Source organism: Aplidium turbinatum, chromosome 1, assembly GCF_918807975.1.
Source record: "Aplidium turbinatum chromosome 1, kaAplTurb1.1, whole genome shotgun sequence".
NCBI lineage: Eukaryota > Metazoa > Chordata > Ascidiacea > Aplousobranchia > Polyclinidae > Aplidium > Aplidium turbinatum.
This window is the reverse complement of record NC_137472.1, coordinates 40,669,649-40,741,737: the sequence shown is the minus strand read 5'-3', so window position 1 is coordinate 40,741,737 and position 72,089 is coordinate 40,669,649. Positions and strand designations below refer to the sequence as shown.

Sequence of the window (72,089 nt, the reverse complement as noted above, 5' to 3'; positions counted from 1 at the left end):
TTATTAGTTATTTCCTTACAGAAAAACAAGCATTTTAAAACGTTTGTCTGACAAACGTTGAAATTTGATGTAGCCTATACGAAGAAATGTTTTACGAATTTCATTTTACGAACAACAGCTTACGAACAATTGTTTTACGAACAACTGCTTATGAACAATTTACCTATAACCCTCGGACAGGTATCACTGTTCCAAGCGTGCTGTGATAGTTTAGCATGTATAAATCTTTTAACGAGGTCCATTGGTCCACTGCAGCAATATCGCTCTTTTCAGGGGCATAGAGCTCTTGAAATAAAGTATCTTCAACGTCCGCGATGCCATTCATGGATTTTTCGCTTTCTGTGTCTGAACCATGGGCGGATCTACCGGGTGGGCCTGATTGGTACAGGCCCACCCAGTTTGACAATGGGCCCACCCAAAATCAGATTCATGAAAAAAAACATATTGGTGTTTAACACAAGAACAACCAAGTGGGACTGAATTGTCTGTGACATCACTATTTCACAGCATTTGTAAGAGATATTCCGTAACACTAAGTTTTGGTATGCTGGCCCGCCGTGGCATTATTGGCGAAGGCCAACCAAGATATTTCCTAGGCCCACCCATAAATTACGTTGTAAATCCGCCACTGGTCTGAACCCTCGTTCTCAATACATGGGTGATCACCATTTGGCGAACTTCTTCCGCGTGTATTCCAGGGAGCCATTCCAACCAACGCAAAAGCCGGTAATTCGGATGAGTCGCGCTGGCCAGAATACATTGTGAAACCATAGGTGAGTGAAACTCTTATTGTGAAACGAGATTTTCCATGAAAACAAAAATTGACGCATAGCGCTTAACGCTTAAAATCGGTAAAATAGTTGAAGGCGCTATCACTTCCGTCAACTGAAAAATAAATTGACGGCGCTAGCCTCAGCGTCAACAAAAAGTTGACGCCGTCAAATGACGCAGTCAAATTGACGGCGTCAACGTACAACACTGTCAATATTACAGTAGATTTCGCGTATGTCATCGACACCACGAGGAGATGAAAAACAATGTCGACTCGGTGATAAGTTATAGCTTACTGATTCGTCTGTTTTAGCAGTGGCGGCTCGTGCCATGGGACTGCAGCCCCACCTGAAAGAAAGAGAAGAGAGAAAATATGTTTTTCTCTGTATTTGTCCGACCCGGTTACTTTTTCACTTCAGAATTGCGGATCGAAAATTAAAATATTAAAAGTTTCGTTTGGCAACACCGATATTGGGCACCTGCTCGGAAAAACCTAGAACATCACACCACTCAGGCGAAAGAGAAATTGAAAAAAGAAAACTAATCGGGAAAAAATGATGGTTTGCGAAAATGAGAGAATTGAAAGTAGTTACTTTTAGCGCCAAAAAACTCTCTTTCGCAAACCATCATTTTTTCCCGATTAGTTTTCTTTTTTCAATTTTCTCTTTCGCCTTAGTTGTGTGATGTTCTAGGCGTTACCAAACTGCTCTGCAGCTCGAGATTCTGGATTTCAAGCGCTCTGATTGGCTAAAATTATCCTTGAAGCTCCACCTCTTTGGTATTTACAGCAATTTTTGAAAATCTGATAGGGCAGCATAGAAAACAGCCCCACCTAACCGAATAACTTCACAGACTTTTTAAAGTTAGTTTTTATTTCGCAGAGTAGCGATGAGCCATGAATGTAGAAGTGTTAGCTGTAAAGTTAGGGTATTCAACAGGTTATAGCCTATAGGAAGTGCTAGTCCAGCCTAGGACATCTCAAAATCACTTGAACCTTGTAGGCTATGCAACGGATAAGCTAGTCAGGACTAAGTTCAATACTAGTAAAGTTTGTCGCCAAAGCAATAGCCTACTGTTAGAGAAGTTCTTTTATTTGCATCAACAGCACATGTGGAAAAAACAATACAAGATTACAATGTGAACTAGGTTGTTTTAATGTTTGCTGATGATGATGGGAGTGGCAGAAAAATGTTAGTTTTTTTCAAATTATGGCTTAGGAATACATCAACTTTTTAACAAAATTTGAATGCATTTTTTCAAAATTTGGGGTAAAAACATGCTCAGAACGCTCCAAATTTAATGTAATTTTTCAATTATAATTTTTTTGGGGCCCCCCCCCCCAGACCCCCGTCGAAATCGTTCGCCTTCGGCGAACTCAGCGGCGGGCTTCGCCCCCAAGACTATTTATTCCAGCTCCACTGCTCACAAACACCACCAGTCGCCACTGTGTTTTAGTTCAACGTAGTCTAGGTAAGCAGTAGGTTAATACCGCTAATATTAGTGTCTTCGCATAGCCTGCTCTTCGACAAAGCACAATGCAAAAAAGATCGTGGTCGGCTGCAGCTTGTGTCTGAGCATTGGTTTTGGATGATTTGGATGATGATTTGGCTTTGGAGCCCCAGTTTGTGGTGGAAAAAACGTGGGAAAAAGTCACATTACATGAAGGTTGAAAAACTTTTTTTTAGCTTTTTTTTATAATGATTCTGAGTATGATTGACTAACCTTACACAATATGACTTCCTGGTTATTGTTAGTAAATGGTCGTTTTTTCAATTTGTTGTCGTTTCGAAAAAAAATGAATATTCCCAGTGCTGTATTCGTAAAAAAGCACAGGGTAGGCTATAACTTACTGTCAGATTTGCCAAAATGATAAATAATACACAACTTGCAAAATACTAATCTTTATTCTACCATAAAATGAATTATCAACATCAAAATTGGACTAGAAGTACAAAATTGTTTATTTTTCTATGAATATATTCCAAACAGCCTGCCGAGAGAAATCTACATCTTTATCCTCTTTACAAATTTGGGATCTAGTCTCCTTGGCTGATTGGTGGTTTAGCAGCCAGGATCTTACATAATTTTTAGCGGTAAATAGAGCCACCAGTGGTTCATTGCAATTAATAAACACCAAACAGCTCACAATAGCAATGAGCAAAGATGCTCTTAAACCTGTGACAATATTGTTCACTAAACTGATACCACGTTCACATTCTGCTATCGAACAAGGTAGAGTTGAAATAGCTGTCAAGAGAGGCTTCAAATTATTGGGTACAATTTCAACTTTTTCACTTAAGTCTTAATCCTTGGATTGACTGTATTTCATCAATGCCAAAACGTCTACAAATTCTTCTCACCTCTGCTTCTCCATGACGCAAATTACTTCTGTCATTGTTTCAGGTTGCAAGTTAGTAATATCAACCAATAGCTGACCATTGTCAATGTCGCCATTAGCGCAAAGTCTCATTTGCATTTTGCTAACAATGTTCTGAATAAATTAAATTGCGTTAATGGGCACCATTTTAGAATTCTGTATCAGAGGAACATTTCTGAACATTAAATTATCCTTTGCTGCTAAATCCAACTTTGTTTTTCCCCTCGGATTTTCCTTGAATCTCTCAATAATTCGTACTGTCCTTTTTTATTCAAATTTCGGCTCTAGGTAAAGTTGTACTCCGAGACTGAAGTTCAATGGATAACTCTTGCAGAACATCATACATTAGGACTAAATCTAGGAGAAATTCCAAACTCTCCAGTTTTTTCTTTAGACCAATAAAAGTAGGCCTATTCTTCGAATTGTTATGATCTTTACGTGCGGTTTTGAAATGGTAATGAAGAGTTTCATATGATGTCCAGACTGTCTTGACTGCCCGGAAACTACTTGCAACCCAGCGCACCCCAAGAACTCGTCCTACCTTGAGTAGTTAGTTAGTAGTTGTCAAGAATCAGTAGCCTGTAGTAAAGCATAGGCCACCATCTTCGGAAAACCAGAGAGTATACTATATTTGCTCGAAAAAGCAGAGGGTATACTGCGTATACCGCCGTATAGGCTACCCTCGAATACAGCACTGAATATTCCCTAATTTCTACTGAATATTCCAAATTCCAGCATTTATTATTCAAAATATTCATTATTCTTTATTAATATATTCATTTATATTATTTATATTCATTTATATAAAAATATTCAAAATATTTATTTATTATTCAATAAATTCATTATTCCAAAGTCCAATATTTCCTAATTCCAGCACTGAATATTCCAATATTCCCTAATTCCCTAATTCCTTCCCTTGAGAAAATCTTGCTTATGCCACTGAGACACGGACTGGGCTATTTTGATAAATCTTTCCCTCAACTGCAAACGACCCTGTTATAAGCGGGATAACGTCATTCCGTTCAATTGTTTTTATTTCTGACCATCACAGCCAAAAATAATATGTCAACGTCGCAAAAGTCGAGAAAAGGTAGCGACAAAACTCTTACGTTAAAACGTGCTTGAACCTGAAATAAGTAAACACGTTAAAAAAAAAGTGGCACGGTTGCAACACCGTCAAAAAAATTTAAGATAAAAGAGAATTAAAAACAAAGCTGCGAACAAAAATAAAAAAACAACAGCATAGGTTATGTCCAGCCTAACTTTACTAGCCCATATATAGTTGATATTTTCAAGATTTGCATGAATAGAAACTTGCTATGAAGATCAGCCGTAGTGCGCTATAAAGAGTGCTGATGGGCGTGAAGGGAACAGATCTTGATGCGTTTATAGTGTAGTCATCTAAGCTCAAAAAAAGGGCCAACCCGGAAAAAATTCGTAACTTAACAAATTTGGTACCAAAAGAAGCGCAATTTTATGTAGATTAACATATCCAAAATTCTCTTTAATCGGGTTTGAGCAAAAAAATTGATAGCAAATTTAGTGAAGGTAGGTATTTCTATCTAATTTTGTCAAAACTCACTTTTTCGATTTTCAAATAAAGTGAATACTGAGAAGTTTGGATATTTACCAGGAATATTACGTATCTTTTCTAGCAATAATTGCAGCGTTCATCTGATGAATGCGAAAGGAAAAGCAGAAATAGATACGTTGTTTATTGCTTCACTGACGTTTCGCGCATCATGGCAATGCGCATTTTCAGAGCGAATGATGTACAAAAACAAAATTTCGGATTTATATAGCCTACTGTAGCGACGACAGAAAAAAATAAAATTAATAAACAACAATTTGTATGTGTAATGCAATGCAAAGTCTTCTTATATAATTGTAACGACCAGAAATCTCTTTTCTATGTAAAACTGGGTTGCTTTAGCATTGTCGGCTTGTCATATGTGATCTGGGTGATAAAAGCATGCAATTTCGACATAATTCACAGGCTCTTTATTGTGCGTAGACTAACTTGAACTTCAAACCGGATGAAACCATGATCACCTAGTTCACAATCACAGTTGTACCGTTTCAGTACGAGGAGCAGTTGATATCTGAAGGCGAACTGCTTTAGAGTGTCAGACACGTGCATTCCTGTTGGTATGGTCGGTAATGGAGGGTTCCACACTTTGATAAGTTACTTAGAAAGCATCAGTATTACAATGAAAGGATCCGGTATTGTAGAATGCTTGCAAGTGGTTTGTGGTCAAAATGCGGTTTAACACATGATTTGAGGCAAGGCGATAGCGAAAGCAGTAGGCCTAAGAGGCCATTTTCTCTTACAAAGTGCTCTTCGATTAACAATCATTGGCAGACTCCTACAAGAAGAGATCAAATCGGAAGACGATTTGAAAAAACTGAAGGCCATCTACCACAATCTTATCAATGATGAGATCCCACCTGATGAAATCAACAACTGTGAAGTATTGGAGAAGTTAAACAGTGCTATGGAACAGATGATGAGTAGACTTGGTGCTCTTTCCCGTACAGCCAAGCTTTGGGTACAATATATCCGCTGTATCAACACCGTTAAATTATTCATTGCTGCGGAAAAGACTGGCAAAATCATCTGGCAAAATCAATCTAGCTGCTTGCAAAATCAATCTAGCAAATTCAATCTAGCTGCTAAAAAATTAACTGGCAAAATCATATAGCTGCTACTGTACAAATGTTGAATTTATTTGCTGCAGCAGGTCATATCAACTACGCAAAGAGTGCCAGACTTTATCTGCAAATGATGAATGACCTCCCATCAACATTCCCAGATTTGCATGAACAGTTCACGCTCAACGGATATCATGTTATCCGACGAAGCGCTCGATTTTGGAACTGAATTTGGACTGATCTGTCGATTGAACAGGTGTTGATGCGCTCACTGAAGACACGTGGTGGCTTAACCCGTGGAAGAGGGATGAAAGAAAATGTAATGTTGACCTGGGTACACACGATGCATGTTTGCGCTTCAATACATGACGCTATGACATCATTAACTGGGAACACACATAAAACAAGCAATCAACATGCAGAATTAGGAACAAACCGTATGAAGCGAGACAATGATGATTTGGTGAAGATTCGATCTTGGATTGATAGCCATAACCCCTTCTATGAAAGTGAGCCTGTACTAAGAAATATTGCAGCAGTAGTTACAGCAACAGAAGGAGATGAAATCAATTGTGATGATGCAGAAAGTGTTGGTGAAGCAATCCAACATCAACTAGATGGTGCTGTTTCGTATTCAGAAGCAAAAATTAAGAAGAGAGATCAGATCAAGACGCTGGAAGCACTACAAATGGGTGTAAGAATACACAAGGAAAAGTGCATGTCGACCCATTGCTCCTATTTTCCAGGTTGCTAGTGTTGATTGAGAGAGAAGAGGATATACAAAGCTATTTCCAGTATGAGCTGACAGCCGTTCCTACCTCGCTGTTTCAGAATTCAATGATGCAAAAATCAAGCAAAGCAAAACTGGGACAGGCTTTAAAGAAAGACGTCACATCCTCCACCTACATATGGGATCAATCATTTCATATACTGGATGGAGGTGCTCTGCTGCATAAAGTAAAGTGGCTCAAAAATCGTCCATATCGGTCAATTTTGGATCAATACACAAAGTATGTAAACAAGAAATATGGACGATCATGTATAGTTTTTGATGGATATGATAATGGTCCCTACGTAAAAGATCATGAACACAAACAAAGAACATAGAAAATGAGTGCCTTTGTAAGTTTGGATAACTCAGAAATGATCCCAACATTCAACCAAAAAGTATTTTTGAAGAACGAGCAGAATAAATCACAGTTCGTATCTTTCCTATCAGACGAGCTGCGAAGAGAAGGTCATGATGTTCGAAACAGTTTGGGAGATGCGGACACTCAAATCGTTTCAGGAGCATTGGAGTATGCAGAAGATAACAACAAAGATGTGGTTGTAGTAGCGGCTGACACTGATATTCTAGTGTTGTTGATGTTTCACTGGAAAAATGGTATGCATCTCTACATGCTTTCTGATGCTAGCAACAAAGGTGACAAAGAAATCTGGAAAATTGAAGATTTGGTCAAATCAACTGGAGATGTCATTACAAGTCATATTTTTTTTCATCCATGCTTGGTCGGGTTGCGATACTACGTGTGCATTGTTTGGACAGGGTAACCTACAATTTGTTTTTGGCAACTAGGAACTTTCATGATAAACTTGGTTTTACTTGCTTGAATGATGTAAATGTTACTTTACGAAATATTGTATTTAGATAAGCCTTATCGTATTCTTTTTAATATAATTTTACACGATGAACATATTCGGAATTGCCTTCGTTCTTTACTAATTTTTCGGTTAAGCTATGCACAGGCTACTTATATCTATAATCTTTTATGTCAAGAAAAACTAGTACCCTGAAGAAGTTTGGGACAAGGGAGGTGTTCCAAGAAACTGCTAAAGTATTCGAAGACGAAACAGCCACTGCAGAGGAAGTAGAACAAAAAGGACTTAAATTTTTAATGTTTAGGTAACTTAAAAAGTTTCATTAGTATTATAGCCATAATGTCAAGTTCCTACCACCAAATCATCAATAAAAGTTTAAGAAGTGTGTTCAGTTTTAATATACAAATTTTCTCTTTTTAGCTATGGTGGGAAAGAAAACTAGGCCATGGAAGATTTGCGCTACCATCAGTTTATGAAGGCAGCAGCAACATCTAAAACGACAATCAAGCCACAGTCTCTCGCTCCAACCAAAAATACTGCAAAGTATCATTTTCTTCGAATCCATCTGCAGGTGATTGAATGGAAAACACTGATGAGCGTTGAACTAAATCCGCTCTATTGGGGCTGGAAATTATCCAATGGGAGTTACGATCCTATTCTGACAGATTTGAGTGCGGCTCCTGATAACATTCTTCGCTTTGTACGATGTAACTGTAACGTCACTAAGAAAAGTCCTTGCAGTTCCAACGTTTGCAGCTGCAGACGGCACGGGCTACCATGTGTTTCTGCGTGTGGTAATTGCAATGGAGTGGATTGTGAAAATTATGACAAAGACGAAGTTTCATCAGACGAAGACAGCGTTGGAAGTGACGAAGAAGCGGATAGAAACATATTTGATATTGAAAAATAAATATCAGATTCAAATTTGGTCAAAATTATTCAAAATCTAGCTTTTTTGAAGTGTTGGTTGCAAAAAGAAAGCGATTTACAAGTCAGGAAAAGAAATCATGAAAACAAAACTTTTGAAACAATTTTAATTAATTTCAAACGCCTTCTACTGATTTGATATGTTTGGTTTGACATGTAGATTATTGTTCATAAGTATTTGCAAAGATTGATATTGAATTTTACTATTTACCTTATAACAGTGATATTCGTGATCGTCCATAAAACATTCCTTTTAACCAGTGCATTATGACGCCATTGCTACTGCAAGTATTACAATTTTTCATTGATTTTCTAAATGCTCTGAAAGGTTTACTCAAGTAAGTGAACACAAAACAATATGCACAAACCAACGATTGCATTTACTGGAAATTCTCGATTGTCAACATTTACATTTTCTGCACTAGATGGCGCAACATGTGTTTTAAGTAGCCCATCACTCCCCATTAAACTTATTGTATTCAACAAAGTAAAAAACGAAAAGAAAAAGTGGCTTTACTGGGAGTATTCTTGCATTCCATTCATCCCCTAGTATTGAAGAGTAATTACGATATTCCAATTATTCTTGTGACGTCATCATGACGTCACATCCAGAATTTTTTACCAAAGTGTTCTCACAAAGCTACAGATTGCGATATTTGAAAAAACAAAATAGAAATCGGTATGGAAGTATTAGAAAAGATGATCATAGTTCATTTCCGTTAGGGGGCGCTAGACGCAAATTTCAAATGCCCTCCATTCCATTTGCTCAAAGCCGATTGAAGAGGATTTTGAATATGATGATCTACATAAAATTTCGCTTCTTTTGGTACGGTACCAAATTTGTTAAGTTACGAATTTTTTCTGGGTCAAACCCTAATATGACTACACTATTAGTTCATAGCAAAGAAAACCCCACAAAGAAATCCTACCACGGGCGTTGCCATTTCAAAGCGCAACGCACCCAGGCGTTGTGTGGCACGATAGAAACAGCTAAATCCGTTGCTGTTTCGTACCCCACTTGCACGATTTACAAAATTGTTTGCAAAACAATGACAAAAACAAATAAAAAAACACACAAGCAAAAACAACATCATCTTCTTTCGAAAATCCAATTTCTCCCAAGGAATTATGTCTTACATATTATTAAGCGTGCTTTGGTATAAAGTTACGTGGATAGAGCGATGATTTTAGATGTAGTAGCGGCATGCTGTAGCGCACCCAGCATGGGGCTCATGCCCCTCCAAACCCGATACTAAAAATGAAGTTTTTGTATGTTCCTCATTAGGCTATACATTTTGCTTACAGGTTAGATATGAATAAGACACAGCCATACAACAAGGCTGAGCATTATAACACTATATTTTACATATTTACAAATAGTTTTAACAGTCGAATGTTTTCGGTTTAACTTAAGCCCTCATCAGGAATTTGAAAATATTTATAAAAATGCAATAAATTTCAACTTCTTGAAGGTAAAATTACATTAGGAAAAGGCAATAAATAAATAACTACAAAAAATTTTCACTTCGGGGAACGTGATACATCAAGTAATTGTTGAAGAGAATGGACGCGCCTCCAGCAAATAATAAATTTAAATTTGGGTTGTAGCGTTTGGTTAACAGTGCTTCCTGAATTTTGGTGTCAAATTGGGATTTGCCTTTGCGTAAAATTTTAAATGAGTCAGCAGAAAATTTTCGATTAGTGCAAAATGAACACTTCATGAAATGGTCTTTGATGGCACTTTTCTTTAACTCCCTAAAGTTCAGATGCTCCCGTACTCTCGTGGTTAAATGCCTGGTGGACACACCGATGTACCGTAGGCCTACGTCAATGCCGAATCACACGAAAATGTAAAACTGTATTCGACATTTGAGCAGAGAGACGAAGGTGTCTGGGACTTTAGTTGAAAATACAAACTAATTTTGAATGTTTTGTAAGTAGGAAAAACGTCCACATCAAATTTTCTGTTAACAAAATTAGTGTTTTGTTTCGAACTGTTTTCGTACTAGTTGTTGTTTTCGCACTTATTTGTGTTGGCAAACGGAAAGCTAATTCTATTTTGTCATACATGACGGAAAAGTCGAGATCTATAGAAGATTGCGAGAGTGGGCGTAGGAATGAGGATGCTGATGGTGCTAGTAGCATGGGGTTCACTAGGCCAACTTCTAATCTGATTGAAAGAACGAATCCTGATGTATCGGTAACCGGTGGGTTGTGGGCTGTGAGTGCCTTTAAATATTAATTAAAGGGATGAAGGCATTGGCCTATTGTCACTGTCATCATTGTCGCAAATCACTCGGCCGACATTTATGAATTAGACCCAGTGGTGGCCTTTTGGGTGGGCGACCGCTCAGGGCCCGCAAATTTATGGGGCCCGCGCTTATCCAAAATATACACAAATAAAATTTACATTAAGCACTCGCAGAAAGCAGTAGGTTAACTTAAACTTTTTCACCATAGTTTATAGTTTGCATCCAAAAAAATGCTCTGAAGCATCCCCAGACCTTGCTGGAGACCTTGACAGAAAAGAACTTTCCACTGAAGTGCACAGCTTCACAAGAATATACTCACCATTAAAAACAAAAGAAACTACAGTTCTCTCTGTTCTACAGTATTTGTATCAAAACAAACTGAATGTTGTGTACCCTAACTTGTGTTTGTTACTAAGACTATTTCTTACTGTGCCAGTTCTCTAAACTAAAGTTGATAAAAAATTACCTTCGCTCTGCAATGAGCTTTGCAATCAACTTCTTGAAGGTAAAATTACATTAGGAAAAGGCAATAAATAAATAACTACAAAAAATTTTCACCTCGGGGAACGTGATACATCAAGTAATTGTTGAAGAGAATGGACGCGCCTCCAGCAAATAATAAATTTAAATTTGGGTTGTAGCGTTTGGTTAACAGTGCTTCCTGAATTTTGGTGTCAAATTGGGATTTGCCTTTGCGTAAAATTTTAAATGAGTCAGCAGAAAATTTTCGATTAGTGCAAAATGAACACTTCATGAAATGGTCTTTGATGGCACTTTGCTTCCTGAATTTTGGTGAGCTACAGTTACTGTAGCTTCAGGAGAAAGATCATTCTCTAAACTAAAGTTGATAAAAAATTACCTTCGCTCTGCAATGAGCCAAGAACGCTTGGTTGGACTAGCTGTTGTTTCAATTGAGCACAACGTGGGCAAAGCATTGGAAAATGCTTCTCTTATGAAAGGGTTTGCCGCAATAAAAGCTAGAAAGGTGCATTTTGTGTAAGTGACTGCAGACGAGTGGTGTAGGACTCGGATGGCAGTGGGTGAGGTGGTACAACATAGCATCAGAGTGATGTGAAGATGTCACAGCATGAAATACACCTTTCTCGCTCACCATCGCTGTTTGCTGTTGTATCATGTTAATTGCTTTTTGTGTTATTGTGATTTATGGTTATTTGAGTTTGCTTATTTTAATTTGTCGATACGTAGGCGGTAGGGGGCCCTCATATTACTTCTTGCCCAGGGCCCACAAAACATTAAGGCCACCACTGATTAGACCCCCTAATTTTTTTTCTGGGTGCACTACTGGCGGCATGTCACATTGTCACAGTAACCCAATATAAGAAATTTGGATTATGTTTTACGCGTTAGACCAAAACAGAAAAAGTAATCCATTTTGGCACGTCATGTTGAAAAAGGTAGTAGACAAACAATCGCGCAACAATCCAGTGCACGATATTGATAAAAAAGTAAGTGGTTGGAGCACATGGCCAATGCTATGACGATTGACGATAGGTGGAAAAGAATAAAAGACTTCTGCAAACAAGAACCAGAAAACAAAAAAAGCAAAGCTTGCCACTGTCATTCGGCTTTACACAGAAGGATATTTCTTATCAATTTACCATTGCTTGTGCATGACCGACCAGTGCAAACACATGGTCTATGTACATTGTACAAGGATCAGAAGGAGCGAAAAAAAATTTTGCACGGGGCCCCACGATCTAAAATTGCCCCGGCCCATCCCCCTCAGTTAAACCCGGCCCTGGATGCAGGATGTTGGCCAAATTCGCTAAAAACTTGGGGACAATTTAAAGATAGCCTACCATTCCCTGAAGCTAGCTTTGCAAAAAATAGTTTCATCTGTCTCACACTTTGCGCCTAACTTGTTAACCTGATAACTAGGGCGATTTTTTTGTAACCTAAAAAATTCAAAAAAAGTGACTTTAATTTTGCAAAAAAGTGGCCAAAAAGTATCTTTATTCAACGAAAACAAAAAAGCTAAAAAAAAAACATTTAAATTAGCTTCAATTTGTGCTCAAATTATAGCTGCACATTCAAATTACACATATGTAATGTTTTAAATTCTCAGGCAGACAGTTTCTGACAATCAAACACTTTAGCTGTTGTAGGGGAAACAAGTGGTTAAGTATAGTTAACATAATTTGTTTCATCGAAAAAATTACTTTACGAGTTTTCGGAAATACACGCGATACGAACAAGCATGGGCTCGCTCGTGCAAACCTAAAATCCGTACCATAGTGAAGATATATTAAAAGTCTTTGCATTTGGCCTACATAGAATGTAAATTCATTAATCCAGTAGCAATGAAAGATAAATAAATAAGAGAATTAGGCAAAAAAAGTATGCAAAATAAAGTGACCTAACAAATGGAAGGTAACCTAAAAACACAAAATGTGACTTTTGGTAACTTTATAACTTGTTAAATATTGACCCCACAACCATGAAATTTTGATTCTACATTTCTTTTGTTAATTGGTACAACTAAAAAAAAGTAACTTTAGTAACAAAAAATCGCCCTACTGATAACATTGCAGCACATTTTTGTAAAATTTTACACAATATCAATGGTGTTCACGATTGATATGTTGTAGTCTTGGTATCATTGATAAATCCATGCAGATTTACAAACTACGAATTTTGAACTGCAGCCCATTAAAAGTTGAGTTCAACGAGAATGAAGTTTGCAAATATTTGTCTTGCTGTGGTTATTTATAAAAAAAAAGTCAACTTTAGCAGAAATGTGATAAACTTATTGTAAATCAAAATTGACCTTTGAGTGGCTTAACAGTGGTTCCCAACAAAAAGTGATATTGATAAAATCATTTGGGCAAAAATGTTTAGTTATTTGGACAAATCAACTTTTACCATGACTTCAATATTTTACCAGTGTAGAAACTCTGCGTAGTGTTATATTTAGTAGGCTACATTAACATTTTTCTTAGAATGTAAAATGTAGCGGTATGGATTTTGGAAGTTTTTGTATTTGGTGGTATGACAATTTGGGCTGAATACAGCCTATGTTAAGCTTCGATTCAGTGTCTGCAAAAAATGTAAAAGAATGCAATTGATAAGCAGATGTAAGCTTACTTCAGATATTCATTAAGACTCTAGCCTACATTTCTTCATGAATAGGATACCATTTTGAAAGCCTGATGCAGGGTCCTGGTAACCTTATGGCTTATGAGGTTTCTGTTTTAGCATAAGAAATATGCTTGGGTTTTTTGATTTTTTGTTCATATGCTCTAATGCAGTTATTTGTAAAAATATTTGGGAAAAAGTGTCCAGTTATTAAGGTAACAATGGTAATGAAAGAACATTGACTATGATTTCATTGCAATATTGCATCAAATACTAAAAGTAGTTTTGGTCAAAGATGCAAGTTTGATGCAAAAAAGATTCATTTGACGGTTTATTCAAGGTAATTAGAACACAGACAGGTCAATGAGTGTAGAGTAAACTTCATTTCGTTGCTCGTGTTTTTGACGTACACTGCCAAGTTGATGACTGTGAAGTTTTTGACCAGGGGTCGAGAACCCATAGCTCGCGCGCCATATATAGCTTTTCGTGACGACATCTGGCTCTCAGAAAGTTTTATCTTAACTTTTCGTTACAATTTAAACCTGAAAATACGCTCAGAATAGGCTACACCAAATGAAATGCATTTTTTCAAAATTTTCTGAAGAAGGTCCCCCAGACCCCCCTCCAGCTATTTTTCTCATCTTCAATAAACATATGATGGCCCCACTTTTACAACTCATCACCTGCTACTACATGTTACCCGGTATTAAGTGTGAAAGCATTATACCGTATAGTTCTTACGGAAATACATTTCCAAAAATGTAACTTCATGGCTCTCTTACCCAGGGCTTGATTAAGGCTCACGGGGCCCGAGGCACAGCTAAGTTTAAGGGCCCCTATTGGCAATCGCTTTCGATGCAAAGCAGGAGTGCTCAACTGTTACTGCAAAATCGTTACACAATTTGAAATCACTACTTAAAAATAACAACTGTGCACACACTGGCACAATAACTTTCACTACCTACGCCTAAGGTACTAATGTAAAAAAAAATTGGGGGCCCCTAAAACCAGGGGGCCTGTGCCTCGTGTGCCTCATGGTTAATCGGGCCCTGCTCTTACCTAAAAAGGTTCCCGACCCCTGTATTAGACTATACACCACCTCAGAGATTCTGAGCAACGTTGCGTTTTTGAAAGTATATTATGCAAAGACAATATTTGGGCAAATTTTGTTTGCCCCCAAAATGTTTTACTCTCCTACGGCTATGTTCATCTTAGTACAATTAATTATGACTTGCATTTATAGTTTACTTTCGTGTGTCGTTTGATTTACGACCCTGTAAAATTATCGTAAATGTTGTAAAACACAGTGGACTAATAATGAAACTTTATGTACACTGCTGTTACGAATTAACAAATATCTATTAAACTGATTTTGTTTAGAAATGCAAAGACAAACAAATTGTAGAGCGAAACTACTAGGCCTACAACTTTTAAAAATTACGATGTAACGGTTTTATATAAAAAGCCAAATTGCGAGTTGTTGTTGAGTTACAGCATCTCGACATTTCAAAATCTATTAAACTGATTTTATTTGGGAATGCAAAGACAAACAAATTTTAGGCCAAGGCTGCTACAACTTTTAAAAATTACGACCTAACGGTTTTATACAAAAATTGTGAGTTGTTGTTAGGCTACAGCATCTCGATATTTCAAAATGCGATGCGATAGGCAGATGAGAAAAGAAGGCACGGTCAACTACCAATAGTCGAGTAACAAAAAGTACAATGCTGATGACATTGCATATCATCACGTAGCCTAATATACAAAAACTCGAATTTCAAACTGGGCTGCTTCCTATCAAGAGAGAGAAGCAAGTTTTAAAAGTCGCCAAGTGATGAATTGTCAAAAGTTATACAAATCTTTTAGGTCAAAATGTTCCAGCTCTCAGCTCTCAATGTAAACGTAATTTTTAATGTGAATTCATGCTTCGTGGTCACCAAACGTTTCTCATAGAAAGAATGTAATTGCGAGTCTGCAATGTGCTTAGCCTACTTTGTTGAACATAGTGGACCAGTAGACAGCACACTATGGTGGCTTGTAGATTTTAATCAGATTTATCACTTTCAGTATTGTGTGGCTAGGTAGACAGCGGTAGCTATCCTTGAAGCATTGAATTACACAGCAAACTCACGTCAAATGATTGCAGGTAAGTTAGCGTTTTTTGGACACGAACCCGGGGTCATTTTTGGGCTCGGATTTTCTTTAGGGTAACGAGAACAAAAAACACCATCTATTCGTTGGATTTCTAGTATTTTCTATAGAGATTTTTCATTTCGATGGTCTGGTCTTCTCAACTTGTTGGTACCTGGCCCAAATTATTTTCTCAACGGCCTGGGTAGCCTATGTCTATGCACATTGAACACTCAGCCTATAAGAACAATCATTTACTTGCTCACTCATACTTGCTCTTGTCGTCAACTCTAAATACTGTACAGCAGTGGCGGGTGGTGGTGTTTGTGAGCAGTGGGGCTGCAAACAACTTTGCGGGGGGGTCTGGGGGTCTTCCCCAGAAATTTTTGAAAAATTGCATAAAATTTGGTGCGTTCTGAGCAATGTTTTTACGCTAACTTTTGAAAAAATGCATTCAAACTTTGTTGAAAAGTTGATGTATTTCTAAGCTATATTTTAAAAAAACTAGCAGCATTGCTTTGGAGACAAACTTTACTAGTATTGGAGGCCTTTAGGGCATTTAATTAGTCTTGGGCATTTAATTAGGGCCTTGAGGGCATTTAATTAGTCTTGAGTAGCTTAGCCGTTGCATACAAGGTTCAAGTAATTTTGAAATGCCCTAGCACTTCCTATAACCTGTTGAATACCCTAACTCCACACTCTACAGCTAACACTTTTACATTCATGGCCCATCGCCACTCCGCGAAATAAAAACTAACTTTAAAAAGTTTGTGAAGTTATTCGGTTAGGTGGGGCTGTTTTCCATGCAGCCTCAACAAATTAAAAAATTGCTGTAAAATACCAAAAGAGGTGGAGCTTCAAGGATAATTTTTAGCCAATCAGAGCGCTTGAAATCCAGAATCTCGGGCTGCAAAGAAGTTTGCCCAAAATCGGTGTTGCCAAACAAAACTTTTGATATTTTAATTTTTGATCCGCAATTCTTAAGTGAAAAGAGTATTACTCAATTCTTAAGTGAAAAGAGAAACCGGGTCGGACAAACACAGAGGAAAACATAGTTTCCCTCTTCTCTTTTTTTGAGGCGTAGCTGCAGCCCCATGGCACGAGCCGCCACTGCTGTACAGTATTACAGTCCTATGTTGGTAAATGTGTTTTGTCTCGTGACCAGATAATTTGTGGAAAGACAATTCACAGAACGACATGGACATTAGCTAATTTGGGATTGAGGGGTTGGACATTGGGAATTCGAAGTATTCGAAGCTTGGTAGAATTGGATTAAGGATTTTTTTAAATGTTAGGGTTTCATACATTTGAGGAATTGGTGGAGTTAGGGTATTGAGGATTACGATTTGTATTTTGCGTTTCTTTCTTTTTGTTTACGATGCTCTCGCGGCCTATTTACAACCATCAACTGACTTACTTTGCCCTTTTGAGTAGGCGAGACCTTGTTCTTTTCAAAAACTAGCAATCGCCTGAAAATCCCAGTTCTTTTGAAAAGCTTCCGTATACAAAAAAAGGATTGCAAAAAATGTCAGATGATAAGGTCGCAATTTTATCAAAATAATGCAAATAACGGAACTGTTCAACTTACATGTCTATCAACTATAGCTTTGTCTTTTTGGAGTGAAAAATAACATACAAGCCATCAACTACCAACTTTGGTTGAAGAATTTGACCTAAGCTTATCGTGCTACAAGAAAAAGCAACGAATAGGCGATACTCAGACTAGATAAAGTTTAACAAGAAGTAAACAAAGTTTACGTAGAAAAGGCGTGATGACCAGTTGCTCTTTACTGGCTAGTTAATTGGTCTAGTTTGTCACAATAATTAATGCAGACTTGGACCTCCGGCCGGCGGGTACAGGGAGCGGCACTGTGCAGTGTGCACTGTACAAATATATTTCAGCCTATCGTGTGCATTTTGGTAGGTTTAGATTTATCAAAGAAAAACCTAATACAGCTACCTATTTATTGTGTTAAACACAAAAGCAAGTGGAAATCTTTTCAGCATCACACTCCATTTTTCACTGACGCTAAGCAAATTTAAGTAGCTTATTCAGTTGTTGGCCTACTATTTAAGCTAATTTTAGTGCAATATGATTTCATTTCTTGCCATTACAGTGAATAGCTTAATATAGGAAATTCTCTAAAAGCTAAACGTAGCGTACCTACAAACTAAAGTAGATCAAGCTAAAAGCACAAAAACCCGACATTAAGACGTAGGTGAAAGGTAATTGTACACTAAACAGCCTACGACACAAAAAAGAAAAGCATTTATAGTAGGTAATTGTACATGAAAAATTTGTGTGGTGATTTTGAAAGGAGTTTTATAGAATAAAGTTAATTTTTAGCTTCATTTTACCGAGTAAAATTCATTCGAACTAGTAGCCTACTAATGAACTATTGCAATTAGTTCTACTACCCAGTTGGCAAATTTCCACACTGTAGTCACATACATACTGTACTTACACTTTGTGCCAACTGCATATTAGCACCCAATACCACTCTCCAGTGAGCGATTTGGGATTGGACCACCGTTGAGGCGTGACTTCTAAAACAAACAAAAAGTCCGAGAAGATATGAAAAGATCTTTGACGATAAAAAATATGAATATATTTTTAACTGAGCCTATTACAAAAATAGTGTAGATCTATATAACCTATTAATTTGTTTTTCAAACTTTTTGTGACGAAGATAATTTTGCAATGGTTAACAGAGACTAGCAATATCAAATGGTGAACTTCTATTTATTGAAAAAGCTGGAACTGACGACAACTGGCAATTCAAATGCAGAACTTTGATCCTATTTGTGTAGTGTTTCGATAATAGTGCTTAGCCTACTCTCAGTATTGCATTATTTCCGAGATGTTTACCTTACTTTAACAAACAAACATGCTGAATCCAGAAAGTGAGTTACAATATTTCGATTGTTATATTTCTCAGAAAACTTCTGTGTTGAAAATGAAATTGCTTCTGACAATAGGATTGCTGTCAATATGTGTTGTTGATTTTGTGCACGGTGACCCTTTGTCCACGGTAATCTCGAATGAACTAATTCGAGTGGCAAATGAAGTTTCTGGACACAAAACTCGACTTACCATTCCGGAGAAGAAAGAAGAAAGTTTTCCCGTAGAACTTACGGTGACCGGACATCCAGAAGTCAGTACTACCAGTGGTTCTGTCTTTGGATCTACGCTTCCCGAATCTCATGCATTCTATAGCATTCCTTATGGAATCGCACCCGTTGGCGAATTGAGGTAAATTGAATGGTTTATTGCAGTGCCCTGATTCTTGTGATAATTTATTATTTATATGTCTCAGACAAAGCTGTCCATATCCAAAACAAAACAACGAAATAATACACAAACTGCAAATGCACAAAGGTCACAGTGAGCCACTTTGGATGTCGTCAGTAAGAGCTCACTAAATATCTACTGTTACAAATTTACATACAATGAGCGTTGGAAGAGTTGAAAGTATTCAGAACGATGAAAACAATCAGATGACATCAGGTCTGATATAAAGCGATTTGAGGAGTGAATGCAACAGGCCTCCGGCCGGTGGGTACGGGGAACGGTTAACACTGTGCACTGTACAAATATATTTCAGCCTATCGTGTGCATTTTGGTAGGTTTAGATTTATCAAAAAAAAACTAATACAGCTACCTATTTATTGTGTTAAACACAAAAGCAAGTGGAAATCTTTCCAGCATCACACTTCATTGACTTTGACCGCTGCGCATGTGGGCCCACCTATTTATAAAATGGTTCCTCCATGCCTGCCTTCAAGGAAGCTCGTTAGTAAAACATTACATGGCGAAATAGTTATTTTTAAGATTAAATATTCATTAGTATTTACACAAAATTTTTGACAGATTTCAACCCCCTCAGCCGTATACTTCTCTGAAGCAGCTGAACGTGTCTGTTCCGAATTACGTGAGATGTTATGAATTTAATACAGATTGTCGAGGTGATGACGAATGCGACAAAAATGTAAGAAAAGTTTCGACTTTCAACTGCTAAAACTTTCTTTTTTTTTAATTCTATAGCCTATATGGTTACCGTACGTGCTACTTCTAGTCTAATCTAGCTTATGCTATTTATTTGTGAAAAATTGACATCATGGTTAATTTAACGCAAAATTGATTGTTTCTTGTCTTCTAATTATCACATTTATTCACATCTTGTACCTGCTACAAGTTTAGGGATTGGTTCAACATCAACGTATGTCTTTGTAATAATAATAATAACAATTATGTTTTTATTTGCGCTCATTGCAATACCATATAGTACACTGTGATGGCAGATGCAACCCAAAATTAAACAATAAAAAGCCACATAGATAGTCATCGAGTCACCTGCTCCCCTTATTTTGGCATGTCACAAGCGTGCTTGCCGAGACACAGCCGCATACGTTAGAGCGGTATCGAACCGACGCCCTTTCGAGCGTAGCGCAGACGTTCTCGGCACCACTCGTTACGAAGCCAGCTTCATGTTAGCAACTGACTTTTATATTTTATGTGAGATGGCCTGTTGCTGTAAAACACGGTTGGGCAACCTACGCAGCGACAGCATTTAAAACTGCTATGTATCTGCACATGACCGCATTGAAATTTGAATAATTTTCCTAAGTTGACCTCGGAGTTGACCATATGATTTATTCGGTATACACTATCTCTTTTATGTAGCAAGCAGTGTAAAAGAAGCGTATTGGAACTCACCACTGATAAATAAGTTTGCAGACGTAGTTTAGTCGCATGAATAAACTATGTTTCGTACAAAAATCAAAATTGCTGTGTGTGTGTGTGCAATGTGCATGAATTTGAACTGTGTTATAATTTGTGTTGAAATTAACACTAACAGTGTGATAACGCCTGATTTTTGGTAGCCTATAAGCAAGTATGCTCAAGGTTAACGTTTGAACAAGCAAGTATTGCAGTTCATTTAATAAAAATGGTACTATACTTATGACGCTAAACGCAGAAAGGTTGATGCAAAGTGTGGCAATATTCAGGTATTTTGGACTTTAGCTTACTTCTTTAAACAGCATTTCTAGAAACTTGTTTACTGTACTTCATCTCTCACGATAATGTTACTGTAAACAAAGAGTATGGGGGCCGCAAATAGTCTGACCCAAAACCAAAAAGTACCCTGTTTTGTTGTGGTTATTTTGTCCACGTCACCCTTTTTTGTAAGTTTACACTTTGTGTCATTTAATAAGGTAGGTCTGATACGTTAGGCAAATTTAAGTTCAAGTTGTCCTGACATAAAAGACGACAGAAACGCACTTGTGGCATTCTTTAGTGGTGATTAGATTTCGTATCCAACAAACACGAGTTCAACTGTTTTAAGTAAAGTTCCCTGCTATTGTATTATGTTCTTACAAGAGGATGATTGCGACCCGCCTCGCAATATCCCTACGGTACTTCATTTGGCCGGTGCAAGCAAATAGGTTGCCAACCAATGCTGCAAAAATAAAGACTTTGGTATACATAAAAAATATGACAAATTTGTGTTTTAAAGTATGTTTCTTTTATACCTTTTTATATATGAATATTCTTCTGCAGTTAATTAAATAACTACATGAATGCGCAGTTCTCTGAAGATTGTCTTGTTCTCAATGTAAACGTGCCATCGACAGTCGATTTGAGTTCTCCACCAAGCGAACGTCTTCCTGTAATGTTCTGGATACATGGTGGCGCATTTTTTGCTGGATCAGGAACGCAGAAAGAGTATGACCCTCGTTGGCTATCAAATACAACAAACACAGTAATTGTTGCAGTTAATTACAGATTAGGTAAGCCAACTTATTTCTTTAAACTTTGCAATGACATAGTCTGTTTGTAATTTACTCTGTAGGATTAGAACACAATTATATTGTACCTTACAATCAAATTCAAACATTTTTAGATGCAATAAAAACAGAGAGAGACTGTTCACCAGGCATTTTATAATAAAAGTAATTTGCGTTCTTCTGGTGACTATTTACTAGGTTACATCAAAATTTTTAATTGATATCTTATCTCCACTCTTCGATCATCAATATTGCATAAAAAATTCCACGGAGTTTGTCAAAATAATTAAAGATATTGACGTTAGCCAGGAAGACTGTCTCGTTTCGTTTGATGTTGTAAGCCTCTTCACTTCTGTCCCTCTGACAGAAGCCTTGGACCTAATATCTAACCTGTTATCGGCAGACGATTCACTTGAAAGTCGTACAAAATTATGTGCAGATGACGTGATTCAAGCTTTAAAAGTGTGTTTTCAATCTACTGTTTTTTGTTATAAAGATGTGTTGTATCGCCAAATTTATGGTACGCCGATGGGCTCCTGCATCTCTCCAGTTGTTGCTAACATCTTCATGGAATTTGTTGAACGCAAAGCCATCAGCACCTTTCACACTCCTCCACAATTATGGGTTAGATATGTTGACGACACGTTTTGCATCATCAAAAAAACTGCAGTTAATGATTTTCACAAGCACCTTAACAGCATTTCATCATCCATTCAATTTACCATAGAACATGAGGTCAACGGCAAAATTTCATTTTTGGATGTTAAAGTGGTTCGCCATAGCAACAACAAAAAACTAACCACTACCATACACAAAAAACCAACACATACAGACAGATACCTGCAGTTCAACTCACATCACCCCAAGCATCAAAAACTCACAGTGGCCAAAACATTGTACAACAGACTGGACACTCACATAACGGATGATTCTGAACGTTCACACCACAAGAAAAACATTCACAATACTTTAATGCTCAACGGATTTCCACGAAAACTTGCTTGCATACAGCGACCCAAACCGAAACCTTCGCTTCCTCCTTATAAATCTTTTACTTGTCTTCCTTACATAAGGGGGGTAACCGACAAAATTCAGCGTATCCTTTATGGCATAGGAATCAAAGTTGCGATGAAACCCTATCTGACAATAGGTAAATACCTTCCCTCGGCTAAAGACCCCATGAAAGAAGGTGAAGTTTCTGGATTGATCTACCAAGTTCCGTGTCATGACTGTGATTTAATCTACATTGGACAGACAAAACGTGACCTTAAATCTAGAATCAACGAGCACCAAAGAGCTATTAAATTTCAACGTCCGGAGCATTCCGCTCTTTGCAAACATTCTATAAATTCAGACCATAAAATTACTTGGACCAACGCTACCATTCTTAAAACTGAAAAGGATTACACAAAAAGATTATTTACAGAAAAGTGGTACATAAACCAGAAAGCACAACATGCTCTCAACCAGAAAGATGGTCAGAATTTTCCCTCTGTGTACAAAAAATTACTTTAACTTTAACTTCACCTTTTCCATTCTCAGTGCGTCTTCTCTATCATTGTTATTGCCAATTCCCTTGGTTTCTGTCTTGTCTGATGACTTTTCAATGTTTCTTGACGGTGGCCCAATAGATAGATAAATTTACGCTGTTGGAAAGCAGCCTACTGGTTTTAGGCATTCACTGCATTCAGTTTAACCTCTAGGTGTCTTGTTGCGTGTTTTAATTCTGATTCTTGCTGCTTACTTTATTCATTTTATCAGTACGTTTTTGTGTTGTGCCATCGTTGCTGAACAGGTTGTGTTAACCTGTTTTAGCCACCTTGATAAAGTCAGTCGTGCTGACTGACGAAACGTCGGAAATACAAAAGCTAGTTATCATCTTTAACATCAGGAGGTAACCTAGTAAATAGTCACCAGAAGAACGCAAATTACTTTTATTATTTTTAGATGCTTTAGGATTTCTAAATTATGAAGAAAACGGAGAATCTATTGATGGAAATCAAGGATTCAAAGATCAGCAACTCGCTCTTCAGTGGGTTCAAGAAAATATTGAAAACTTTGGAGGAGATAAAAACAGGGTATTATTTGCTGTAGCCTAGGCTCAAATAATCTGAGACTACAGGAAGCAATTATCACGATTAGAAAATAAAACCAAGTCAATAAAAAAACAATGTCTTCAACTTCAAAAATTTAGCCACAGGTTTTTGAGGTAGGCCACTGTAGGCTGTGAAACAACCTTCAGTTCAAAAGTTAGTTAACGAGGTGAATGGCGTTAGGCCTACTCACAATAAGCAAAAAACGAAATAGAAAAAAATTAGTTATATTATAAACTGGTGTACTTTTCAGTCATAAATTAGAATCGTCGGTGAAAAGTTCAATCAATTTACAAACATTTTTAAATCGAAGACGGGCACCGGTATGTGGATTGGTTTAAGACGGAATGAAGTGGAGTCATTTGCCTGACGCATTTCTATGAGTTGGGCTATTAAGGTTACAAAGATATTTAACTTCAGTGCACGTTTTGAAAACTAAAATGATGTAATAGGCTACTATTACAGCTAATTTTGTTATTGCTTACAAATAAACAACAGTACAAATAGTTTAAATAATAAGTTTTAGGCCTACATGAGAACCTTCATTCTACTTTACTCGGAATACAGCTTATCTTTCTTTAGAACTATTAAATCTCACAATGGTTGGTTTTGAATTTTTATCCTCAGACTGAGAAAGCCTTGATAGGTTATTCCTGGTAGTTTAGCATACTTGTAGAGGCTCTGCACGCAGGGCCGGTTACCGAGATTGGCATAGTGAAGTTTTCCGATTGTTGAAGTGTTATTGCCGGGAAATTATTCCATCCACTAGGTGCCGCTGAATGGAGAGCAGTCCTGAAAAACGTTGCTCAAGAGCACACCCCGAGAGTCGAACTTGCACCGCGTGATCTTGAGCCGGTTGCGTAACCATTGAGCTAACGGGCGGACAATCTTTTTTTTGTAGGCTACGCTCACTTTATGATGGCACAACCTCGACATCTGCAATCTTTAAATTGTGCCACACAATCCTCTCAACTTTAATATGGTAATACGTTTCAGGTAACCATCTTTGGAAACAGTGCTGGAGCTCAATCTGTGATGTTGCATTTATTGTCAGACAAAAGTGACCCGTTGTTTATAAGAGCTATCATGGAAAGCAATCCTTCAGCTTTTTATTATCCAAAAAAACAGGAAGCCGTGCTGAAAACTGAAGCTCTTCTTAAAGCAATTAATTGCACTGAAAGCGGTTTTCAGTGCTTGAGGTATGATTGATTGAAATAAGAAACAATTGGGCCACGTGTGTTTAAAATATTCACTATATGAATGCACAGTACGGTACTTGAACTGTTTTGAAATCATAGCTTATTTAAGGCGTGCTATCAATGTCACCACTGCCATAAGCGCAACTGCAATATGATACAGTAGAATTCGCCTATAACGGCACCTCTAGGGGATTGCAAAAACTGACGTTATGGCCGAATTGACGTTATAGACGAACTACCGCAAACTATTCCAAACCTGTCTTTTGATTAAAGAAAGAGGTGTATAATCCAGTCAGGTTTACTGTGTACCACCAAACTGACAAAAATCACGCAGAAAATACAGTAAACAAAGAAATTGTTTTAAAAAAATACCCTACAGCGAAAGGTACAGGAAATTTGTAACTGTGTAACACTGCGGCTTCTAGTTTATGCAGGAAATTTGAAACTGTGTAACACTGCGGCTTCTAGTTTATACAGTAGCCTACTGCACGTACAACTGTTGCTTTGAGTTGTTTAAAGGTCATCTGTAGAGCTGCTTTTTACACGTGATAGTTTTTCACGTGGAAAAAAAGTTAATTCGGTTAATTAAAGTCCCTGATGCGAACGACGTAGCAAAATAAACGGAAAACATTTTGCAAGCAGCAGCGCTAACTGGATTAAAAGACTGACCGTTCGTGGTGAAGGTGATGGCTTAAAGTGACGTTATAAACGAACAAAATACGTCTGGGAACCAATAAAGGGTGCTGTTACATGCGAATTGACGTTATAGGCGATGCTGTGGTAGCCGAACTACAATGTACGTAAAAAATAGGAATTCTGCAGGGACCGAGCGAAATGTGACGTAATAGGCGAATTGACGTTATAAACGAAGCCGTTATAGGCAAATTCTACTGTATCACGATTAAAGTTGAGCTATGTGCAGCTTTCCGTAGGAGAAACATTGCGTAAATATAGCGATTAGTACAAACGTATCCTGAAATGACAGCACAACATGCACAGACGTTTGCTCGAGCAATCATTGTTCTCTGCAGATTTTTCTTGTTATTAAGTAAGTTTATTGAAGCGTGGCCGTGGCCGAGTGGCCGAGTGGTTAGCGCGTTGGGCTCGCAGTCGAGAGCCTGCATGTTCGACTCCAGCCACCCGCACTTGCTGTTGTTTCTCTGGGCAAGAAACTTAATGATAATTGCCTCTACCTAGTGATCGATTTCGAGTAATGGGTAGTACCAAATTTAAGCCATAAGTAAAGTAGACAACCGGAAACAGACATTGCCGTCGGCTGCAGCGTGGGTCAGGTGTATGTCGGAAGGCGCACACCGATGCATAGCGCTCAAGTCCGCTTTCCCGCAATGCAGGATAAAGATAAACAAACAAACAAAGAAGCACAATAGGAATTTACGAGCTTTTCTTTTTGGCGCATACAGGTAGGCTACACATAATGTAACCTACTTGAGCTTTTTAATGGGTTTGAAAACATTGATTGAATGAATGAATCTTTATCCTCGGACTGGGAAAGCTTTTTGCAGAGCTTAATCCTGGCAGTTTCACATACTTGTAGAGGCTTTGAATCGCTGACGCAGGCCCGGTCACCGAGATTGACAGAGTGAAGTTTCCGATTGTTGAAGTGTTGTTGCCGGATAATTATTCCATCCATTAGATGCCGCTGAAAAGAGAGCAGTTTTTAACGTGCGTTGCTCAAGCGCACAACCCGAGAGTCGAACCAGCGCCGCTTGATCTTGAAGTTTCTTCGTTCCAAAAGTCGCGCGCTAACCAACTGGGCTATGGGGGCGAACGATTTTTTTAAATGTTGTTTTAAGCGTTATTTTTTTAAAACAGAAAGAAAAAACGTCCTTTTCCTCGTAACCTACATACGATTTACACTTAAACTACTGTATATTTTAACGACGTAGGTTTTCCAATATAAAACAGCTTGCCTATTTCGGATAGGTTTTGCTTTAAACATAAAAAAATGCCAGCAACCTTGAGACTTCTTTGAACAGCAACGTTCATGTGATTTCGCGAGGCACTCACAGACGTTAAAGTAGCCTACCAATTCTTTTTTTGTACCCACTGTACATGATACAGCTGTTAACCTAACTGGTGGGAAGGCTTTGACCTGCAGAACGTATTGCAAGTTAAGTATGATGAAACTATGAATAGTGCGTCGGTGATAGTTTAAAATACGTGTGGATTGTGTTGTCTAAACTCTAAAGTACAGTACCGTACATCAGTAGAATGAACTGAGTTTAGCGGTGAGAGCTCTATAGTACAGATAGATGTAGACAACAATTGTGGGAGGATTCTTGAAGTTCACGACAAACCTCTGTAAAGAACAGGTGATTAGGTTAGATGTGTTAGCTAGGTGAGCCATGAGTATTGAGTAATTGTGTATTGGATTCCCTTTCCTTAAAACGTAGCAATTTGTTACATACAGTAAGTAGGCTACTTGCGCAAGCAGTGCAGTGAAGCCTTTTATGGACCCCGTGGTAAAAATGATTTTGGGCCTCCTACAGGCAAAAAAATTTATGATAATATAATGTGTATTTTCACTGCTAAAACCTCAATTGCTGAGGTAACAGGGATCAGTTGTCAGTAGATGTTACAGATAATATATTTCGCACTTATTCAGTGCATCTTCAGTTCTCAAACTCTTCAGTTCTTCAGTTCTTCAGTTCTTCAGTTCTTCAGTTCTTCAGTTCTTCAGTTCTTCAGTTCTTCAGTTCTTCAGTTCTTCAGTTCTTCAGTTCTTCAGTTCTTCAGTTCTTCAGTTCTTCAGTTCTTCAGTTCTTCAGTTCTTCAGTTCTTCAGTTCTTCAGTTCTTCAGTTCTTCAGTTCTTCAGTTCTTCAGTTCTTCAGTTCTTCAGTTCTTCAGTTCTTCAGTTCTTCAGTTCTTCAGTTCTTCAGTTCTAACCTTAAGGTGGTTGTATTTTCACTGCATCGATATGGAAAAGTAGTTTACTTTAATAGATATTCTGACCAACACAAGTGTAGGCTAGGCTAAGTGATAGCAAACACAGGTTTATTATGTCATAGCTATACGTCCTTTGCTCTGAATGAAACCCAAAAGCATAAAAGATTTTTAATCAATTAATTACAAATCATCATTCTACACATCATATGTATTATTGTATATACCATTGTATATTATACTGTAATACACACAACGCCAATGACAGCCGTGTCAACCAACAGTTGCATTTTTAAATGCGGCCCGTATGGTCTTCAAGTTGTTCATACTCTAGCAATTGGAGTAGCGCTCCAACAATCTTTGTCTTCCAATACCCAGTCTACTGAATTGTATATAAATTTATATTACCAGTTTGAGATAATTTGAGAAACACTGATTCCTATAGTAGTAGGGTCAGTACTCAGAGTTGATAGCGAGGTCCATGGGTACTTTTTGACACTAGCCCGGAATAATTTTTAAGGCCCATAACCTTTCTGAGGGCCCAGAGACTTGAAAAAATCGTCAGGCATTTTTTTGATGAACAGTAGTGCGTTTGCTTATAAGTGTCGATTTGAAGCCCGAGGATCCCATTGATACCGGGCCCAAATTATCCTCTAAGTCTAAACTACCCTGAGTAGCCTACTAGTAGAGCCCATTTACTGTTTTTGTGAAATCTAACTTTCTGCAATGTTTCATATTTGGTGGCTGAATATTCAACAATCGCTTTGATTCATGTCTCACGTGTTTGGTGGCATGAAGTGCAAGTTTTGATAATGTTTTTTTTGTTTTGTTTCAATACTGTACAGGAATGCTTCTCCAAGTTCACTTGTAGGAGCTCATCTGCGAGTAATGGCATCTAAAACGTTGAATTTTTTCAATGCTGTTGAGCCATACCGCCCTATTTTGGATGAAGTGGAATTTACAGAACAACCTTTGAAACTTTTTCGGTCAGGCCGATGGCAAAGTCATAAAGAAGTTATTATTGGCAATATGGCAGAAGAAGTTAGCTTTCTCAACGTCATTTTTGAGGATATAACAATCGGTGAAACTTTATTTGAGGTGAAAGACAGAAAAATATTTTTTTAAGGTTATTTTTTGTAAATTTTGGTAAACAAACTTTGATGGTTTTGATGCAAATAACTTTTTTATACTTTTATTGTAATATGTGATAATGAGTCATTGCCTAGAAAATGGTTCTTAAACTTTTTTGTATGTATTACCCTTTCAACAAAAATTCTTATCAGATTTACCCCCAATGTGTAAAATAAAATGGAGCTCATTTATTAAAAAGCGAAAAAAAAAATTATATTAGTTATATTTAATGCGACGTAATTTACGAACTGAGCATCTAGTTCAGGGGTCGGGAACCTATGGCTCGCGAGCCATATATGGCTCTTTTGACGACTGCATCTGGCTTGCAAAAAAATCCAATCTTTTAAAGTGCAAACCGCAAAAGTTTTATCTGAACTTTTCATTACAATTTAGAGCTGAAAATACGTTCAGAACGCACCAAATCAAATGTAATTTTTATTTTTTGTGGGCTCGCAAAAAAAGCAATCAACCTGAACCTATGTCTCTAAAACAAAGTTTGCCTAATTTTTAACGAAACTGCATTAAAAGAGCTAGTTTTGCCAATACCAAACATTTAAATATCTCAGCCAGAAATTAGCAACAACAAAAAACAGAGACTTAGCTTTATTTCCGAAAAATGCCGAAGAAAACATGATCATATTTTTTTGCTATGCCACCGGACAGCACCATTTTACAGGAATATTCATACCCACATTTTTGTTGAAAATGTTGTCAGAATGCACCAAACTCAAAGTAATTTTTCAAAATTTTCTGGGGAGGCCCTTTAGACTCCCCTCCGCTGAGTGTCGCCTTCGGCGAATACGCTGTCAGGCTTCGCCCGACGGCCGTCAAACCCCCCCTTTCAAAATTCCCGACTACGCTACCGATTGTAACCTATAGCTCTCACGAAAATGTATTTCCAAAAATGTAGCTTTAATGGCTCACTTACCTGAAAAGTTTCCCGACCACTGATCTAGTTCATCAAAGGCCGCATCGGCTATGATACTGCAGAGAAATGCGCTTGCTTTTTGGCAACAAGTTGTTCAATGTCTGGTAAAGTAGTAGATAATGCACAACGAACATCAGATTCAACATTAAGTCGGTTTCTTGCTTTAGATTTTATAGTAAGCAATGCAGAGAAGATAAATCAATCAATTAGCGAAGTATAAAGTTACCTACACTAGACGATAAAGAATCAATAAGCTACTACGCTAGCTTCGGATTAGCAGTTAATCTGAACTAGAAAAGTAAGCTACAATAACTACAACTGGCACAATTTTTCTGTCCCGTCAACTGATGTGGATTTTGATTAGTAGCTCATTTACCTTCTAAAACGAGAAATTTACCCCCAGAGGTTAATTTACCCCAGTTTAAGAAATATAGTTTCGGGAGAGAGTTTGCTTTTTTATACCAAAGACAGGCAAGACACAACAATACCACAGGGTTGAGCATTACAACAGTATATATTTTACATATTTACAAAATAGTTTAACATTCAAACGTTTTCGGCTTAACCTAAGCCCTCATCAGGAATCTGAAAATATTAATAAAATGCAATAAATTTCAACTTCTTGAAGGTAACTAGCTAACTAATTGTAAGCATCAAGAAATACGCAGCGGTTAAAAGCAATAGTGTGGAAAACAAACAGACGGACGGAAAACAAAATTACATTAGAAAAAGGCAACTACATGACTACAAACGAATTAGCACCACAGGGAACGTGATCCATCTAACTTAGTAAATGTTTAGTAGAAAGGACGCGCCACCAGCAAATAATTGTTTGTTTAAAATTGGGTTGTAGCGTTTGATTAATAGCGCTTCCTGAATTTTTGTGTCAAATTGGGATTTGCCTTTGCGTAAAATTTTAAATGAGTCAGCAGAGAATTTTCGATTTGTGCAAAAGGAACACTCCATAACATGGTCTTTGATGGCACTTTTCTTTAAGTCTCTAAAGTTCAAATGCTCCCGTACTCTCGTGGTCAAATGTCTGGTGGACATACCGATGTATGTCAATGCTGAATCACACGGACATGTAAAACTGTATACGACATTTGAACAGAGAGGCGAAGGCGTCTGGGACTTTAGTTGAAAATACGAACTGATTTTGAATCTTTTATAAACAGGAAAAACGTCCACATCAAATTTACTTTTCATAAACTGTCCGATTTTGCGAGCAAACGTTTTAGAATCTTTTCCCACAAACGGAATGGACAAACAATGCTTCATATTTAACTCATTTTCAGCCTTTTCTTGTTGGTCGGAATTCGTGGAGATAAAGCGATTCAATATTTTTTTTTTTTCAAAGTATAATTTTGGATAACCATTATTATAGAACATTTGTTTTAATTTCTCTGTTTCAATATTAAAAAGAGCAGTAGAGTCATTTTCAGAGGATCCGTGACCGTGTTGAGGATACCAAAGTTTCTCAGTGGATTTAACAAGGGCAACTGATACTAAAAAAAATAAGCTCCCATATACCTCACGAAAATGGCGGGAAAGTTGTTATTTTTGACGTTTTTCAAAATGGCCGCCACCGCCATCTTGGAAAACTGATAAAGTTCTATTTCTTGACGTGGATGGCCAAAAATGACAATTTAGATGTCAATTCCCACTAATTTTGGTGTCAGAAACAGTATGTCTACCATTCATGATTCAGAGTCTTCTTGACCTCAAAATTCAAGATGACAGACGTATGCGGTCTCCTACTGTTTTAAGATTCACTATCACTGCCGGACAAATATGATGCACAGCTGTCAGAATCACTTTCGCTATTATCATCGCTGTTCCCTATATATAGATGACTTGGAGTTGTTGGAAGTTCCAGGGATGGTGGAAGTGCAGGATGGGTATAGCGTACTGGGAGGCATATGCCATTTACAAGGTGCCATCCATGGCCAATTGGTGATGGATGATTCTGAAGCTGGAAGTTCTTCTGCAGATATGTGAGGTAATTGGTGCGCTCTAAGTGTGGTCGTAGACTGTCAGAATCAGGTACCAGTCTGATGATCGTCTTTTTCTTGAGTACTGACCACTTTGCTGCTCTCACCTCTCCCAGTGTCTTGTGTTTGTTGTCACGATAGATGTACCGGATAACAAATTTCTGTAAGTCATTGAGGATTTCTTGTGTGACCGGGAGGATTGTGCTACAACTCTTAAGGAGGTTGTGAGCTTCTGACGATTGTTCGAGTTATGATCGCATCCGGTAAGAACATGAAGTGGGATCAAACACTCCGCCATTGCCTCATCACACAAACATCGAGCACTTATCAGCTGAGATTTGCGTTTCAAGCACAAAAGTCCTGATAGTTGCCGAGCCACATAGGCTGCCTGAACATAGTTATCGGTATCCTCAGTGTCTATGACAACCGCTTCTGAATACCCCTCGGATCGCAGTTTACTATAGAGTGTGAACAGAGCTGTGTCTGCTTCTGCATGGGCGCATGTGAGATTCTGCAATACTTCATCTGTGGTGAGATTCCTTGCTGGTTTGCCAACAACACAATATATGAGCTGAGTAGTGATTGTAAGTGCCCTTCTTTTGAAGGCAGCCTCGATGAATGCTTGAAGGCGAACTTTATTCTCTGGCTTACTAAGAAGAGCATGAAAGTCTCTACTGGAAGGAAATTTGTCCTCTGACTTCATAAACACATTGCGAATGGACTGATTTTTTTGACGGTGTTGTCGTTCACTATCTTTGATGGAGAAGTCTTGCTCGTACGAGTCATTCACAAAGATAATACGTTCTGCATTCGTATGTCGGTTCAGGACAAAGTTCACAAGTTTCTCACCATACTCTCCCCACGTTAACTTGGTTCCATCTGCTTTTTCTCTGTCTTCAGTACCTAGTAGGGGTTGTTAGATGCCATATTAGTCCAATATCTACTATTGATGTGTAAACATCAGGGTAAGGCATGGATGTCATTGTCAGCTTTTCTTGTAGCTTACTCTTCTGCGTTTTGCGCATAGTACCATTTGCATTAAATATTGAAAGGCACTCATCTGTTACTCTATGCTGCATTAAGTCTTCGATGTTTAAGCCATCACTTGCCTCAACAAGTTTGATGATAGAGGAAAATGCCTTACTCTGCATTTCTTCAGTTGCCTGTTTCAGTTTTTCACTTCCTGTCTTCTCGATTTTTTGAGTTGCAAAATTACCTCTTTTACTACGTGGTATTCGAGCAGTGAGGGACTTTGTTTTGGAATAGACTCTTTCATTTAGAAATTCTTCCACTCTGCTTTCTCCATCGGCCTTTGCAGACTTCAGATCAGCAAAGAGAGCTGGAGATGCTTGAATTCCAGATTGTAGGGATCTTAGTGTCTGATCTGACTGGTCAAATGGATCACCATGGAACTCGGTGAGACATGCACTGATGTCCTGCACAGATTGTTCATCTATCTTCATCTTACTTGGGGCACAATCTGCATGCTTTCTTGAACCAATCCTCTTGTAATTTGCGTGACGATGGACACAGACTCTTATCCGGTTGACGTTATTAACATTCCGCGTGTTTGACAGCAGTTGCTTCTCATTCTTGAGAATAGCCAACCATCCAGACTTAAGCTTGGATCCTTTATTCATCGTTGACTCATGGCCACCTGGAGATGCGGCCTGATTTGTCACATTTTGCAGATTTTGATTACAGCTACTGCTAGTGCTTGACTGACATTTTTTGAGATGTTTTTACTTTTTGTGGTTTCCTAATGACATAAAACTTTTTTGTTGCCTTGGGGAAGCAGTAGCAAATGAGAAAAAGTAAGTTGAAAAACGCAAAATCAGACTGTTATTGAAAATTAACAGTCTGACTAAAATCTTCGAAATCAAATTTTCTTTGTTTATCAACATGTGAGAATGTTAAAACCTATTGTGTCGTCTGGAGAAAAGAATAAAGAAAGCGTAAAAATCTAATTTTTAGAAAAATTTATTTAAACGTTTGTCCAAAGTTAGAAAAACCTGGAAATTCCTGCAAAATGTGACAAATCAGGCCATATCTTTAGATGGCCATGGTTGACTCTATCCATATGTCTAGGGCAACACATGAGTAGGGTTTACCAGTCATTGACTGTGCAAACATGCCACTCTCGATGAATTGTGCTTGGATATGGGGAAGACTTTCGAGGACTGCAGTGAAATCTGGAAGATGACGTCCATATCTATCGTTATCATAGATACGCATCCAAGGAAGCATCAACTTCAATGAGGACTTGAACTCCATCCAGTTTCTTGTCCTTATAGCGTGGATATTTTGAGTAAGTATCTCTACCATCTCCAAGAATGAAATCCAGAAATCTGCTTGTGGAGCACCATCTAAGTTCTCGAATAGGGAGTCAACAAGCACCTTGAGATCGGCATTGTTCTCTAACTCAGCATTTGCATCATTAAGTTCTTGTTGGTCTGCTGAACAGCGTAACTTACTGAGAGATGCCTAAATCTCTTCAGACAGAGTGGAACCTTCCAAACGTTTGTCTAGTGCATGGTGGACTAAAGCCTCGTAGAAGAGTCGAAGGCAACGCACACCGCGGTTGAAGTGTTTCCACGCAGAGCTTGATCTACGGATCCATCTGCAGCGACACCTGTAGCCACCAATACATCTGAAATGCCTGAGCCTTTGAACCTCTTGTAAACCGCATTTATGAAAGACATCTGGATATGAAAGGGTCCCATGAACGGCAATATGTCAGCAGTCATGTCTGGATTTTCACTTTTCAATTCCAGCAATAATGCGTAGACAGGATGATCACCGACAATAACTGCAAATGGCATCTTTTTGTCATCACTTGCCTTTGCAAGCTTGCGCAGGACTTCATACAGAATGGTCTTGCTTGGTGGATCAGGATAAGTCATGTGATAAATTGCTTGACTTTTCTGGGTTTCTGGCGATAGCTTGGCCTGGAAGCCAGAAAAGGCTGGTACGGTCTGATCTTCTGGCTTTGGTCTTGTTCCGTCTGCCTTAGCTCGGGCCAATGCATGGATAACACCTCTCATTCTTTGAGGAGCTGTGTCCAGATGTTGTTTATTCGCTACCCTTGGTCTGATGGGTGGTTCACCACGCTTGACTGATTTGTATGGTTCAACTCTTTGCATCTGGCTCCCAAGTTCTTTGAGACTAGCAGAGAGGTAGGAAGTCAAGGTGGTATTTACAACTGGTCTATCTTCAATCAGGGTAGGTAGATTTAACTCAGGCAGGTCTGGCTGGACAAACATGACATTTGTACAATGTGATTGGCCACTTCTAGTCAAAGTGTCACTTTTGAAGTCATCGTTGTCGACTATACATATTGCGGGTGTTCCTTCAGAAAGTTCAAATGGACACTCAGTTGAATGCTTCAGATCAGTAACTGACCAGAAATCTCTAAGCATAAGTACATCGTTGTAACTGATTCCCAGGCCATCCTTATGTAATATGTCTACCATTTCTCTGCTCTTTGCCATACCATGTAGCAGTACAGATAGGTTTGTCTCAAATGTCAGATAGGTTTGTCTCAAAGTCTTCCAGTGATGTAGCTGGTCAAAATAGATGCAATTGATCTGACTGGGGGCGTGTCATCGACTTCAGACTTAGTGGGATGCTTTAATCAAGTGATGAGCTTCAAGAGGAGATCATTTAGGTCTTCATTTTCTAACTCATGTATGTATGGAGGCCAAGGAATAGTTTTTGTTTTGATGATCTGACTTCTGAGTCTCCCAGTCTCCCAGCTACATTCTTCACCAGGTTATCGTCGCTTACACCTAGAGAGGATATTGCAGCGTCAAGATATGAACCTGCAGCTCTCGTATCATATACCAGTTCACTCACATTCTTCTGACCTCGTTCATGAAATGCTATGTCATTTTCGAATTCCTTGATCAGAATTTCCTTCAAGAAACTGGACTTTGCTGTGGAGTAGTACCCATAATTTGAAGTAATGCGTTAGTAATCCATTAATAGACCTTGCAGTGTACGGATTTCATGATTTTCAAAGATAACTTGACGGACATGATGAAAGAAGATTGCTTGGGCCTCTCGAAGATTAACCTGTTGCAAATGCTCTGCATTTTCATCAGACAAAGACTTCTTCAGAGGGTTGCTGACATAATTGCGCCTACATCCACGATGATAACGAATTTCCAATCCAAAAGCCGTTCGACTGTCTGGGATAGATGCGAGTAGGGTACCGGAATTCAATCTTTCTCTTATAAGCTTATCCAACAGACAAACTGTATGCAATTTGAACCGGTTCCATGCGTCTTCTGTTGACAGATGCAAAAGTTTGGATTTGCCAGGATTACTGATTTTTTGTGGTCCCTTCATACACCACACACAGAGATTCTTATCATGAACCAGTCCAGTACTAGAACGAAGCTTTTTAGGCACATTTCCTGGCAGGTGTTGACTTGAAGTTGATGCTTAAGCTTCTTCTTTCTGTTCAGATTTCCGTTTACGATTCTGTGCTTGCTGAATGTAGCGATTGCTGCTGACCTGGATGTAACATTTACTATGCATGTACAGGCCTTTAGTCCCCTTGTCCCATTCCACTGCTGCATGAGCATGCTGAAATTTATCAAGTTCCTTACACCTAAAAGTCTTGCTCTTCAGATTCTCCCACTTTGTATCAGATGCATTGTCCATATACGATCATCAGCTATACACGGTTGTTGACATAATATGCATTTTAATTCAAGCACTGGGTTAGGCACATCACTATCTCTACTATCCATGCTTAATGAATCTTAAGCAATAGACCTGCAAAAAGTAAACAGAAATCTTGATCAGTCAGCATTCTTGGTTTACATTTTAGTTTCAGAAGATCCGTGACCGTGTTTACGATACCAAAGTTTTTCAGTGAATTTAAAAGCATCATATTTGTCCGGCAGTGATAGTGAATCTTAATACAGTAGGGGACCGCATATGTCTGCCATCTTGAATTTTGAGGTCAAGGGGACTCTGAATCATGAATTATGTCCTCCCATTGTGTTTCTGACGGTGGCCGGTCGATTGGTCGAAAGACATTTGGTCGACAGTCAATTGGTCGACAGACATTTGGTCGACAGGACGTTTGGTCGACAGACAATTGGTCGACAGACATTTGGTCGACAGGACATTTGGTCGACAAGACATTTGGTCGACAAGACATTTGGTCGACAGACATTTGGTCGACAAGACATTTGGTCGACAGACATTTGGTCGACAAGACATTTGGTCGACAAGACATTTGGTCGACAGGACATTTGGGTTAGAGTTAGGGTTAGGTTAGGGTTAATGTTAGGGTTAGGATTAGGGTTAGGTTAGGGTTAGTTAACCCTAAAATGAATCGTTCTTTCGACCAAATGTCCTGTCGACCAAATGTCCTGTCGACCAAATGTCTGTCGACCAAACGTCCTGTCGACCAAATGTCTGTCGACCAAATGTCCTGTCGACCAAATGTCTGTCGACCAAATGTCCTGTCGACCAAATGTCTTGTCGACCAATTGTCTGTCGACCAAACGTCCTGTCGACCAAATGTCTGTCGACCAAATGACTGTCGACCAAATGTCTTTCGACCAATTGACCGGGTACCGTTTCTGACACCAAAATTAGTGGGAATTGACATCTAAATTGTCATTTTTGGCCATCCACGTCAAAAAATAGAACTTTATCAGTTTTCCAAGATGGCGGTGGCGGCCATTTTGAAAAACGTTAAAAATAACAACTTTCCCGCCATTTTCGCGAGGTATATGGGAGCTTATTTTTTTTAGTATCAGTTGCCCTTGTTAAATCCACTGAGAAACTTTGGTATCCTCAACACGGTCACGGATCCTCTGAAAATGACTCTACTATCATTACAGCAAATCATTTTAGCCCGAGCTAATAGGCACATGATCAGACCAGATTTCCATTTCGATGGGCATAGTGCATCAAAATTCAAAAACAAACCAGTATGGGTTGGTTTGCGCCATACCCAATAAGTATCAAATTCGGTAGCATTAATTTTAATTTCAACGTCCAAAAAAGGCAAAGTTTCGCGTGCTTTTTCAATTGTAAATTTGATGTTTTTATGTTGAGAGTTCAGCAATTCCAAAAAGGCCGCACAAGACGTCTCCTTATTAAATACCGCAAAATGTCATCAATGTACCGTAAGAACAACTTTGGGTGAAATGTAAGACGCTTTTTAAATAGTTTTGTTTCCAAGTGTGCCAGAAAAAAATTAGCAATAGTAGGGCCCAATGGAGATCCCATGGCAACGCCGTCAATTTGTTTAAACAATTGGTTTTTATACATAAATATGCCTTCGGTAGCTAAAGTCATTAACTTGACAAATACGTCACGCTTGAAAGGTAATTGAGTGGGTTTTGTTTCCAAATAAATGTAGTCAGCAATGATGTCAACAGTCTCTTTCAAAGGTACGTTCGTAAACAGAGATTTAACATCAAAACTAACCATCATCTGTCCAGAAGACGGAGAATAATCTTTTAGTTTTTCTAAAAAATGATTTGTGGAGTTAAGCATATACGAATTTGGAATGTACGGTTTGATCACGCTATCTAAGAATTTTGCCAGTTCATATTCCGGAGAGCCTATCATAGAAACAACAGGCCGAAGAGGGTTACCTTCCTTGTGCACTTTTATCAAGCCGTATAATTTACCGGGGTTACTGCTCGATGGAATTAGTTTCGTTATCAATTGTTTGTCGAAGTCTTTAAAGTACTTACGGATGTAGTACGCAATTGACTTTTCTTTCGAAATGATGGGATCACAAATCATTTCGAAAGAAAAGTTAATTGCGTAGTTAATTGCGTTAATTGTTAATTGCGTTAAAGTTAATTGCGTGTCGAAGTCTTTAAAGTACTTACGGATGTAGTACGCAATTGACTTTTCTTTCGAAATGATGGGATCACAAATCATTTCGAAAGAAAAGTCAATTGCGTACTACATCCGTAAGTACTTTAAAGACTTCGACAAACAATTGATAACGAAACTAATTCCATCGGGCAGTAACCCCGGTAAATTATACGGCTTGATAAAAGTGCACAAGGAAGGTAACCCTCTTCGGCCTGTTGTTTCTATGATAGGCTCTCCGGAATATGAACTGGCAAAATTCTTAGATAGCGTGATCAAACCGTACATTCCAAATTCGTATATGCTTAACTCCACAAATCATTTTTTAGAAAAACTAAAAGATTATTCTCCGTCTTCTGGACAGATGATGGTTAGTTTTGATGTTAAATCTCTGTTTACGAACGTACCTTTGAAAGAGACTGTTGACATCATTGCTGACTACATTTATTTGGAAACAAAACCCACTCAATTACCTTTCAAGCGTGACGTATTTGTCAAGTTAATGACTTTAGCTACCGAAGGCATATTTATGTATAAAAACCAATTGTTTAAACAAATTGACGGCGTTGCCATGGGATCTCCATTGGGCCCTACTATTGCTAATTTTTTTCTGGCACACTTGGAAACAAAACTATTTAAAAAGCGTCTTACATTTCACCCAAAGTTGTTCTTACGGTACATTGATGACATTTTGCGGTATTTAATAAGGAGACGTCTTGTGCGGCCTTTTTGGAATTGCTGAACTCTCAACATAAAAACATCAAATTTACAATTGAAAAAGCACGCGAAACTTTGCCTTTTTTGGACGTTGAAATTAAAATTAATGCTACCGAATTTGATACTTATTGGGTATGGCGCAAACCAACCCATACTGGTTTGTTTTTGAATTTTGATGCACTATGCCCATCGAAATGGAAATCTGGTCTGATCATGTGCCTATTAGCTCGGGCTAAAATGATTTGCTGTAATGATGCTCTTTTTAATATTGAAACAGAGAAATTAAAACAAATGTTCTATAATAATGGTTATCCAAAATTATACTTTGAAAAAAAAAAAATATTGAATCGCTTTATCTCCACGAATTCCGACCAACAAGAAAAGGCTGAAAATGAGTTAAATATGAAGCATTGTTTGTCCATTCCGTTTGTGGGAAAAGATTCTAAAACGTTTGCTCGCAAAATCGGACAGTTTATGAAAAGTAAATTTGATGTGGACGTTTTTCCTGTTTATAAAAGATTCAAAATCAGTTCGTATTTTCAACTAAAGTCCCAGACGCCTTCGCCTCTCTGTTCAAATGTCGTATACAGTTTTACATGTCCGTGTGATTCAGCATTGACATACATCGGTATGTCCACCAGACATTTGACCACGAGAGTATGGGAGCATTTGAACTTTAGAGACTTAAAGAAAAGTGCCATCAAAGACCATGTTATGGAGTGTTCCTTTTGCACAAATCGAAAATTCTCTGCTGACTCATTTAAAATTTTACGCAAAGGCAAATCCCAATTTGACACAAAAATTCAGGAAGCGCTATTAATCAAACGCTACAACCCAAATTTAAACAAACAATTATTTGCTGGTGGCGCGTCCTTTCTACTAAACATTTACTAAGTTAGATGGATCACGTTCCCTGTGGTGCTAATTCGTTTGTAGTCATGTAGTTGCTTTTTTCTAATGTAATTTTGTTTTCCGTCCGTCTGTTTGTTTTCCACACTATTGCTTTTAACCGCTGCGTATTTCTTGATGCTTACAATTAGTTAGCTAGTTACCTTCAAGAAGTTGAAATTTATTGCATTTTATTAATATTTTCAGATTCCTGATGAGGGCTTAGGTTAAGCCGAAAACGTTTGAATGTTAAACTATTTTGTAAATATGTAAAATATATACTGTTGTAATGCTCAACCCTGTGGTATTGTTGTGTCTTGCCTGTCTTTAGTTTAAGAAATGCTGGCCTAGACCAGAAATATAAGATTGAGTTAGCGCAAGTGACAATTTAAAGAGGCCACTGTGACACAGGCTCACATCTTTTAATTTGATGGTAAAATGAATAAAATATTATACATAGCCTAGCTATTGCAGGCGCGGATTTATGGGGGGGGCCAGGGGTCCCGGCCCCCCCCCCCCCCCACCGAAATTTTGTGAAAAATTGTATGTTTCCGCATCAAATGGTTTGATATGCTTCTAAACAGCTGATATTCGTCCCTCGGCATCACAATTGATGAAGATGGTTGTTTTAATGTCTATTTTCTAGCATATCGTATATGTCGTAGTATCATTGTTCATATCTGTTTAGCTTTTTCTTTCTTTTTAATTGATTTTCAAATTTTCTGGACCCCTCCGAAAAAAACTCTTAGATTCGCGCCTGGCCTATTGTTACATATAGCCTACTGAAAGCATTCTTTAATTGTTCTTTTTTTAAATGCATTTTCTACAGCACAAACAATTCAATGAGACAAATGTTTTCTCTCAACAAGCCATTTGTTCAAATGTTCATCTATGTTTCTGCGCGTAGCCTAAGTCACTATATCAGTTAGGAATATTTATTTTTGATTTTATTGTTTTAGTGTAAAACGTTTGTTTACAGGTAACCTACATGTAAATCTAATGGCATAAACATTTTTATTTGATAAATTCTCCTCACAACTGCTGTAGTAGGCCTATAGTTTCAGATTTGTAGAATTTTTTAAATTTGCATAGGCCTATATTTTTTCAAAATAAAATGCATAGTGGTCGATGTCTGTACTTTAAGGTTTCTGAAAGTGTGGACATTACTAAATTGCCTTTTTAAACGTGTTGCCTAAACTGTCATAACGCAAACCATATTTTAGGCTCTAACAAGCTTTGTTGTTGGCTCGGAATTTGCCAGTGCAGTTGTAGAGGAATATATAAAACTTGCACCTTCAAAGCCAGGACCAAGATTTGACTACACTGATATTTTAGCTCAGGAAGTAACAGATATGGTTTTCGTGTGTCCAAGTCGAGCACTAGCACGGTGAAAACAAATTCAAAATTATTTTAATGCTCATTTTTGTCTGCTTATTGTTTCCTTGTTTCTATTTTATTAGACTGGCCTTTACAGTAAAACAAAAATATATAGGCTAGGTAATTTTTAATCAACATGTATAGCCTACACTAGAGATGCAGCGAACCCAAAATTTTTATCCGCACACCGCACCGCAACTGACTCATCTATCCGCGCACCGCACCGCACACCGCAATTTATCTGGAACTTTGACACTGCACCGCACCGCACACCGCAAATTACAAAATTAAAAAAAAATATTTTAACGAGTTATTGTTTAGAAAGTCAATTGTAGGAAAAAGCATCCATGGCATATAACTGGTAACCTAGTACCAATACAGTTGTGCACTAATTGGCCAGGCTAACCAGATCATATTCTCTTATCAGCAATGCATCTAAGTTCTAAGACATAATACAAACTAAGACAAATAGAATGTTCCTGGATCCAGTATCAGGACTTTTGAACACTTTTTGTAAGCAATAATGCAATTATAATGCCAGTGGCTATATGAACTACACACACAAGAGTAAAACTTATAGCCTGAACTCACTGGGCTAACTGATATAGTAAATAATGCGGTAGTTGCGCTAGGCCTATAGCCTGGTAACTGAGCTTATCAGCTAGGCTACTAACCAAAAACATTCGTACAGCTTCCCTGACAAGCAAGCCCTAAAACCCTGTCAACTGCAAGCCATTTGCAATTTGCATTTGCATAGCTTTCCATCTTAGGGTTTCCGAAGGGAAAAATAACTGATCCGTGTTTCCAATTTAAATTTGAAGTTTCATAGCTGATTCTTGAAAAGTTGAAAGTTTACGTTTACGAAAGTTTAATTTCTTGAAAGTTTACGTTTACGAAAAATTAATTTCTTGAAAGTTTACGCGGCAAGCGGCGCGGCGCGGCTTTGTCATTTCAACCTTCCACGCGGCGCGGCGCGGCACGCGGCGAAAAAGTCAAAAGCGGCCGCGTACGCGGCGCGGCGCGGCGCGGCTTGCATCACTAGCCTACACGTAGCCTACAGTTTCATCCATTTTTTCGTTTTTTTTTTTTTTTCAAAACAGATTTCTCACATTTATCACTTTCTCTCTACCAGTTAGAGTGCGCTGAGGTTTTTCGAAACTATGCACAATGCATTGCAAAAGTGATGACTTTACATTATGTCATGTAACATTAAAGTGTAAAGGCTTTTCCAAATAGGCTGACTGCGTTTTATCCATAGACTGCTTTAAATTTTACGTTCAATGATTGCCTTTGTCATAATGTCTTGTCAACATCCATTTATCATTTAAGCTATACTTGCAGTAGGCTACAATTATAGAATAATAATTTATTTTTTACGTGAGTTTACTATGTGTGTAGATTTATGTCGGAGACAGCAAGTAACATCCAGCACCCACCAATTTATATGTACATTGATTCACACCCAATGAATGGATCAAATTGTGAGAACATTACAAACTATTGCGGTTATGCTTTCCATGGCTCTGAAACCTATTTTGTTTTCAACGCTGGACCCAACACAGGGTTAGTAAAAGATGAAATTTCAAGAATGGTGCCGCTTTGACTGAATAGATGCATGTTTTAAAAGGTGTTTTAAAAAAAAAAAAAAATACTTATTGCAGTGGGCTGAAGTTGACTAAAACTAATTTTTAAAGCAGTTATTTTCCACTTTTTTGTACTTATGTATCTTTTCAAATAGTGATATGATCGGCTTGACTTGAAAAGTAAATTATTGTAGTGCCAATCGAAATTAAACATGCATTGTTAGTTTATAAGTCCAAGTTAATCGGCTACCAGTGCTTCAATACTGACATTCTGTTGCCTAACTAACCCACTATCAATCATCGTTATCGATGAATTAGTTTTGATTGAAAAAAATGCTTAACTTAAAGCAATTATTTTTAGGTATATCTTTACTGAGGGCGACACTGCAGTAGCAGATATGTTCAGTAATTTTTGGGGTTACTTTGCTTACAATGGCAAACCAAGCGAAGAATTATCTGTTTGGCCACCGTACAGTTCCACAGAACAGGTAAAAGCATGATGGACATAACATGCAATTTTCTCTTATCAGATTTATTTGTAACATAGCTAGGATGTTGTTATGTGTTTTCCTATATTTCGTAAATATCTTTTTCTTAAATAGGCTACTGTAGCCTAAGTTTCGTATTAACATCAGTTTTCAGTAAGCAAGTTGGCTTGTAGGCTAATGTAGGCTAATCAGCACATCTTAGCCTACACTATACGACATACAGTAGCCTAGGTCTTATCTCTAGTCTACACGATGACACGGTATGTAGTGTTTTAATACAACGCATTTACATGTATTTATTTTGGTGCTGCTTGGAGTTAACACCGCCTTTGTAGACAACCGTACTTTTTTTAGACTGTGCTGATTACAGGACGGAAAGAAAAGTTATTATCTAATCATCTCATGTTAGCTTTTTTAGTTGGTCAGGGGCTAGGCTATAGGAAAAACACAAAACGGGTAGGCTAAAAACGGTAACACTAAAAAATTTGGAAGACTGAAAGCCTGCCTTAACTTGGAGTCGTATACAAGCTAAATCAATAGCGATCTACAATGCAACTTCGTACATAACTTCACTTGCGTGATACGTCATTTACTCAGAAAATAGGCAAAAAGATAATCTAGAAGGCTTGGAAAACAACGTCTGATAGGCAATTCTCTCTGTTCTTTTTATTTTAAGTGATTCAAACTCTTTACCTGTTTAATTTACGGTGTAGCCTACAGTTCTTCACATGCTGCATTAGGCCTACTATTTAATTATTCAAAAAGTAATTATTGTAACTGGGTAGCCTATGCGAAGTAAAAGTTGTAAGTGAAGAAGTGAAAGCAATTGCTTTCTAGTTGGAAGCAGAAACAATGCCGCTTCCATTTTCGGCAACAAGAATGCCGCTTCCATTTCCGGCAACAATCTGATACGGTACCGTCTTTGATGAATTCTGATTGTTTTTACAAATCAGACAACTTCAAACATTATCATACTGTCTGGTTTGCTTATTTTTTGTCGTTTTTGTGTGGTACCATATGGACAAAGCTTTGCCTGCAATAAAAAAATTGTAAAAAATACCGTAGCCTATAATACAGTGGAAGTGGCAACAGTGGCAACAAGGGTGGAAGCGAAATCTGTTCCAAAATTAACCTCTTCCATATTATTGATTCTTCTTGACTGATTCTTCATTCTTGATGGAACGATAATGTTTTCACTTGTGCCTAATACGTAGGCTTACAAGTTTTCAAACCGGATTTTGAAATATCCCACAATAGCTTTAACTCAATAAAAACATTGTTAGGCCTACGTACACAAAAAGATATTTAACCAAAAGTGAAATCTGCTGAACAGTAGGAAAATAATCTGTTTCCCCCAACAAACTACCGGACAGAGCTTATAAACAAAACGTTTGGGAAAACTTTTAATCCAATATTGTTGTTTGTTTTTTCACATAATTTTTTTTTTTTTGAAGTTGAGGAAACATTTTGTTGATGGAAAAATCTCTATATTATCACAACTTAATTTGACGTTAGGCTATAAAGGTTTTTCAGCTAAACACAAATGTAAACTTAAAAGTGTTTTTTTAATATTAGGGTTCGGACATGATTACCCCGTGGACTAATGTTCGAATTCAAGCTCCGAAGTCTTTTGTCGAAAATGATTATCACACAGACCTTTGTGACTTTTGGGACTCCCTGAATTTCTACATCGACACCACTGAATCAGAAACAAGCACAGCAAGTACGCATAGCGGAATATCAGTCAACACAGAACCCCAACAAAACTCAACAGATCAGGATACCGGAATTGTTATGACAACCGACGGAACAGCTACCTTGCTGTTACCACAGCAAGTTATTATTTTTGGCGTTACTCTAGTTATGATGTTCGTCAACCTCAATATTTAGCAAGAACTTAATAGCAGATAGTTTTTTACTGCTAGCTTTTATTAACATAGGATATTAAACGATTAGTTTTAAGAGGCTAATAATTGGCGCTATAAATTGTCAACTACACTTTGCGTTTTGCATGGATTAACTGTTGAATGTTTGTAAAACAGAGATCAAAGAGGCATTTTTAGTTATCAACTTAATTTTGTTGACCGAGTAAAGTAGCCTACTTAGGTGTGCAATGTGCATATGAGAAGTGACTTGCATGATGCTTATGATATCACTAGATAAGTTTGTTCCTTTTATTGCTTTGCAAATAAATTCCAAGCTAGATTTCCCAAGTATTCTCAACTCGTCAAAATACCTTACTTCGTTCGCATTTGTATGCATATTGCATATGTATGAAAGCCAATTATGGAGTAAATTTTTGTGTCTGGCCACTGCCTCGTCACATCAAAAACATTACTGTAGTAAACTTCAAATCTCTTGTCGCATAACCATATTTGAGGCCTTGATAAGAAAGGTACTTTGCACTCATCAAATGCTGCGAAATTTCAGCTATTGTAATAGTTTAATTTCATTGCTCATGCAATCGAATTGTTTCTTACTGTCATCGTTTCATGAACACTACAAACATACAATGTATCTCATATAATGTTATTCTGAACGTACACGCTTAATGTGTCTAGGCTACTTGTTTATGTTTGCATGTCTTATAGCCTACTGTAAAGCAAGTTACATGCAAGTAAATTTACTAATTTGTTCTTTTTGCTTTATATGGATCGCAAGGTCTGAAATAAACGCTGAATAATTATAATTAAAAAATAGCCTAAGCGTAATCGAACCATTCGTCGCCGCCGCTGCAGTCTTTAAGCTAAATCAATCATTTTATGCATACGGTAGGCTCCTGCAATTGATTGGTTGTGGGAATGTTTATGCTTGGAATGAGAACGCTTCTTTAAGAGCTGATTAGCTGAATCCTGTAAATTTCGCATAATTTGACATTGACGCAGGCCAGGTCACCGAGATTGACAGAGTGAAATTTGCACTTAGATGCCACGGAATGAAAAGTAGTCCTTGAAGTTCGTTGCTTAAGCGCAGGGGCGCGGGAAGTAGGAGTGCTCAAGGGGCTGCAGCCCCCCTAAAGTAAATTTAGCCCCCTGGAAGTTTCTATAATTGCTTCAGCCCCCCCCCCCCCCCCCTACTAAATTCTGACAATTTAAGGTAGACCTACATAACATATTTCAGACATTTTTTCGAACAATAATTGCTACGACGAATCGAGTTCTGTTACGTGTAGTCGCGCTCATCATTCGCAATAAAGAGTCGTCAATCACAGGGAGCTATACCTCGCAGTAGCGGTACTATAGCCACCCTCCCCACTAACACGGCGGTCTATCGTTTATTGGACATCATTCTGCAATATTTGCATTTCATGCGTAGCCTACTTCTGAACATTAGAGTACAAAAATACATGATATTGCTTTGTCATGTCGGACCGACAATCCGACATGACAGAAGATAGTGCAGTGAGAGGAGACGCACGTGCAGACATAGCCTATTCGGCTTGGTAAAACAAGCACGCACGATGCGGGTTTATTTTGCGGATTACCTGCAGCGGTGAAGTTTTTCAGCTTGCAGAAGCCGTTGCAAGACAGCTCCAAAACAAGATCTTTGCTTCTTCCGCTTTGGAATCAATCACCTTTTTCCGCGAACGGATCAAAAATCTCAGAAAAGATGAATCCGTTTCCAAGCTTATGGAAGCAGCGAACGTCTTTGCGTCTGTCAATAATCTAAAGACGCCAAAGGATCTCCGAGTGAGCAAAACTCCAGCAAGATTTCGAAACACAGAGGATTCGGATTCTTTGTCGTCTGCGGGAAGAGCGTGGAAACGGAAATAGGCTACATCGAAGCCCTTGATTTGGTTCAAGTTTAGCTTGATCGAAGATTCGACCAGGCGGATCTGCTTACAACAGCCAACAGAGAGAAGGCCCTTCTGAGCTGTGCAAACGGTGAGTAAAGATCTGATACTGAGATCAGCTTACACAATGCCATCAGAAAAGATCGCCTAAAAACGGAACTTACTTTGCTCAGCGTTGCTGTAAGTGGAAAAACCACAAACTCCGTTCAAAAGGTTGTTGAGATAGCATCGCAACTAAACCCTCAAACACTAGATCATTTCAAGGAAACGCGAAAATTTGTGGAGCTCTGCCTTTGCTTCTCGGTTTCAGCTGCATCATCACAACGTTCTTTTTCTGCTCTAAGACGCCTGAAAACGTGGTTGAGAAGCTCAGTGACACAAAAAAGACTTACGGTACTCATTTTGCGTTGATGCATGTCCACCAAAGCATTTTGGACACTGTCGATGTCAAAGAACTCATGACACAGTTCATAGAGAAAACACCTGAGCGAAAATCAATCTTCGGAAGCGTATGGGAGCTCATTTCCACAAACTGTCGTTTTTATATCACTTTCTAATTTGTTCGCTTTCATTTTAATTTCCTGAACAGCGTTTTTGTCGTTTGCCGTTCTTCATTTGTTACAATTTACACTGTGTGTGTTTTGGCGTTGTTTTTTTAAAGTTTTTAAAACTGCCAGTTTTTAAAATAATGTTCTCCCGGATAAGGGGGTCTGGGGGGCGATACCCCCCAAAATCTGACAACACTATGGCAGCTTCAGTCCCCTCTAGAAGAAAAATAGTTCCCGAGCCACTGATTAAGTGCACACCCCAAGAGTCGAGCCAGTGCCGCTGGATCTGGAAGCTTCTTCGTTCGCAAAGTCTGGCGCTTAACCAACTGAGCTATCTTGGCGTACAACCTTGGCGGGAGGAGCGCGGCTATTTTGGGGCTAACTTATTTTAGTCTGTTTAAAAATGAAAAAAAAACATGCTACAAAAGCTCGATAATAATCAATAACTTAAATAAATAATGCAAGGCCGTATTTACTGCTTTTTAAACTCTCGGCGGGGCCCACGCATATTTAGTTCGTGCAGCGTTTTTCGGCTTGTAACTTTAAACATTTAATGCGTAATTTTTTTTTCATTTTGCAAATTGTTTTTGCTCGCTTTGCTTTCTCGATCACATTTTATTCAACTAACTGGCAATGTTGGCCAGGCATATAGTTTCAGAAAGTGAATTAAGGAAAAAAGACTTTGCATCCCACAAAAACTAAAGAAATAATAATTTCGAAGTAAACACTGCTCACGTAGCCTAGTCAATTAACAATATTAAATGGATAAATATCGGTGTTGGAGATAGGTTACATTGTGAACTATTGCATGCTCTATTACGCAAGCTTATATTAGCTTTAACAAACTAAATGAAACATCAAACTAAATATCACAAATAAATTAGTTCTTTAGACAAATAAGATTATATCAACCTGAACCGCACGTCAACATAACAAGCAAGTAAACAGAGTGGGAGCGCGAAAAAGTTTAGAAAATTAAAACGGTTGCGAGCAAAAAAGTTTGAGAAACCCTGCTCTAGAACATAACCATAGAGTTGACAAAGATGAAAGAGAAGCATGAGCTGTAAAGAAAAAAGTGTGGGTTTCAAAAAAGAAAACCATTTTAAGGTAAACAATTCACAACGGTACACACGTGACGATACAGTATAGTTGAGATGCAACAACGACCAACCAATTATCGAAGGTTAAGACAGCAGACGAATGTCGGCGTTTTGAATGAAAAAACAGAGTCGAACTCAATACCTGCCATCAGTGGCGTAGCCAAGGGGGGTTGAGGGTTTCAACTCCCTTTGGCACGCGTGTGACGTCACGATATTGAGAATGATGTTTTCAGTCTCTTTATGTCTCTAAAACAAAGTTTTCCTAACTTTAAACGAAACTGCATTAAAAGAGCGAGTTTTGCCAATACCAAACATTCAAATATCTCAGCCAGGAATTAGCAACAATAAAGCGTAGAGACTTAGCTTTATTTCCCAAAAATGCCGAAGAAAACATTATCTTATCCTTTTGCTACGCCACCGGGCAGCACCATTTTACAGGAATTTTCATTCCCACATTTTTGTTGAAAATGTTGTCAGAATGCACTAAATTCAAAATAATTTTTCAAAAGTTTCTCGGGGTGGGCTACAAACTCTTTTGTAACTTAGTCATGCAACTGCCTTTTCCTAACGTAATTTGTTTTCCGTCTGTCTGTATGTTTTCCACACTATTGCTTTTAATCGTTGCATGTTTCTTGATGCTTATAGTTAGTTAGTTGGTTAATTAGTTAGTCAGTCAGTTATAGTTAGTCGATTAGTTAGTTTCAAGAAGTTGAAATTTTTGTAGGTCTATTTTATAAATATTTGCAGATTCCTGATTAGGGCTTCCTGATTCCTGATGAGTTAAGCCGAAAACGTTTGACTGTTAAACTATTTGTAAATATGTAAAATATAGCCTACTCTTGTAATGCTCAACCCTGTGGTATTGTTGTGTCTTGCCTGTCTTTGGTACAAAAAAGCAAATTCTCTACCGAAACTATAATACATAAATATGGTAGGCTACAAAACATGAGGCTAAAACCAGATTTTTTTCTTCCCAGGTTTGAAACAAACTTTGTCAACAAAAACACTCCATTTCTTGTGTGTGAAAATGACATTTCACAGAACATAAAATATATATATTATACCGTTTTTTCGCTTTAAAAAAGATGTCAACAACTATAAGGCCTAGGCCTACATCGATATAGGCATAGTCGTAAGAGCCAGGGGGGCAGCCGCCTCCCCTGTTGTTTCAAAACGTCGCGAATTCGGGAAAAATCTTGCAATTATTAGGGCAAAAATTGCTATATGAAAAGCTACAAAATTGCATGAATTGAATTGCATGAAAGAAAAACTATAAATTAATATCTTTTTCCTATCAAACTATAAGTACAGCCTCTTATTTACACAATAAATGTGCCGCAAAATTTTCATTTGGCACACCCGTATAGATGTGTAACGTTCCTGAGATTGCCGGTTGAATGCTTCTGTCTAAAGGTGGCTGACAACGATACTAGATTGTTGGTATCAGGAAGTACATCTTGTATTACGCCACGTGTGAAGCGATCAAGGCGGATTCAGAAACGTCACGTCATTCCATCAGAAGTGTGTTGATTGAAAAGGAAGAAGATTACCACATCAGTCTGTTTTATAGGCGAAATCAGTCACTCTTGGCGAGTGCTGCCAGACGCAATGCTAAAAATATTAAAACTTGAAAGTAGGCTAAACAATTGAATTAAGATAACTGCACTGCAGAATATTGGTTGATGACGAATACGAGACAGCAGTCGGTACATACGTTGGCCCCAGTCAAAACGACATTGAAACATAGGAAAGATGTCGTGAATGACGAAAATAGTAAGTTATGATTTAGGGTTAGAAACTGAAATTGAATACTGGGGCGCAACTGTAAAATCAGCCATGAGAGAAAAATATTTACAAGCGTTTTTTTTTAGAGAAAAATAAGCATATATATAAACAGGTAAGCGTCCATGGCTGTCCATGTCCTGCCTCCGGAGAGATAGGACCTGACACCCATGGAAGCAAACCAGAAAGGTAGAAAAAAAATGTATGTAGCCTAACGTTGCGCGCTCGGTTGTGCGAGACAGGATGTTCTAAAGTCATACTATTAGTTCGAGTATTTTGATGAGGGAGCACGAGACAGCAGTTGATGTGAAAGTTCGATGATATATGATGAGCACGACAGCAGGTGATAAGCAGTTCAGTTAGTAGTCCATTGATGGATGACGAGCACGACAGCTGTTGAGTTGTGAGTCCGTTGATATGAGACGAGTATGACACGAAAGAGGCCAGCTTGTATAATTGCAAGCTGTGTGACATGCAGCCATTGCATGTCGAAAGTGGAGCAAATAGCGGCACTGGTTTGGTTGACGTCGCGGTGTGCTTCTGACGTGGAGAAGGCTTGAAATGTCGCGGTGTGCTTCTGACGCAGAGAAGGCTTGAATGATGAACGATGCAGCAATTGCACGTCGAAGGTGTGTCGCAGGGAGTAGCGACAGATATGGGGTTGACCATATTGGTTGCGTCGGCGGTGTGCTTCTGATGTGGAGAAGGCTTGAAACGTCGCGGTGTGCTTCTGACGCAGAGAAGGCTTGAATGATGAACGATGCAGCAATTGCACGTCGAAGGTGTGTCACAGGGAGTAGCGACAGATATGGGGTTGACCATATTGGTTGCGTCGGCGGTGTGCTTCTGACGTGGAGAAGGCTTGAAACGTCGCGGTGTGCTTCTGACGCAGAGAAGGCTTAAATGATGAACGATGCAGCAATTGCACGTCGAAGGTGTGTCGCAGGGAGTAGCGACAGATATGGGGTTGACCATATTGGTTGCGTCGGCGGTGTGCTTCTGACGTGGAGAAGGCTTGAAACGTCGCGGTGTGCTTCTGACGCAGAGAAGGCTTGAATGATGAACGATGCAGCAATTGCACATCGAAGGTGTGTCACAGGGAGTAGCGACAGATATGGGGTTGACCATATTGGTTGCGTCGGCGGTGTGCTTCTGACGTGGAGAAGGCTTGAAACGTCGCGGTGTGCTTCTGACGCAGAGAAGGCTTAAATGATGAACGATGCAGCAATTGCACGTCGAAGGTGTGTCGCAGGGAGTAGCGACAGATATGGGGTTGACCATATTGGTTGCGTCGGCGGTGTGCTTCTGACGTGGAGAAGGCTTGAAACGTCGCGGTGTGCTTCTGACGCAGAGAAGGCTTGAATGATGAACGACGCAGCAATTGCACGTCGAAGGTGTGTCGCAGGGAGTAGCGACAGATATGGGGTTGACCATATTGGTTGCGTCGGTGGCTGTGGATAGCCGTATTGAAATAATCTCCGTGGAGGCATCTCATGTTGAGGAATGTGATGAGGGACTGTTCAACTCAGTGCAAGTCGTGGAGAACATGGGGTGCTGTGGTGCCATGTTGAAGTGGTCTCATCAGTGAGCTTGTCGTGACATCATCGTGGTGCTGTATTGAAGTCCCTTGAAGTTGCGCATCAAGTCTCGCAGCAACCATGTTGATGGGCGCGTCTGAAATAAAATTGATACAAAGTAGCATCCGCTAGAAAGCAGTACAACGACACATTACAAAAAAAAATAGCGATACATGCGGGCATGCAAGTTGTTAAAGTTGCAAGGCATGACATGGTCATGGCGACAAATGCCGGCTGATGATAGGTAGGAAACTAGACATGAAACTATGAGAGTCGTAGTACATGGGTACTAGGTAGGCTCAGCACTCATTAAAAAAAGCGACAAACACAAGCATAAAAAAATGTTGTAATGACGTAGCATGACGTGGTCATGGTGACAACTGCCGGCTGATGATGGGTCACTTTTAAAAAATAGCGACAAATATGAGTACAAAAGTGGTTGCAACGTCACGTGACTGTAGTTAAACGAGTGACTATAGAATGGATGAATGGATGCAGTTTTGACGTCTTGCCCAGGACGGTAAATTGCTGTAGAGTGGATTATTAGTAGAGTGGATTTATAGAATGATTAGAGATATTTAAAAAAATTTTGCATGCAGTAGTTTCTATAGCAACCACAAGAGTAAGGTACCATGGAATAGAAGTTATAAATGGTTAAAAATGATTAATATAGGCTGCAGTAGGCTGCTAGATGATTAGAGATATTTTTAAAATTTTTTGCATGCAGTAGTTTCTATAGCAACCACAAGAGTAAGGTACCATGGAATAGAAGTTATAAATGGTTAAAAATGATTAATATAGGCTGCAGTAGGCTGCTAGATGATTAGAAATACAGTAGAATTCGCCTATAACGGCACCTCTAGGGGATTTGCAAAAACTGACGTTATAGCCGAATTGACGTTATAGACGAACTACCGCAAACTATTCCACAACTGTCTTTTGATTAAAGAAAGAGGTGTATAATCCAATCAGGGTTACTGTGTAGCCTACCACCAAACTGACAAAAGGCACGCAGAAAATACAGTAAACAAAGAAATCGTTTAAAAAAATAACCTACAGCGAAAGGTACAGGAAATTTGCGCAATAGGCTACAGCTCGTTGCATACAGTAGTAGAGAAGTTCATTGTTTATTAACGAAAAAGGCATTGATCTTGAGCTGTTTCGGTTTTGACACGGATTTGACACACCTGTAGACTAGAGTGTAGAGCTGCTTTTTACACGTAATAGTTTTTCACGCGGGAAAAAAAAAGTTAATTAGTTTATACAGTACTGCACGTACACTGTTGCTTTGAGTTGTTTAAAGGTCAGCTGTAGAGCTGCTTTTTACACGTGATAGTTTTTCATGCGGGAAAAAGGTTAAAGCAGCGTTTAGACTACATGCGTTTTTCTTGCGTAAGCACTCCGACAAAACGTATCGCTCGATCCAATACACACAAGTGAATGAGAGTGTTTACATTGCGCGCGTATTTCGTGCGTTTGCACTCAGACAATCGCAAGCCGTTGCAAGCGATCCATCTGAATGCAAGCTGAAGCTGACGCAACCGATCCTAGGTCGCGTATTTGCTAAGTCAGTCTAAGGTAGTTTTGCGAAAAAACGCCGAGGTAGGTTAGTTTTTTGTGAAGTATTGATAGAAAAATTACTTTTCACATCAAAAGTGACTTGTTGGGCAGATTCTGCTGAAGTTTAGACTTTTTGAGAGGGTTTTATTGTATTTTTAAGCAAGATAGATGCCTCTTAGTAGTGTTTTTCTTGGTCAAACTTAATTTATTTTTTATTCTTCATGGTTTAGGCCACCGTTTAGAACTTTATGTTCGATAGATTGGTACACTTAAAAAAATCTATGATTATGAACTAACAGTGAAGTATGAAGTAAAACTTATGAATGATGAAAGTTATGAAGTAAAACCAACCAACCAGTGATCACCATGCTTATTGCTTATGAGAGGCTACCAGAAGGTGAGTAAAATGACTAGTTGACTATCAAGTTCCTAGTACCCAAATGTTATTTTAAACTATGAAGCTAATGATCATACCAAATACCTATTTTATATTTGGAAGTGCTGATTATTTCACTTAAAACCATTATGGTTTTGCCACCTTTTCTTTTGTTGGCTTTATTACTGTATTTTGTTTCTACAATTAGTTTGGTTTTGGAATCTTTATCCTCTGACTGAAAAATCCTTGATAGGTTAATCCTGGTAGTTTCGCATACTTGTAGAGGCTTTTGACGCAATATCGCTTGATTTACATTTCAACAAAGAAAAACGAATTCAATTGAAGGCATATTTAACATTCAAAAGTCATCGTAAACACACAAACATGCTAGGCGTGTCCAGTGGTGGATCTATGAAAACATTTGGGGGTGCACCAAAGTTTAAAACAAAGGAAATATGTAATACAACATAGACAATGCAAAAATTGTTAAGAAACAAACAGAGTGGGAGGGGGTCTGGGATGCTTGCCCCCCATAAAACTTTACCTTGCTTTGGTGACGTTTCATACACTTGAAGGCCTAATAATGTAAATTTTGTATCAAGACACACACTTTATATTTTAACCAAGTTTATCAAAACTGGACTTCAAGTTTGTGTCACAAATCTTGATTTCAAATTAAAGCTTTGTTTTAAACATTTTATTTTTATCATGGCCACAAAGAGATTTTAATGATTGATTTGTTTAAGGTTTGTATAGTACTGTGTTGGCTTTCAATATAATTTTAAAAATTTGCTAATTAGTCTGGGAGCCTACGACAGAAGATTTCACCCCATAAGGTACAAAAGGTTTGACCCCTTGAAGTTACTGGGGTCAACCATGTCACTCACAAAAAGTATGGAAGATTGACCGCACCGGGTGGATCTGGACCCTAGAGCCCCCTAAAAAGCCCAAAAAGGGGGTTAATTTCACCCCATAAGGTACATGGACCAAACTTGGTGAAAACGAAGTTCTATGTCAGGACATCACAAAAATATCAAATCTAACAATATTTTCGAGTGGAAAGGTGATGTAAGACTCCCCCCAAAGTGACCCCCCAGGGGGTTAATTTCACCCCATAAGGTACATGGACCAAAGTTGGTCAAAACGAAGTCTTATGTCAGGACATCACAAAAATATCAAATCTAACAATATTTTCGGGTGGAAAGGTGATGTAAGATGCCTTCAAAGTGACTTCCCTTAATGTGACCCCCTCGGAAGGTTTATTCCACCCCATAAGGTACATGGACCAAACTTGGTCAAAATGAAGTCTTATGTCAGGACATCACAAAAATATCAAATCTAACAATATTTTCGGGTGGAAAGGTGGTGTAAGATGACTTCAAAGTGACTTTCCTTAATGTGACCCCCTCGGAAGGTGTATTTCACCCCATAAAGTACATGGACCAAACTTGGTCAAAACGAAGTCTTATGTCAGGACATCACAAAAATATCAAATCTAACAATATTTTCGGGTGGAAAGGTGATGTAAGATGTCATCAAAGTGACCCCCAGAGGGTTTATTTCACCATAGAGTACATGGACCAAACGTGGTCAAAACGAAGTCTTCTAGGGCACCACAAAATATCAAATCTAACAATACTCTCAGTTGGAAAGGTGATAAAAGACCTACCCAAAAGTGAATCTCCTCCTATAGTTTAATTTACTTCATCCATTTCTCGAACCAACCTTGGTGTAACGAAAGTGCTATGCCAGGACAGTACGAATGGATTAAATTTAAAAATATTTTTATATAGGTTTTGATGAAATACATTCACAAGCTGTCCCATGATGCATGAAATGGAACTATAGCCTACTTTACAAAAAGTTTTTGTATAAATCATATTAAGTCAATCGAAAAAAGGCAACAGGACATGACAATACATGGCTTTGTAACACCAAAAACAGAAAGTACACAAGAAGCATATAGGCTACAGTAGCCAGAAAATTGATCCAAGATCTTGATACCACCACTAAATGTGGACTTAATCGAACAGCTGACTATCCAAATCAAAACGTTTCGAAATGAATCATTTGGAACGTTAATTTAGGCAGTAATGAACATTTTCCAGCTGCTACAATAAATAACCTAATAAACCCAATGCAGTAAATTTTTATTTAATGCCATTTGCTTCATGTCTCCAATCAGTTATCGTAACTGTTCATTCATAAACAGAGATTGTTCGTGTAAATGTAAACGGTCGTTTCTTTATTCTTCATTGTCACTGCTGTCGCTTTCACTTTCTTCATCTTATTCTTCAGATTCATACAATTCTCCTGTTATATACAGAGATAAAGCAAGCTGTCTGCGATGTACCAGCCCCAAGCAATGTGGTTATCCGCACGTCTGACACTGACTGTCTTGTAATTGGCTTAGGTTGCTATGGAACTTTTGATCCTTCATTAAAGATATGGATAGAAGCTGGCTTGCAAAGCAATAACACGCAGCGGTACATCAACATCAACCAGCTGCATAGGCCTACCGCACTTGGAGTGACGATTTGCAAGTGTTTACCTGCATATCATGCCTTTACAGATTCTGATTACACCTCGTCATTTAGCAGGAAAGGGAAAATGCGGCCGCTGAAATTACTCCAAGGAAACCACGAAGCGCAGGCAGCTTTTAGCCAACTCGGACACGACAAAGAAATTAGTGAAGACACTATCATCGCCATAGAGAACTTTGTGTGTAACATGTACAAAAACAAGAAAATTAATTATGTCAACGAAGTCCGTTTACAAATGTTTTTAGACGGCTACAAACCCAAAAAAGAAAATGAAAGGATATCATGCATACCAGAAGCTACTGTAGATAGTAGTACTCTACCACTTTGTTTACGAGTACTTCTCCAGAAGACAAGGCGCACACATCTCATCACAAGATGGTGGTTATCTTCAACTAGAAGTGAACAAGCAGCAACGTTGCTGCTAGAGTATGGCTGGAAAGAAGAAGGAGGTTCTTATAAAGTGGTGTGGTTTAAAGGTAAAGGTATAAAGCATCTTTAGATGTCTCTGCGTGGAATCTGATCTCATCCAGGAAAGTCAAGAAGAAGGTAAACAGCATTGGATGTCGCTTGGGTTACCCTTTATAAATATAAAACTTTCTCCTGGTCTATCAGTCGTTTACTTTCTTACTGTAAACATTAGCCAATAACTGGCTGTAAAGTTTCGTTTTAGGAACCTATAACCAATAGTTTCTGCAATCTTGAGAAAAATGCCTGGGTGCACTAAATAACAAATAAATGTTGAACTTTTTCCAGTTAATAGTAAGTTGCAATGTTGCATTATTCGAAGAAAAATAGACGTCTGTAAAAGATAATAAAATTACTATTGTATGTTACGCATATCTGTAGTGCATAATAGCAATTGTTTCGTACAGTCTTTATTTCTCTGTATATAACAGGAGAATTGTATGAATCTGAAGAATAAGACGAAGAAAGTAAAAGCGACACCAGTGATTGATTGATTGATTGAATCTTTATCCTCGGACTGGGAAAGCTTCTTGCAGAGCTTAATCCTGGCAGTTTCGCATACTTGTAGAGGCTTTGAATCACTGGCGCAGGCCCGGTCACCGAGATTGACAGAGTGAAGTTTCCGATTGTTGAAGGCTTGTTGTCGGGGAATTATTCCATCCATTAGATGCCGCTGAATGGAGAGCAGCCCTTAACGTGCGTTGCTCAAGCGCACACCCCGAGAGTCGAACCAGCGCCGCTATTGATCTTGAAGCTTCTTCGTTCCAGAAGTGACGCGCTAACCAATTGAGTTACCGTTTACATTTACACAAACAATCTCTGTTTATGAATGAACAGTTACAATAACTGATTGGAGACATGAAGCAAATGGCATTAAACAAAAATTTACTACATTGGGTTTATTGGGTTATTTATTGTAGCAGCTGGAAAATGTTCATTACTGCCTAAATTAACGTTCCAAATGATTCATTTCGAAACGTTTTTATTTGGATAGTCAGTTGTTCGATTAAGTCCACATTTAGTGGTGGTATCAAGATCTTGGATCAATTTTCTGGCTACTGTAGCCTATATGCTTCTTACGTACTTTCTGTTTTTGGTGTTACAAAGCCATGTATTGTCATGTCCTGTTGCCTTTTTTCGATTGACTTAATATGATTTATACAAAAACTTTTTGTAAAGTAGGCTATAGTTCCATTTCATGCATCATGGGACAGCTTGTGAATGTATTTCATCAAAACCTATATAAAAATATTTTTAAATTTAATCCATTCGTACTATCCTGGCATAGCACTTTCGTTACACCAAGGTTGGTTCGAGAAAGGGATGAAGTAAATTAAACTATAGGAGGAGATTCACTTTTGGGTAGGTCTTTTATCACCTTTCCAACTGAGAGTATTGTTAGATTTGATATTTTGTGGTGCCCTAGAAGACTTCGTTTTGACCACGTTTGGTCCATGTACTCTATGGTGAAATAAACCCTCTGGGGGTCACTTTGATGACATCTTACATCACCTTTCCACCCGAAAATATTGTTAGATTTGATATTTTTGTGATGTCCTGACATAAGACTTCGTTTTGACCAACTTTGGTCCATGTACCTTATGGGGTGGAATAAACCTTCCGAGGGGGTCACATTAAGGGAAGTCACTTTGAAGGCATCTTACATCACCTTTCCACCCGAAAATATTGTTAGATTTGATATTTTTGTGATGTCCTGACATAAGACTTCATTTTGACCAAGTTTGGTCCATGTACCTTATGGGGTGGAATAAACCTTCCGAGGGGGTCACATTAAGGGAAGTCACTTTGAAGGCATCTTACATCACCTTTCCACCCGAAAATATTGTTAGATTTGATATTTTTGTGATGTCCTGACATAAGACTTCGTTTTGACCAACTTTGGTCCATGTACCTTATGGGGTGAAATTAACCCCCTGGGGGGTCACTTTGGGGGGAGTCTTACATCACCTTTCCACTCGAAAATATTGTTAGATTTGATATTTTTGTGATGTCCTGACATAGAACTTCGTTTTCACCAAGTTTGGTCCATGTACCTTATGGGGTGAAATTAACCCCCTTTTTGGGCTTTTTAGGGGGCTCTAGGGTCCAGATCCACCCGGTGCGGTCAATCTTCCATACTTTTTGTGAGTGACATGGTTGACCCCAGTAACTTCAAGGGGTCAAACCTTTTGTACCTTATGGGGTGAAATCTTCTGTCGTAGGCTCTCGGTCTAAATGTGGTCCAAACTTCCCTTAGTGTAGGCCTACATGGCACATTTCACCTCATACATTGAAATAGGCCAAATTAATTGTCAACTAGTTGAGTGAGCAATGTGTTTGTAGATTACTACTATATACATACCATATATACAACCTAGTTTACATTAGTTTGTTTTAGGATGGACCCTCGGCCCCAGAACCTCATACGACGATGATCTTATTCCTTTAATGCATATCTTGATCATATATACTGCATAAAAACAAAGTGTGCATGATACAATTGCCATCACCAAATACTGTTTTGGCTTGTCCATTGTACTTTGTAGACAAAATAAAGTAATATTCCTTTTCAGAGGTTTATACAGGGGGTTTACAGGCTATGTCTCTCAGTCACATTTTGCTATGAGCATAAAAACTGCATTTATGTGTATCTTCGTTGATCGCAATTTGATTTGTTTTGCAGATATGTTTGTGGTCTCATCGGACTCATGATGATTCTTCTGCTGTTGAAATTTGAAATCTTACACCTTCTACTTCATCAATGCAAAGTCCATGATATTGATAAAGGATTTGAACTACATAATCATTGTACTGTCATAGGCATATAGGCTACTATATCAGAATTAATACATTACACCTACTCTAGTATGGTGCAATATTCCAAAAGTATACATGTAAACTTTTGCTTATAGCCTATTTCATTGATATATTAAATGAAATTGTATAATACCCTTCAATTGTTCTGAAGTTATAAGTTTTTATGGTTACTTTGACTATGCATTTTATTATAATCACTCTTAAAATGAATTATTCTGAAGTCAGGAGTTTTTATGATTACTTTGGCTGTGTATTTCATTACAATCACCCTTAGAAGGAATTTAATGGTAAGAACACACATAGGCTATAGCATATCATGTTATAATATGTGTTCTTAGGCATCAAGAATTGTTTTGACAAAAGTGTAATATTAACTGACATTATTCCATACGTGTGTCACACAAACATGTTAATATAGAAAATTGTAATTTCCATCATTAGACAGATTAATGGAAGAGCATTTGTTTGCTGAAAATGATTTGTTGTTGTGAATAACTGCCATTGCACTTGCAGGCCTATACATTTGTTGATAAACAGCCATAGATTGACAACTATAATGGTGGTTTATCATTGTCATTACAAAAAATTAATTGTCCATGTTTTTCATTGTTATGACTTTGCAACCTTTTTAATTCTGTTAGTGCTATTTTATTTGCTTTTACCAAATTTGTAGCATCTGCTTTTTTCATTATTTGTGCATAGCCTATAAACAATTATACAGAAACTGCCAACATGCAAAAATTCTATCTTTTTGATTCGCTGATAACAAATAAATTGAATTGCATTCAGTTTTTGTTTGTATTAGCCTAATAATATTTTATGAAAGCAGAAAATAAACAGCTATTGAACTATAGCCTACCAATCAGAGAATTTAGTCCATCACAAGTGATAGTGATCTGTGAGCCTCATACGCCCTGTACTGTAGGCTATATGTATCACAAATATGCATTGCTCAGTGGTTTGCAATGCAGGAATTTTAAGTGCTCTTTATGCTGAGTGCAAAGTAGGAAAGCACTTTTTCTAAGGTTTTTGATGACCCCAAGAGGTAGGCTATTTGCCATTTTCACTGACTTAATTGTAGGCACTACAGTATATGAACAAGGCCACATTTATAGTAGCGGCTTGTGGTATAGTTTTAACGTTTAAATAAAGAAACCAATCTATTAAAAAGCGAACAAAGAATTCAAAGTTATTTTACAAAGGTCATGAAACAAGGAAGGTTGTTGAACAAAGATACCAAGGTCAGGAGCAAAATGGCTGGAATGCGAGGTTAATCTAATCAAAAAATATATAGCCAAGAAATAGACAGTTTGGTGTTCGAAATGTTTGCTAAACATGAGTTTAGAATCCAAAGTTATTAAAAAAAAGATCTAAAAGCATAGCCTGTCCAAAAATTACAGTCTTGGTGTTGGTCCACAGGCAACAAAGTTTATTTTAACATAAGAACCCACTCGATGCAAAATTTTTTTTTTTTGGTTTCTCCATTTGCAATATATGACCCTCAAAAGTGTTCTACTTTGATATCATAGTGTGTTGATAGCTAGTGTAGGCTAGAGTTTCATTACTGTAGGCCTACTTGTGTTATAAGCTTGTTTCTTTCTGTAAAAGTCATTTGTGCAGAGGAAGTAAAACTCAAAATGTATTGCAATGATCGCATTGACAGAAGATGTCAACTGGATCAGCTGATTGACAGCAATGTAGGGGAATACCCTATATTTTCAAAATGACGTAACACAGTACCGTACGCAAGAAAACCGCAAGTAGTGTAAACGCGAGCTGTTTGAGACAAGACGCTCGAAAGTCGCAACGCAACAAAAACGTACGGAAAACGCACGTAGTCTAAACCCACCTTAATTCAGTTAAAGTCCCTGCTGAGAACGACGTAGCAAAATAAATGGAAGACATTTTGCAAGCAGCAGCGCTAATTGGATTAAAAGACTGACCGTTCGTGGTGAAGGTGATGGCTTAAAGTGACGTTATAAACGAACAAAATACGTCTGGGGACTAATAAAGGGTGCTGTTACACGCGAATTGACGTTATAGGCGATGCTGTTGTAGCCGAACTACAATGTATGTAAAAGATAGGAATTCTGCCGGGACCGAGCGAAGTGTGACGTTATAGGCGAATTGACGTTATAAACGAAGCCGTTATAGGCGAATTCTACTGTATTTTTAAAAAAATTTTGCATGCAGTGGTTTCTAATGCAACCATAAGGATAAGGTACCTTGACAATAGAATTTGTAGCCTAAGTGGTTGAAAATAGTGAATGTATGCTACAGTGCTAGATAATTACAAGTACCGTAGTTAGCCTAATTGCAATTACTTAAAGAAAGATAAAAAAACACATGGTAGCATTACCAGCCGCCGTTGAAATGGAGTGAGATCTTGTTCCCAAGTCGTGAGTTCTGTTGATATCGAGGCACCATTGTAACGTTTCTGGGTTGGTGGTTTGAATGCTTCTGACTAAGGTGGCTGACAACGACACTAGATTGTTGGTATCAGGAAGTACATCTTGTATTACGCCACGTGTGAAGCGATCAAGGCGGATTCAGAAACGTCACGTCATTCCATCAGAAGTGTGTTGATTGAAAAGGAAGAAGATTACCACATCAGTCTGTTTTATAGGCGAAATCAGTCACTCTTGGCGAGTGCTGCCAGACGCAATGCTAAAAATATTAAAACTTGAAAGTAGGCTAAACAATTGAATTAAGATAACTGCACTGCAGAATATTGGTTGATGACGAATACGAGACAGCAGTCGGTACAGATGTATAGTAGGCCTATTGCATGGTGATCAAACTGTAGTACGAAATACATTTAACCAAATGCATCATACCAATTTGGACAGCCACTGTTGTGTGCGACGCGAACACAACAGGTGCGGTAGTTAATTGCGCCGGTGACGTCACGATTTTCCTAATCCACCCGGCAGGACTGAGCAACTGTTAAAGCACGCCAACTTGAAGAAATCACTCGGTTTCCAATGACTGCTTCGCAGCAATGAAGTTTATACGGTTTTTCAAATTTGTTGACAAACAGTTCTCAATCCACTGTACGGTACACAAGTTCCACAGGTTGGCCAATGACGCACGGTAGTATGACCGGATCAGTAATGCCAAATGATGCACTTGTACGCGAAGGATTCTATAGTGATTGACTCAGTAAGTTGAACTTTGAGAGATAGCAAGCTGCAAATATGGAATTCAGCCTACACGCAAATAAGTATTACCATAGCAGTTGTCAAACTTAAGTCCTGTAGAAGTACATAACAGAGAAGCAGCTAACAAAGCATAAACATCAATCAATCAACTTTCAGTCACAAACTACAGTAACTAACAAGTTCGGCTAGCTGGCAAACTAGCAGCAAAAACGAAAACGTCTCGAAAGTTCCATAGACAATCTCGTGGTGAGTGTTGCCATTTGCAAAGAGCGATAACATAACAATGAAGGGGAAACGACGCTAGGTGGCGAATACACAAATTAACGGGAGTAATGCGGTAAAACGAAAGGCAGGCCTATCAAGGACCTGTTGAAAATCTAACACTCCCGGGCCAAAGAAGGGCCAAACTGGCTCGTTCTTTTCATGAATAAAAGTTTTTCAACAGTCTATTGTCATGTAACAGTTCAGTCTCTTCCTCATCGCTCTGATCTTCCAGCAAAATCTCAACGGTGTCTATTGGTGTCTCATCTTCATCTGGATCATCTTCTTCTCTTTGGACAATTACACAAAGTTTGGATATTGGTCTCTTCAGAGATCCGGTTGCAGTCTTCACTTCTACGGAACGAACAACGCCGTGACGATCAGGAAATGTTTCAATTACTCTGCCTAGTGGCCATCGTTGTCTGGGAGCAGAGTCATCAATCAAAAGGACGATATCTCCTCTTCGGATATTCTCCTTTCTGTGAAGCCACTTTGCTCTTGACATCACAGATCGTGGGTATTCCTTAACCCACTGCTTCCAAAAGGTGTCTGCCAGAAACTGCACATGGCGGTATCGATCACGTGGTCGGTAGCCATCTCTGTCGCAGCTTAATATTGGCGGTAAATTCGCTGAAGAATTCAACTTCAACAAGTGGTTGGGTGTAAGAGGTAAGTCGCCATCAACTTCCAGCTTCACATCGGTGAGTGGTCTTGAATTGACGATGTCTTCCACTTCAAAAAGTAACGTGTGCAATGTGTCATCATCGAGTGGTTGTTTTGGTAAGATGTTCATAAGAATTTGACGTACTGTGCGAATCATTCTCTCCCAGGCTCCGCCCATATGGCTGGCTGTTGGGGAGTTGAATGACCATTCTATTCCTTGTTGTCGAAGGCTCTGGTGGATCTGGTTCTGATTCCACTCATCGATGGCTTGCTTCAAGATTCTTTCACAACCCACAAAGTTGGTTCCATTGTCAGAGAAGATTTTCTTGATGGGGCCTCTGCGAGCTATGAAACGCCGTAGGGCATTTATGAATGCGCCAGTTGTCAGGTCTGGTGCCACTTCCAAGTGAATGGCTCTAGTTGTGAGACATGTGAAAAGGCAGCCGTATCTCTTAATGTCACTTCGTCTGTTTCGGACATTCAGCGGCCCAAAAAAGTCAACGCCAGTCTGTGAGAATGGTGGCTGTGACATTTGTAACCCTGCTTCTGGCAGTTCTGCCATGAGCTGTTGTCTAGGTTTTGCGGTCCTTCGCCGGCAAGGCAGGCATCTTGCAAGTACCCTTTTAACCGCAACTTTGGCATTAACTATCCAGTATTTTCGGTTAATATTGTTCAGTGTATGGCTTTCACCCATGTGCTTCGATTCGTTGGTATGACAATGTTCAATTATCAAGTCCGTTAAGTGGCGCTCTGGAGCTATGATAGCAGGATGTCGCGTTTCGAACGGTAAGTCGGATCTGTCGATTCTTTCGCCAACACGTAGAACATCTTTCATTAGGACAGGGCTGAGTTTTTCGAGTGGGATCCTCTTGGCTTTGGGCATGTTTGGATGTTTTCCTTTGGATAGAGATTTGATCCAGGCTGGAAAACTCTGACGCTGCTCGTATTTGATTAACTCAATTTCTGCCTCATCAAGTTCTGGCACACTGATTGGTCCTTTCAGTGTAATCTGGGTTTCGTTCTTCATGCGCATCAGTAAGTATGATTTGAATCTTAGGAACCAGGCTACTGATAGTTTCAGTCGGCGCAGAGATGAGAAGTAGGAGATTAACCTGTTGGTTCCTTGGCTTTCAGTCGTAGAAGCAGTAAAGGTTTCGATTTTCCTCTTTGGTTTGTAAGCAGCAAAGATATCTTCAGATTGTGGTTGCTGAGCGGTTTGGTTGGGCCATTCTTCTGGGGGTTTCCTCAGAAAATCTGGGCCATTGAGCCACATCCCAGAATGCATCAAGGCTTTGGCCGTCATGCCCCTTGATGCTTGGTCAGCAGGGTTCTGCTTCGTGTCACGGACAAGAAAATTTGAAATGTCGGATTCAGTATCGAAATTGCCTAAGCCTTTCTCCTTCGGACGAGTACCTCTAAGCAACCAGCCTAAGGGTGTCCTGACTGCATCAGGTCCTTGCTTCGGGTTAGGTGCAAAGCGGCTTTCAATGCATCGGTGGGCGACAACATGATCATTTCCGATCAACAGTGTAACTGTAGCATGGTCCAGTTGCTTCAAGTCAATGCCTTGGAGGTGCTTGTGCGTTTTCAGATACTCCGGAGAAGGCGCTGGAGTTGGCTTGGTAGGTATCTTGTCAACGACGATCACATCTGTCAGTTCTTGCACTTCGCCGCCAACTACTGGTAGAACTTTCAACGATACAGTTGAAGAACTAAAGGAATATGGTCCACTCGAAGACAGTGTTTGCACCTGGAAGTCACCAGATGGCTCAGGTTTCAGTTCAAGCATCTCTACAAGTTTTTGTTCACAAAAGGTGCGGTTTGAACCAGAATCTAGGAGAGCATAAGTATGTATTACCTTTCCTTCTCCTGTCACACGTACGGGAACGATGTCCAAGTAAGTTGCCGAGTTGCTTGTTCTGGAATGGAAGGTTTCTACAACTTTATTTGTGTTCCTTTCTGATGGTCTTCTTACGGGATCATCTGGCTGGCTATCATTTCTTCTATTAGCAATGGGATTAGGGTGTCGTCTCTGGATTTGTTCTCCAGTTGTGACCAGATACCGATGTAAAAGAGAATGATGTGATGAGCTTCCGCATTCAGTGCATTTACCTCGGCTTCTGCAGTCGGCACGTATGTGATCTGGTCAAAGACAGTTTAAGCACAATTTGTTGTTCCTTACAAATTGCTCACGTTCAGTGACGGATTTGGCTTTGAACTCTTTGCAGTGTTGCAAATAATGTGTACTATCGCACAGGATACATTGTATGAGTCGCTTGTTGCCAATTCGGAGCTGTCCGGATCGTTCAGTAGGTTTTGTCACTACGTTAAACAGTGAAGCCTTTTGTTTCCCTTTGGTGTCAGGCTTGTTAAGTTTGTCGACATTTGATGAAAAAAGTTTCACGCCATAGATTGAATTGGCAATCCTAGATTCGTTCGTTATGAAGTCAACAAAGTGTTGGAATCCAGCCACTTTTCCAGTGTCGTCATTGATTTTCAGAGCTTCAATTACCCACTTTTCTTTCAGAGACGCTGGCAGCTTATTTGCAAGGCAGGTGATAAACTGCACGGTATCCAAGTTCGAAGCTTCGGTGTTTGAGCTCAATGATGAACAACATCTTTTCAACAGGACGGACAACTTCTCCAATTGTTCGGGTTCGTGGTGAGAAATTCTGGTAACAGCTCTCAAGCGTTCCTCGCAAGCATGCGCAATAACGTGTGGTTGGCCATACCTCCGTTTTAATTCTTCCCACGCTTCATCATAGCAGTTGTGACCTTCGCTGCTATCGGCAAGGTGCCTTATTTGTTCACAGACTGCATCACAGCAGTGCTGCATGAGGTAAGACATCTTCCTGTCGGGTGTCAACCAATCAGAAATATGGGACTTAAAACGGTGCCAGAAAGCCCAGAAATCGAGTGGGTCACCAAAGAATTTCTTAACATCTGGTTTAGGTAGAAGTCGTTCTGAAAGATCAGGTTGTCGGCTAGTATAATAACAAGGGTAATTTACCTTTTGGTCTGGCATTCTTGCAGATGTTGCAGTTGGTTCCTGTTTGTGCCGCTCATCACCGTGACGCAGAGGTTCCAGGTGTGTGTCTTTGTGAGTGAAGGTTTGCTGTGGCAATCGTACGGGTGTCATTGATCCAATATTGATAACCGAAGAAGAATCATCTTGCCAGAGTGCGGCTTCAGTTTCGGCAGCTTTAATTTGACGCAGGTCTTCAGCTTCGGCTCTCTCACGTTCAAAGCGAGCTTTATCCTGCTCCAACCGAGCTTTATCCTGTTCCAACTGAGCTTTCTCCTGTTCCATGCGAACTAGTTCTTCTTCCTCTCGTCGCCTGGCATCATTCTGTTCTTTTGTCAAACGAGCTAGTTCCAATTTGGCATGTGCTTCACGTTGACGCAAACTGTACGTTGTACTCGATGACCGAATGCTTCCGGATTTGGAGCGGTGAGAATGGGTACGCAAGGACGAGTGATGTGAACGTAGTGGAGGAGTTTTAGTGTCTGTCTTCTCGCATTCCGTGAACCACTGTTTGGCTCTATCAGCAAATTCTTCTTTACCTTGAATGTAATCCCGTTTGGTTGAAAGACCTCCTGGAATTTGTTCATTGTCAGGGACATCGACACAAAGCGCCATTAAAGAGGCATAATTTTTGTCAATTTCTAACAGGATAGTCTGTACTTCTGTGAGGTTTTCACGTTTGCTCATCAGTTGTTCACCACGCTTGTAGCTGTCTCTCAAAGTATCAGCTGCTTGTTGAATAGCTTCGGCTTTGGAATCCATAGCTGTGTATGCAAATCCGCTTCGTAACAGCATAAGCTAACTTCAGCAAATGAGAGATGTCACGTAACACTGATGGGAACTAGGTAAGTAAACGCAAATTTGATCGTCAGGTTGGTGAAGATCAGCAGTTCGGTTCAATTGACGAAATCAGCTTCAGTTCAAAGATGGTCAAGCTTTAATGTCAAATTTGAAAAACGATGTTGTGTGCGACGCGAACACAACAGGTGCGGTAGTTAATTGCGCCGGTGACGTCACGATTTTCCTAATCCACCCGGCAGGACTGAGCAACTGTTAAAGCACGCCAACTTGAAGAAATCACTCGGTTTCCAATGACTGCTTCGCAGCAATGAAGTTTATACGGTTTTTCAAATTTGTTGACAAACAGTTCTCAATCCACTGTACGGTACACAAGTTCCACAGGTTGGCCAATGACGCACGGTAGTATGACCGGATCAGTAATGCCAAATGATGCACTTGTACGCGAAGGATTCTATAGTGATTGACTCAGTAAGTTGAACTTTGAGAGATAGCAAGCTGCAAATATGGAATTCAGCCTACACGCAAATAAGTATTACCATAGCAGTTGTCAAACTTAAGTCCTGTAGAAGTACATAACAGAGAAGCAGCTAACAAAGCATAAACATCAATCAATCAACTTTCAGTCACAAACTACAGTAACTAACAAGTTCGGCTAGCTGGCAAACTAGCAGCAAAAACGAAAACGTCTCGAAAGTTCCGGAAGCCACTTTAACAAGTCGAAATTCTGCCACTGAAATTGATTAGAATGCAACCGCCAACCAATCAGAACATCTTATAAGAGACTACCGTCCAATTGTGATCCTTCTCGCACTCATCCAGAGAGTTAATGCTTATTTTGAACTTTATTTGGTAATTACAGAAGAAAAAGAGCAATAGCAGTAGTGGGAATCGAACCCGCGTCACTGAAATGACTACTTTCTAGCCCTAACCCTAACCTCTAAGCCAACCAGCTGACAAAAAATCCCTCACTTAATTTGCTTTTTATCATCTTCTTTTCGCCATTTTTACGTCACTTAAACCGTAGCTTGTGATTGGTTGGCGGTTTCATTCTAATCAATTTCAGTGGCAGAATTTCGACTTGTTAAAGTGGCTACCGAAAGTTCCATAGACAATCTCGTGGTGAGTGTTGCCATTTGCAAAGAGCGATAACATAACAATGAAGGGGAAACGACGCTAGGTGGCGAATACACAAATTAACGGGAGTAATGCGGTAAAACGAAAGGCAGGCCTATCAAGGACCTGTTGAAAATCTAACAGCCACCAAAATATGTCTCTAATGCTTTTGTGAAACTGCCCAAATCAAGTCGCAAAATTTGCTATATAGCTAATTTTATTAACAGCTGAAAACATGAAATTATCTGATGAAACTGATTGGTCTGTTTATGCAACTGCTCAAATTAGCGTGAGGCAGTTTCCCCAAAATGAACAAATTCATTAATTTTTCCCATTTACATGACTGTATCATTTAGATTTAGGCAACAAAAAAATATGAAATTATCTGATCATAGTCTATATTTCAAACTGCCCAAATTGGCATGAGGCAGTTGCCTCGGCATCAAATTTACAAAGTCTTTAATTTTTTCCTAATGGGCCTATCCATAAATGCATCATCTTGATTTGGGCAACTACAAAGAATGAATTTATATAAATCTGGTGAATACTTTTATAAAATAATTCGGGTGGAGAGATTACAGTACTTTTTCAACCATAAACGGACATAGCTAAGCAACACCACAACATTTAACAAAAAAACGTTAGGTTATACCATAGATGTCTTACATATAGATATGCAACTCAGCAATCGTGGAATTATCGTCACGCTCGACTGACTTTATGGACACAATCAACAATCAAGGTTGCCAGCTTGGCTAGCGTATCTATGGTAGGCTATTATTGTACGGTTTGGGCTTGGCGAGTGGTGGCTTTTGAGCTCCTTTGGAAGATTTTGTTTGGCGTATATTTCAAGTTTTCACAGAATAGCCTACTATGAAAAATCAAGACAATAATCTTTCTTCACGTAGGTAATGCAACTTCTGTTTCATGATCGTTGGAACTATCATTTAAGCCTATTTCCAGTGACTCATTAAAGCTTGTTGTAGGCATTTTACAAACCTGAGATAGAGGGGCGCCGGAACGATTTTAAGGTGAGATATACGGTAGCGATGATGCTGGGCAACTCGTTCGTTTTCCCGCTATTAGCCATGAAAGTCGAAATGTGAGACAGATGAATAATTGCAATAGCTTGAACTAGAAACGAAAGGTAAATTTCACATTCATAGCATCACAATCTGCTGCAAAGTATAAAATGTGTCCACGGGATAATTTGTGTGAGCCTACTGTAGGCTATAGGCCCTATAATTTGGCTAAAAGCGAATAGCAGAAGTTATTAGCCTATATTGCAAAATGTGCAGTAGCTTACATGACCTTAAAAGGGCACCATTGCCCCCCATCCAGAGAAAATTTGAGGGCAGGGGGCATCCTCCCCCCTGCTGAGACAGCTTCATTAGCATCACGGATCCAACCGCCAAACCAAGACAATTTTAATGTTTGGTACACACCATAACTAGGCTACCAAATGCTATAGCACAGCTTTCGGTAGCCAGCAGTAACTTTCATTTTGGTAACACTCAGTAGATTAATTAAATAAAACTTCAGCTTGTCCTGGAACTACAGCTCCGAAAAAGGTCTTTACCTACTTATCAATGGTTGACAGGCTTGTTGTTAGGCATTGTCGGAAATTTTCAAGCATTTTCAGGGGTTGTCAGGCATTGTGGAGTAGCTACTTTCAGGCATTGTCTAGGATTTCCAGGCATAGTCGATCATTATCAGTGGTTGACGGGTTTGTTAGGCATTATAGAACATTTTCAGGCATTGCCAAACATTTTCAGGGGTTGTCGAGCGTTTTCAGGGGTTGTCAGGCATTGTAGAGTAGCTACTTTCAGGCATTGTTGGGAATTTCCAGGCATTGTCTAGGATTTCCAGGCATTGTCGATCAATATCAGTGTTTGACAGGTTTGGTAGTCATTATGGAACATTTTCAGGCATTGTCGAACATTTTCAGGGATTGTCGAGCATTTTCAGGGGTCGTCGAGCATTTTCAGGGGTTGTCAGGCATTGTAGAGTAGCTACTTTCAGGCATTGTCGGTAATTTCAAGGCATTGTCTAGGATTTCCAGGCATTGTCGATCATTATCAATGGTTGACAGGCTTGTTGTTAGGCATTGTCGGAAATTTTCAAGCATTGTCGAACATTTTTAGGTGTCAGGGGTTCTCAGGCATTGTAAAGTACTTTAGATTCTTTCTGGCAGGCATTGTCGGCAGTGGCGTAGCTATAGGGAATGTGCCGCCCGGAGTGGATTCAGATTTTGCCGCCCCTTCAAGAAAAAGCATGTGAAAACAGGCCCGGATTTAGGGAGGACAGAGGGTGCAGGTACCCCGGACCCCCGACATTTAAAGGGCCCCCCTACGTAAAAAAAATGTGATTTTGTGTTATTTTTTTTCTTTTAGCTTTTGTAGTTTCTGCAAAATGCTGTGCAGTGCTGGATTGATCCTACTGTAGAAGTCGAGGGGGTGTAGACGCCGTAGGCGAATTTTTTTGCACGGAGGCCCCTGATCTAAAAGTGCCCCGGGCCCCCCATCAGTTAAATCTGGCCCTGTGTGAAAATGAAATGCGTTTTTTATCAGATTATAATCAAAATCAAAAATCGTAGTCTGAAAGTGCCGCCCCCAGACGTGCCGCCCGGGGCGGTCCGCTCCTCCTTCCCCCCCCCTAGCTACGCCACTGATTGTCGGACATCTTCAGGCATTGTCTAGGATTTCCAGGCATTGTCGAACATATTCAGTGGTAGATAGGTTTGTTAGACATT

General features: G+C 38.9%; 2 protein-coding genes across 2 annotated transcripts; both read left to right on the top strand.

Moving 5' to 3' along the window:
- The first annotated feature begins 18,764 nt into the window (after nucleotides 1-18,764).
- On the top strand, nucleotides 18,765-46,425 carry LOC145765774 (crystal protein-like). Its single transcript, XM_082577546.1, has 10 exons — nucleotides 18,765-19,060; nucleotides 19,679-19,796; nucleotides 21,399-21,600; nucleotides 23,545-23,675; nucleotides 24,687-24,889; nucleotides 28,640-28,892; nucleotides 41,528-41,691; nucleotides 43,080-43,244; nucleotides 43,626-43,752; nucleotides 45,328-46,425. Exons 1-10 carry the CDS (start codon nucleotides 18,765-18,767, stop codon nucleotides 45,640-45,642), a joined length of 1,974 nt encoding a protein of 657 aa, XP_082433672.1. The 3' UTR covers nucleotides 45,643-46,425.
- Nucleotides 21,879-23,413, top strand: LOC145779312 (uncharacterized). Its single transcript, XM_082590869.1, has one exon. The coding sequence runs from the start codon at nucleotides 22,126-22,128 to the stop codon at nucleotides 23,110-23,112; it is 987 nt and encodes a 328-aa protein (XP_082446995.1). The 5' UTR covers nucleotides 21,879-22,125; the 3' UTR covers nucleotides 23,113-23,413.
- Nucleotides 46,426-72,089: the final 25,664 nt, after the last annotated feature.

Excerpts from the sequence above, each read along its gene's own strand:
- LOC145779312 (XM_082590869.1), top strand. The coding sequence starts at position 22,126 with ATGGGCTCCTGCATCTCTCCAGTTGTTGCTAACATCTTCATGGAATTT.
- LOC145765774 (XM_082577546.1), top strand. The coding sequence starts at position 18,765 with ATGAAATTGCTTCTGACAATAGGATTGCTGTCAATATGTGTTGTTGAT. Across the intron at positions 23,676-24,686 it reads TTGGAGGAGATAAAAACAGG|GTAACCATCTTTGGAAACAG; the intron begins GTATTATTTGCT and ends AATACGTTTCAG. Across the intron at positions 24,890-28,639 it reads AGCGGTTTTCAGTGCTTGAG|GAATGCTTCTCCAAGTTCAC; the intron begins GTATGATTGATT and ends AATACTGTACAG.